Source organism: Bombyx mandarina, chromosome 19 (assembly GCF_030267445.1).
Source record: "Bombyx mandarina strain Sakado chromosome 19, ASM3026744v2".
NCBI lineage: Eukaryota > Metazoa > Arthropoda > Insecta > Lepidoptera > Bombycidae > Bombyx > Bombyx mandarina.
In genome coordinates this window covers 3,482,773-3,533,767 of record NC_143225.1, presented here as the reverse complement: position 1 = coordinate 3,533,767, position 50,995 = coordinate 3,482,773, and the positions used below count along the sequence as shown (strand labels likewise).

At 37.6% G+C, this 50,995-nt stretch overlaps 2 protein-coding genes across 2 annotated transcripts; both read left to right on the top strand.

Annotated features, from left to right (window-relative positions):
* Nucleotides 1-14,134: 14,134 nt before the first annotated feature.
* On the top strand, nt 14,135-40,622 carry LOC114239425 (hemocyte protein-glutamine gamma-glutamyltransferase). Its single transcript, XM_028169611.2, has 15 exons — nt 14,135-14,264; nt 21,374-21,452; nt 23,730-23,860; nt 24,538-24,656; nt 27,985-28,117; nt 29,086-29,269; nt 30,874-31,091; nt 31,822-32,007; nt 33,626-33,845; nt 34,495-34,653; nt 35,694-35,814; nt 36,425-36,533; nt 37,302-37,462; nt 38,486-38,677; nt 39,477-40,622. Exons 2-15 carry the CDS (start codon nt 21,382-21,384, stop codon nt 39,567-39,569), a joined length of 2,097 nt encoding a protein of 698 aa, XP_028025412.2. The 5' UTR covers nt 14,135-14,264; nt 21,374-21,381; the 3' UTR covers nt 39,570-40,622.
* Nucleotides 40,623-47,731: 7,109 nt separating this feature from the next.
* LOC149500812 (uncharacterized) lies at nt 47,732-49,776 on the top strand (the record flags this gene model as incomplete). Its single annotated transcript, XM_089735495.1, has 1 exon — nt 47,732-49,776. A coding segment is annotated over one exon (1,959 nt), but the record flags the coding sequence as incomplete, so codon positions are not given.
* Nucleotides 49,777-50,995: the final 1,219 nt, after the last annotated feature.

Below are 50,995 nucleotides of genomic sequence, written 5' to 3'. Positions count from 1 at the left end.
CGTTATGCAGCTCGGTCGCCCCCACAACCCAGTCACAGCTACGAGGACCATGGTGGACTGGAAGAAGCTGGGCAAATGCTTAGCCGATGCCGCTCCACCAATCCTCCCCTGCGGCCCGGATTCAACTCCCTCCCCCGAGGACACAGTCGAATCCATAAACATCATCACGGATCACATCTCTTCCGCGATCATAAGATCCTCAAAAGAAGTCGATGTGGAGGATAGCTTCCACCGCATCAGACTGTCCCCCGAACTTAGGAACCTCCTAAGAGTTAGAAACGCGGCAATCCGGGCCTACGATCAACTTCCCACGCACTCAAACCGGATTCGGATGCGTCGTCTACAGCGGGATGTAAAATCTCGCCTAAGCGACGCCCGAAATGAGAATTGGGATAGTTACTTAGAAGGACTCGCGCCCTCTCATCAAGCATACTGGCGACTAGCAAGGACTCTCAAGTCCGAAACTACCGCTACTATGCCTCCTCTCGTACGCCCTTCAGGCCAACCACCGGCTTTCGATGACGATGACAAGGCAGAGTTGCTGGCCGATGCACTGCAAGAGCAGTGCACCACCAGCACTCAATACGCGGACCCCGAACACACCGAGGCAGTCGACAGGGAGGTCGAGCGCAGAGCTTCCCTGCCACCCTCGGACGCGTTACCCCCCATTACCTCTGACGAAGTTAGAGAAGTAATAGACAACCTTCAACCTAAGAAGGCACCCGGCTCCGACGGCATCCGCAACCGCGCGTTAAAACTCTTACCAGTCCAACTGATAACAATGTTGGCTACCATCTTAAATGCTGCTATGACGCACTGCATCTTTCCGGCGGTATGGAAAGAAGCAGACGTTATCGGTATACACAAGCCGGGCAAACCGAATAATGAAACCGCTAGTTACCGACCGATTAGTCTCCTCCCAGCGATAGGCAAAATTTACGAACGGCTCCTTCGGAAACGCCTCTGGGACTTCGTTACCGCGAACAAAATTCTAATAGACGAGCAGTTTGGATTCCGCGCCAAACACTCGTGCGTACAACAAGTGCACCGCCTCACGGAGCACATCTTAATAGGGCTAAATAGGCGTAAACAAATCCCGACCGGCGCCCTCTTCTTCGATGTAGCGAAGGCGTTCGACAAAGTCTGGCACAACGGTTTGATCTACAAACTGTACAACATGGGAGTGCCAGACAGACTCGTGCTCATCATACGAGACTTCTTGTCGAACCGTTCGTTTCGATATCGAGTAGAGGGAACTCGTTCTCGTCCCCGTCATCTGACTGCCGGAGTCCCGCAAGGCTCCGCACTCTCCCCGTTACTATTTAGTTTGTATATCAACGATATACCCCGGTCTCCGGAGACCCATCTAGCGCTCTTCGCCGATGACACGGCTATCTACTACTCGTGTAGGAAGATGTCGTTGCTTCATCGGCGACTCCAGACCGCAGTAACCACCATGGGACAGTGGTTCCGGAAGTGGCGAATAGACATTAACCCCACGAAAAGCACAGCGGTGCTATTCAAAAGGGGTCGCCCTCCGAATACCACTTCGAGCACCCCACTCCCCAGTAGGCGCGTAAACACCTCCGCCGTTAGCCCCATCACTCTCTTTGACCAGCCCATACCGTGGGCCCCGAAGGTCAAATACCTAGGCGTCACCCTCGACAGAGGGATGACATTCCGTCCCCACGTAAAAACGGTACGCGATCGCGCCGCGTTTATACTAGGACGACTCTACCCAATGCTTTGTAGACGAAGCAAACTGTCCCTCCGTAACAAGGTAACCCTCTACAAAACTTGCATACGCCCCGTCATGACGTATGCAAGCGTAGTGTTCGCTCACGCGGCCCGCACCAACTTGAAACCCCTTCAGGTAATACAATCCCGATTCTGCAGGATAGCCGTCGGAGCACCATGGTTCCAGAGGAACGTGGACCTCCACGATGACCTGGAGCTCGACCCCGTCAGTAAGTATCTACAGTCGGCATCGCTGCGCCACTTTGAGAAGGCGGCACGACATGAGAACCCTCTTGTCGTGGCCGCCGGAAACTACATACCCGATCCTGTAGACCGTTTGGTAAACCGTCGACGTCGCCCAAAGCACGTCATCACGGATCCTCCTGATCCACTAACGGTGCGTTTAGGCAATACAAGCACCGGTCACCGTCCTCGCCGAACCCGTCGCTTGCGACGAAGGGCTCGACGAGCGAATTAACCCACAGACACAGCCCACTGAGTTTCTCGCCGGATCTTCTCAGTGGGTCGCGCTTCCGATCCGGTGGTAGATTCTGCGAAGCACTGCTCTTGCTAGGGCGGTGTTAGCAATTCTCCGGTTTGAGCCCCGCGAGCTCACCTACACAAGCTAGGGTAAGCTGAAATAGCCTCTCAAGGCTATCAGCATAGGTAGGGAAAAAAAAAAAAAAAAAAAAAAAAAAAAAGTCTCTCGATCTCAGAAGCGAGCGAGTCGCCGTGTCGGACGGAGCGCTCCTGCGTAATATACGCTCTGAGTTCATTTCTGGTTTTATTGACTTACGAAGACTGCCCACTTACCATGTCACTACCCGAAAGTGGAAATACTTCAACATGTATGCATTTTCGTGTATATATTTGTAATTTAATTCAAATTTCAATGCACCTACCATTATTTACTCTGCGCTACATTTGATAAAGAATGGCTGAGTCACTAAGTCCGCACAGGTAAATATTACATGAATGAAATATTACATATTAAATAAATGCAATTAAAATAATATTATGCTTACGTTCTTCATGATAACAGTTAGCGAACTTGCCAAGCTCTGTCCGACGGCCTTGTGGGAAAACGATATTTCAATCTCATAATAGAAATAATTCGTTATCTACATTATGTTTCCAGTTTCACATATTTATAGACGATACAACAAACACGTACAAACTATTTGTGTATTTAAAAAAAACGAAGATGATATTAATATCTATTCGATGGTGTTATATAACTTACTAATAATAATATTTTACTGGTGTTAGGACGTCTTGTGTGTCCGCACGGGTAGGTAGTGGTGGTAGCGCGTCGTGGCCTAAAGGATAAGACGTCTGGTTCATTCGTATCTAGTGATGCACCGGTGTTCGAATCCCGCAGGCGGGTACCAATTTTTCTAATGAAATACGTACTTATGAAATGTTCACGATTGACATCCACGGTGAAGGAATAACATCGTGTAATAAAAATCAAACCCGCAAAATTATAATTTGCGTAATTACTGGTGGTAGAACCTCTTGTGAGTCCGCACGGGTAGGTGCCACCACCCTGCCTATTTCTGTCGGGAAGCAGTAAAGCGTTTCTGTTTGAAGGGTGGGGCAGCCGTTGTAACTATACTTGAGACCTTAGAACTTATATCTCAAGGTGGGTGGCGCATTTACGTTGTAGATGTCTATGGGCTCCAGCAACCACTTAACACCAGGTGGGCTGTGAGCTCGTCCATCTATCTAAGCAATAAAAAAATAAAAAAAATGCTTCCGAATAGATTTGGTAAAACCATTGGTAAATATCGATTTTTTTTTGTTTATTTTACTTATTGTTACTTATGACTTATTTTGTTATCTACTTATTTTGTATATTGTACGTTCAATGTCAGATAACTGCGGTTTGCTGGAAGCTGTTTCCTGAAGATACACGACTTTATATTCGTTTGGCAATGCACCAAAACCAAAAATAACACGAAATTTTTCTGAAGATTAAAAACAATTCAAGGCCAATAAAAGTTTATGGCTACATGTTTTTGATTCAGAATTCAGAAGACCACGCTATTCCGTCGGGCTTAAGTGCCTAAGGAAGTAGGAAATGAGCGTCCCAGTGCCTTACAAATATTCCATGGTAGATTCAGCGAAGCACTGCTCTTGCTTTTTTTATTTTTTTATTGCTAGATGGGTAGACGAGCTCACAGCCCACCTGGTATGAAATGGTTACTGGAGCCCATAGACATCTACGACGTAAATGCGCCACCCACCTTGAGATATAAGTTCTAAGGTCTCAAATATAGTTGGGGCCATGGTTAGCATGGTAGACATAGAAGTCGTCGTGGCCTAAAAGATAAAACGTCCGGAGCATTCGTGTTGAGCGATGCACCGGTATTCGAAACCCGCAGGCGGGTACCAATTTTTCTAATGAAATACGTACTCAGCAAATGTTCACGATTGACTTCCACGATGAAGGAATAACATCGTGTAATAAAAGTGAAACCCGCAAAAAATTATAATTTGCGTAATCACTGGTGGTAGGACCTGTTGTGAGTCCGCGCGGATAGGTACCACCGCCCTGCCTATTTCTGCCGTGAAGCAGTAATGCGTTTCGGTTGGAAGGGTGGGGCAGCCGTTGTAACTATACTAAGACCTTACAACTTATATCTCAAGGTGGGCGGCGCATTTACGTTGTAGATGTCTATGGGCTCCAGTAACCACTTAACACCAGGTGGGCTGTGAGATCGTCCAACCATCTAAGCAATAAAAAAAAAACCCTCTCAGGTTGAGTCCGTGAGCTCACTTACCAGCCAGTGCGTAGTGGTTATAGCCCCTTAGGTACCAGTGAATAGATATCGAGAAAAACAACTACAACACAAGCTATTGTCAATAATTAGACTTTTTAGAAAAAATGTTTAATCATTTTTAATTCACATAAACGTATAAAATTATAAACAAACTATCTGTACCCGTCCGCTTCGCTGGCCGTTTAAAATTAACATCCTTATTTCTCACCCCCCACAAAGATTCTCATCATTAACGCCCCCGCAACTGGTGTAGGGAGTCGAACACTCATATAAATATTAGCCTATCCATTAAGTACATATATTCTCTACATGGATACCAAGTTTCAAGTCAATCGGATGCACGGTTCAGTAGTTATAACGGAACATCCGTAAAAATCAACTGTATATTTATATTATATTAGTATAGATTGTACACAATATAAAATAAAACATTATATCGAGATCATGTTTAATTTAAATTGAAATGTTAACTAGGAGACACGTTCTAGAATCAAAATTCAAAATCATTTATTACAATTCAGATGTCATTAGATCACAACCACCAGTTACTATCAGTTCCAAGAACAGCCACAAATCTCACAAAAACCGATATAACTCAACGGGTCATATTGCTACATATATACACGCGAGCAAAAGTTTGGAATCACTTACTTGAAATAGGTTCCGCGCGATCTTGCTTACTAAATAAATTTTTAATTTTTATAAAAATGACATCATTAAAGGTTCAATTGTCAACTTTAAATTGATACCAAATTCATTCAAATCGAGTCAGTAGTTAAGGAGCTATCTCGGATTAAGTGAAGGAGGTAGGAAAACAAGGAAATATGAAAAAATAATGAATGAGTAGAACAACAAAAATTAATAAATAAAAATTTTATTTAGCCTTAAAATTAAGTGTCAGTACTTTGTGTTCCCTCCCCTCGCCCTAATAACCTCTTGAAGACGATTCTTCATAGACCTGGTCAGTTTTTGAATTGATTCTTGTGGGATACCTTCCCACTCCGCAATCAACGCCAATTTCAGCTCATTTAGACATGAAGGAGCAGGAGTTCTGGAACGAACTTTTATCTTCAGTTCATCCCACACGTGCTCAATAGGGTTGAAGTCAGGACTGAGCATAGGCCAGTCCAATGTGGCGATACCGACTTCTTCGAGGTATTTAGTTGTTACACGGGCAGTGTAACAACGAGCGTTATCGTCCATAAGGAGGAAGTCATCACCGGTATATCCCGCATAGGGAACGACAAGTTCCAGCAGAATATCGGAAAGGTATCGGTTCGAAGTTAGAACGCCTCCTCGTCCCCCGCCAGGCACGAAAACAAGCTCGGTTTTACCGTCGAAGGAAATGCCAGCCCACATCATACAAGAGCCGCCCCCATAAGCCACTGTTTCAATGAAACAGCACTGCTCAAATCGCTCCCCAGGCTTCCTGTAGACCCGACCTCTCCGGTCGCTACCGTGCAAACACATCCTGCTCTCGTCGGAGAACAGGACTTGCCTCCATTGCTCAACTTCTCAATTAAGATGAGTGCGAGCAAATTGAAGGCGTGCTTGTCGGTGAGCTGCTGTGAGTTTCGGGCCTGTGACAGGCCTTTTTGGAGTCAGATTCGCTTGCTTTAGTCGTCGACAAAGTGTCCACTCGCTGCCTGCTACCCCACGAATATCTCGGAGCTCCTATTGGACGTCAACACCAGATAAATGCCGATTTCGGAGAGAGGTCGACACGATAAAACGGTCATCCCTCTCCGATGTGCACCGGTGCCGTCCAGATCTTGGTCTCGGGATAAAGCTACCAGTCTTCCAAAAGCGCTTGCAAACTTTTGAAACACAGGACTGGCTTATGTGGAGCCGACGAGCGACAACTCGCTGGCTGAGCTCTTCTTGCAATAGGGCTACGATTTGTGCTGCTTCTGTAGGTGTTATCTCCATTGTCGTACAAGGTAAAGGGTCAAAAGTAGCGGAGATGTGTACCAGTCAACGTGGGAAAGTCGATTGATAAAGAAAATCCGATAACCAGTGCTTTTATAAGGGTCAATAGGTCGCAACTCGTGACGTATCAAACAATTGAAACACCTCTTTTTCGTTATTCCTTCACTTAATACGGGATAGCTTCATAAATACTGGCTTGATTTTAATGAATTTGTTATAAGTTTAAAGTTAAGAGTTGAACCTTTAAAATGATCTCATTTTTATGATTATTAGTTAAAATTAACAAGGATTTCTTGCACGCAATGCAACGTAAAGAAAATACAACTGAGTCGCCGGGTCAACGCACGGTGCCTTTGTTTAGGATAGAAGCATTGGCTGGAATAAATTTAGCATTACCACTGGCTCTAAGGCCCATGCAACTTCATCAGGGTGAATGAGTGATCTCCGACTCTCGCAGGAGGAATGTTGCTAATAGCAGCCCGAGCGATACTCAAGCGACTCCGATACTTTAAGGATTACTGGTAGCCCGGAGGCCTTTCCAGTTTCACCAGGACAGGTGGGCGAATAAAGGCACAACCAAGAGGGGTGGGATTTGCTAACAGCTGCCCGAGTGCCTCCGAAGAAGACCTAACAACTCAAGAGCGGTTCGACAAGAAGTCCCGTATGATGAGCTTGAGACTAACCGGCACGCCCACGTTCAAAAGTTTGAAAATCAAACCGTTGTGCCAGAATTCGTCGAACGCTTTTGCGACGTCGAAGAAGAGAGCTCCCGTATAGAGTGGTTTTGGTCGGTTAAGCCCTACGAGAATGTTCTCCGTGAGGCGGTGCACCTGTTGTACGCATGAGTGATTTGCACGGAATCCGAATCGTTCATCGATAAGAATGCCCTTGGATGAGAGGAAGTCTCTGAGGTGTTTGTAGAGCAGATGCTCATACAGTTTGCCTAGAGACATGAGGAGGCTAATCGGGCGGTAAAATCGAACTACTGGAAGCCAATGAAACCGAAGCTCAAAGTTTTCGTAACAGACAAACTATCGTTCTAACATTCCCAAGCCAATATAATCTTGCTAAAATGTTTTGACGCTACGAAAACAAACTAAATTGACTGATACTGGTTTTGTGTTTTGCCAAAATTGTTTGTTAATATACAAGAAGCGATTAATTCATACACAGACATTTCATCTTAATTAATTGTTAAATTTAACATAACAAGAACGATATTTTCCTTCTGTTGTTTTTATAAGCGCGTTTATTTTGCGGTCAAACTCACCTCAATACAGCGACCTCAATAATTTATATTACTAGAATTTTCTTAATGTTTTTTAAAAGTCTTGCGATGACCTATTAATGAATATAAAGGTCTATAGCGAAAATGAGCTTACCAAATGAGGAGACAAGGAGACGAAATGAAGGACGTAGTCCAGAAAACATAAAGGAGAAACCCCATTCTGGGCCTAAGCGTTACGCGAATGGGATATGTACCAAAAAATTCGTCTATTTTGCTCGATTAACCTATTGAAATCTTAGCTTCATTGACAATGGCCAAGTGTAGAAAATAAGTAGAATTCTATTTTTTGTTTTAAACAATCTTTGTAAACCTCTGCAACACTTATTTCAATATACGTAACTAGCTCCACAAACGTGCGGATTAGAATTAGAGCATCCCTAAAATATGACCGATTTAGTGGAAATCGAGTTTTAAAAATAATTAATACTCCTTTGTTTTAGGATAAATGACTGTTTTTATGGGTATTTTAATCAATGTAAATAGAGTATGGCCATCGAATCGTGACACAACTACTTACAGTAGCGGCAATTCAAAATATCTAAACTGACAACATTAAATATAGCATGAAAGGGTAGTTTTGAATTTTTATATTAATGTGACTATGCCATAGAAAAACACAAATGTATCAAATCGTGTTATGTTTTTTTTTTTTTTTTTAAGAGATTTTATGACCTGCTAACTAAGACCTTTAAGTCATGTCTTACTTTAATTTATATTCTTAATTTTATGAAAAATGATAATATGGAGTGAAATGAAATGAAGATGATTGATTTGAGACATTAATCAACTGGGATGAAATTTAATGAGATGATATGGGATGAAATATAATCGCAGTAAAATGGTGGTCATTTACTGAGATTTTTTCAGTGGACTTTTTGGAGGAACCCGAGAAGTTACGTCCAGCAGCTTTGTTTCATTTTCCCACATTTGTGCACTTTCACAGATATTAAACAGTTAATAAACCACCATTATTACACATTTAAACCCGAAGAAACACTAAATAGACAAAATAAAACAAATCACACAACTGCACTCCTCGCGTTCCCGCCAAAAAGTCAAATCGTGTTATGTTATCTTTAATGTTGCCAACTGAAGATATTTTGGATTGCCGCTATTTAGCTGTGCCATGATTCGCTGGCCAGACTATAAACTTTATCTCATGGACAACAAAATGGAACATGGATCAACAAACATCATTAAGAGAAATAAATAACTGTGTGATTTAGTTATGACACGAAATCATGTCGGCAACTGCGGCAATTCTATTTTCAACTGGCAATTTTAAATATTACATGAAAAACCCAATTTGGTACTTTTGAGTTTGTCTATGGTGTAGTTACATTAATAATTTTACTGGTGGTAGGACCTCTTGTGAGTCCGCGCGGGTAGGTACCACCACCCCGCCTATTTCTGCCGTGAAGCAGTAATGCGTTTCGGTTTTAGAACGGTTACCTTAGAACTTATATCTCAAGGCGGGTGGCACATTTACGTCGTAGATGTCTATGGGCTTCAGTAACCACTTAACACCAGGTGGACTGTGAGCTCGTCCATCCACCTAAGCAATAAAAAATAAATAAAAAAAACGGCATGAAATAAAGTGAAATGAGATGAGATGATATGGGAGCACGTAATGATTTATATTTTATATAAAAAAGTTATCATATAAATATCGTTTTTCATATGAAAAAGTTTTCATTAAAATTAAAATAAGACTGACCTAAAGGTCTTAGTTACCAGGTCATAAAATCCCTTAAAAAAATCATTTCGTGCGCAGCGCGTTTTGCATTACGTTGTTTTTAATTCTTGGCTTTCGTTCGTTTTCGTAAACAACCTAATGCGCGATTTCTCGTAACAGGCTACATTTTTATTTTCAAAGCAACCTGTTGCTGCAACAGGTTTTGTAAAAAATTACTCATCTTTAGTAGGAAACAGCCTCAAAAATATCGTTTTTTATTAAAATATCTCGAACAATCAAAATAACCTAAAATGTAAACATTGTCTGATTTTACCAATTTGGCCATTGCTGGGAGATCTGAAAATTGGGCTCATGAAACCTTTTTAGGTATTGTAATTTATGCCCAAATTCTAGCACTGTAACGCCAGGCCCAAGTTTGTATAGATTTCGGGTTTCTCCTTTGACAACTCTAAAACAGAATACGATGGATGGAAATGGGAGAGGCCTTTTTCAGACCGGGCAAATGGGCCGATCAATTTCGTCTCTTGTTTTATTCTATTAACAGGTGATCAAGCTTAACTAGGCTTGTGTTGAGTGGTCATTGGAGCCACCAGATATAACGTGAATGACTCCAATAAACTTGAGACTTAAGACCGTGGACACAGTCTAAGCATCATTTTAATAATAATAACTAGGAACAAATCACGCACGGTCATTCGGCCCCAAATTAAAAATTCAGAGACTGACATAAATACATATATGGATAATAAACACCTAGACGATGTTTATTAACTTATTACTGGAGGTAGGACCTCTTGTGAGTAAACGCGGATTGCTACCACCACCCTGCTTATTTCTGCTGTGAACCAGTAATGCATTTCGGTTTAAAAGGTGGGGCAGCCGTTGTAACTATACTTGAGACCTTAGAACTTATATCTCAAGGTGGGTGGCGCATTTACGTTGTAGATGTCTATGGGCTCCAGTAACCACTTAACAACAGGTGGGCTGTGAGCTCATCCACCCAACTAAGCAATAAAAAAAGCGTTTACCCGAAATGTAAATCGAACCCACGATCCTCGGCGAAACAGTCAGAGCCGCTAATTACTGCATCATCGAGTAGTTGTATAGTACTTAATATACCGGGTGTGCTACTCTTCAAACCAGAACTGTACTTACTGCTTCGCAAGCAAAATGGGTACGTTGATAGTATTAACACGTTTAGCTTAACTAGACCCAATACCACCGGTTAAATACCATGATATTTTCTTCAGCCTTCGAGAATCGTAGATTTAAATAACCACTTTTACGATTTTATCTCGCGTTTTTTTTGGTTGTCATTATACTATTTCTGAAGTTTCGAATAATTTAAAATCCGGTTCAATGATATAATGATAATAAGATTAAATCTTTCATTATATCGTGTCTTTTATCTATGAATTCTTGTAATGTATATAGTTTTTTTTTTATATTATCTAATGATGAACTTAATTAATTTTATTCTTATTTATATATGTATTTTCATATATCCTCTAACTTTCCTAATCTTTTCCTTCCGAATCTGATCCTGTTTTTGTTTTTTTTTTGGCAAATGCGCAAGCCGCGCGAGCCCTCAATCAAACAGAAGAAGAAAAGAGGTTTTATTTAATCTTATTCATATTGGTTTTAATATTGTCGTGTACAATGAGCTCGTCTGCAAGCCTAATGGAATGAGTGAATAAATTTTACTGTTAGTAGAACGTGTTGTAAGTCCGCACAGGTAAATGCTTATTTCTGCCGTGAAGCAGTAATGCGTTCCGGGTTCAAGGGTGGGGCAACTATTGTACTGTAAAGTGAGACCTTAGAACTCTTGTTTCAATGTGGGTAGCACCAGGTGAGACGTGAGCACGACTATCCATTTAAGCAATAAACACAATACAAAATTACAAAATGCATACATACATTCATCTTAAATTCTTTTTATGAATACCTTTGTTAAAGGATATAAATTTAACGAGAATCAATACACGTTGACACTGACACACTTCGAGTGACGTTTATTCGTGAAACAACGACCCGATGATGACGAAGTGACGCGACAGTTTCCTGTTACATTTCACGAATACTCATAATTATTTACTAATAATCATTACTAACTAAGACACTAGTTGCTAATAATAATATTTGTAATAGACTTTACCCTTTAGTTAATAGGAAGTTATTTGTTAGTATTATTTTTGCAATTTGCAGCTGAGTGTTCGAGTGGTAGGACCTCTTGTGAGTCCGCACGGGTAGGTACCACCACCCTGCCTATTTCTGCCGTGAAGCAGTTATGCGTTTCGGTTTGAAGGGTGGGGCAGCCGTTGCAGCTATACTGAGACCTTAGAACTTATATCTCAAGGTGGGTGGCGCATTTACGTTGTAGATTTCTATGGGCTCCAGTAACCACAGTGCAGGTGCAGGAACACACCGAAGCAACCATGCTCAGTGAGCACCTACGTGAGCCGCAAAGTAAGGCGTCCTCTGTCACGATTCACTCAATTCACAAGGATCGGGCGAATCGCCTCGACGGTCCTACGACCAGCCGAAGGATCGGCCAGCCGCCTGGACCATGACTCCAGCACGGACCGGCGAGATTGAGCCCTCCGCGATCTGAACACATTGGGGCTGGGACGCGCCACGCCCCGCGCACGAAGGCCAGCTCGCCACTGATAGTCAGCGGCGAGCGCCTCCGCTTCCAAGACCGAAGGCGGCGTCCCAGCCAGTACACACGCCGCCTTAAAAGAGATGGTGCGATAATCACGGACGACCCTGACCGCGATGGTGCATTGCGGCCGTTGCGGCAACCTCGCCACCCCCACGGCCAGGGACTGGTCCCACACGGGCACCCGGAAAAGGGCCATTGGTCGCACCACCCCTGTACAGAGACGCGCGTCACCTGGTCAGGCCCCCCAACGTTGGGCAGAAGCCGGCTTAACGCGCCGGCCACCCCCAACAAACGAGGGACCAGGTTCTGAAAGTGAGCACGGAAGGTCCAACGACTGTCCAGAATGATGCTGAGATACTTCAACTGCACCCCGACCCCGATACGGACGCCTCCAACCACGATTGGGCATCGACAGGTGGCACTCTCCGAGGCCTGTAGTCGAGAGTCGACACATCGCTTGGCTTAAAATAAAAACAATGGAAATAATATTTGTTGTTTTCTATTGTCCTAACTATTCCTATTCCTTCGTTCTACCTTTCTTTTATACTACTATCACTTTCTTTTCGTCTGTAAACGTTTGGGACATTTATAAGAGCTTGTAAAATAGTGTCTCTGATTAAATTTATTTCCATGTGCAGCCCGCCTGCTAAAATGTTAGCCGTTAACAAACTACAACATTTTATTCGTCATTACAATGACGTAAAACTGCAACGTTTGGGGAATACTTGTGTATTAATCAAACATTTTCACACTAATGAATACTATGAATACGACTGACGACAACATCGTGTATTGTGACCATGAGTTATTATTATTTTTATATTATATAGGAGATATTCTTTTTTTTAACTCTGGCGTAACATAGTTTTATTCCATTCGATGATACGAAGAGTTTTCGATGTATCTGATGATAGCACGAACGCTGCTTCCCATCTAAAGCTCATAAGATTAAAGTCTCAATTAAAATTATACTTATCCGACTCTTCAAACAGGACTGTTTGGCAGCAAATGTGAAGATCTTCTCAGCTGGTCGCGATTCCGATGCGGTAGTAGATTCATTCGCGAAGCAGCTACTCTTGAGTTGTTAGGTCGTCTTTGGAGGCGCTCGGGTAGCTATTAGCAAATCCCAGCCTTCCTGACTGAGCCCTTGCTCACTCAGTTGTCCTGGTAAAACTGGAAAGGCGTCTGGGCCACCAGTAATCTCTCAAACATAAAAAAGCAGCTGTAGATAGTTTTGTATGACTATCTACAGCTGTAGATAGTCTTGTATGACTATCTACAGCTGCTTTTATAGCAGCTGTATAGTCTAGTATAACTTTGCTCGGATTGTGCTCGAAAATGAGGAGTTTAATACGCTTGAAGTCACAGGTTCGAGACTGGGTGTACCGCACTGTACTATTGCAGTTTAATTTTTATTGGAAATCACCTTTGATAAGTTGTTAAAAAAAATTTTTTCGTCTTTAAATGATATACTTGAATAGCCATCTGGTTTTTCCAACCTTGACATTTGTATATTGTTGTAAATCAAAACTGAAATTTCAGAGATCAGAGAATAAATTACAAGCCAGTTAATGAAAAAACCGAATTTTCTATACTTATCCAAATTTATGTATGTATAATGTATGTTCACTATGTATGTATGTAACTTTAAATATCACCACTGATGGACCAAAATGCTCACCATACTTGCTTTCAATAAAATATGTTGAAAATGAAATGTGTTGAAAAATAAACATTTGATTTTCTAGCTGGTTCTCAATGTCAATAAAGTTGTATTTCAAATGACAATAATTATTACTTATAATTTTTTATTTCGGCTTCGCCCGTTCGCTGGTGCAGAAAATATTATATAATCTATAATATAATCTATCAAGTATGGTAATTAATTCGGGATGATTTACTTTCTCATTAGAATAATTAATACGTATAAATAGCATGTCGTTTCGTGATGTAGATTTTTTTCCAAGAAATCTATTCTTAATTTAAAATCCCAGATTTCCACGAAACTATAGTCACCGTACACATACTACATCTTATTTTCATGTTACATTATAAACAGCGCGCGCCACGGATCTCATTCAGTCCGCATTCAAGAGCCGTCGCGGCTATTTTGATCCGTTCATAAGACCAGTGTCGAGTTTAAAAGTGTTGTGAATTTTAAAACAGGTATGTAATCGATTTTTATTTATTTATTTGCAAGCGGTTCTCGTTCACATCTAAGCTAGAACTTTCACCTTAGTTACGAGCTTCGAAAGCTTTCAGATACGAGACGAAAACAAATCAAAACAGGCCTCAAATATTAAATATTTTTAATAAATTTGGTGGCAGGACCTCTTGTGAGTCCGCGCGGGGAGGTACCACCACCCTACCTATTTCTGCCGTGAAGCAGTAATGCGTTTCGGTTTGAAGGGTGGAGCAGCCGTTGTAACTATACTTAAGACCTTATCTCATATCTCAAGGTGGGTGGCGGCATTTACGCTGTAGATGTCTATGTGCTCCAGTAACCACTTAACACCAAATGGGCTGTGAGCTCGTCCACGCATCTAAGCAATAAAAATAAAAATAAAATAAAAATGACTGTGATATTCAGAATAAATCTAGCTACAGCATTTCAAAACCATAATCATTGCAATTATCTTAAAATTTAAGATTAGAAGAGCATCAACATGTAGTCGTCAAGCTCTGAATTTTTTGTCCATGCTTTTCGGTGGGGAAATTTTATTTTGAATTGATGGTAAGGTCATGATAATTTACAAGCACCTAAAAAGACATTTGAATTTTTTTAATAATTTTTGTTTTTTGAGTTGTAGATTAGCCGTAATCCGTTTTCCGATTTACGGCTAGATATAAACAGCGGCAATTAGCGGCAATTAGAAAAATTTTGAATGTTTTTTTCTTTCTTCCAAAAACGAATTATATTTGGTATGAGCTTTAATAAATCGCGGGCACAGATAATACATTTAATAACGCGGGGAGGTACATAATATGTTCATAGTTTTCTTCCACTAAGCAGTTTATATTTTTAATATATTTATATACGACATTCGATTTTCTCTTAAAATTGAATTTAATGTTGTCTATTTTGTTGTTGTTTTTTTTAAATAAATGGAACCTGTAAATTTTTGAATATTCGTCATCATTATCATTTTTTGGCAAATGTTTTCATTAGATCACTTACGTACTGGCTGATAGACATACCATTAATCTGCCAGTACCAAAGCGGTCTTGAATCATTATTATTTTTAAAAATGATATTTTCGATATAAATATACCAGTACTTGAAATTTTGTAATGAATTTGAACAATGCTGATATCATAAATAACAATAATGAGATTATGATTACTATTATAATAATTTACATTACTAAATTGTAACATTACAATTTCTCCTTCTTTTTTTGGCATATCTAGTGGCATTCTATTCTAATCTCGTGCAGGTAGGTGCCATTTTCCTATCCAATTCTGCGACGAAGCAGTAATGTCTTTCAATTTGAAATTTAGGATAACCGTTATACAATAACATTGAGTTTACGGCCTAACGTCTCAATACTCAATACATTTTGCGTCATGTTACGATGTTTATCGGCTCCGGTAACCGCTTAACACTAGATGGGCTATAAGCTTGTACACCCATTTACGCAATAAATAAATAAAAAACGAAAATCATGTATTTTTTTTCTAATTCTTGTATTTTTACTTCAAACATAAAGCTACAATTCGATTCGTGTGCCTTCGGATTCCTTACATGAATTCAGATTTACGGTTCTATATATTATGATTACTGAAATTCAAATTTTATTAGAGTATCTAAGAAAGACGGAACCTATAAAATAGTCAATCAAATCGAAGTATCGAGAATCGTGAAAGTTTCAATAAATACGTAAAATTTTACTTTTATTGCAACTCTGATTATCATCACCAACTAAAAAGTTTAGTAGAAATATAACATTAGTATAAATTCAAGAATGCAATAAAACATTAATTCAAAGCTATAGCGCGGAGTCTCTTGACCTTAAATGCTAATAAATTACATCTTTATATATACCTTTATATATTTCTTCTGTGCGTGTGTTTGTCACTGAACTCCTCTTAAGCGGCTGGACCGATTTTAATAATAAAAAATTGTATGCGTTTGGGGACACCCTGGATGGTTTAGATTTACAAATCAGCCAGGCAGATGGCGCTGCAGTCGGTATCTAGGCTAGAATCTTCCTAGAAATAATTTATATGGCAAAACAATGTTTGCCGGGCCAGCTAGTATACAATTTGTCTTTCTATATTCTAATCGACTATTTTTATTAACAACAAGAATGAGGTTAGAATCTGTCGATGCAATGAGGCTTATCTATACTAATAATAATAATAATATTATAAAGAGGAAAGATTTGTTTGTTTGTTTGTATTGAATAGGCTCTGAAACTACTAAGCCGATTTGAAAAATTCTTTCACTGTTTGGAAGCTACACTATTCCCGAGTGACATAGACTATAATCTTTTTTGAAAAAAGTTAGGGATTCCTTACTAAAACTCCAATAATGTAACCCAAGGTGTAAAAAAAATACCTAAAATATTCTTTACATCGCGTGCCCTGCGAAAACTATTGATGATAGAACAAAATAATGTACTACAACTTTGTAGAGCACTTTAGTATTTATAAAAAGTGTCATGACAGCATATGTCTAACTATTATAGCTATGCCACAATGTGTTCTTTTATTTAAAAAAATAAACGAGCGGAGCCAGAGCGGGCCGCTAGTTTGCTATATAGAAACAATAGAACTGAATTGAGGAAAATATAATTAATATTAACTTAGGTAACTAAATTTAATTTAGGGCACTGATAATATTATGTTTTGTATACACCGATATATTTTTGTAGCGGTAGTTATTATACAACACAAGATATTCGACAGATGTCTGAATCTAGCTTATGACGTTTTCAAGATAAGCTTACAGTTTATTATACTCGTACAAGCTCCGAACAACAATATTCGGGCCGTCGGTATTCCGAGTAATATCTTCCCTTTGTCATTAAACCTGTGAAATCTTTATGTATATACTGATTTATTTAGTGGGTATTTATTGTGTAATAAGTTTTTTTTAATTACACCTTTATTATTAAATTATAAACACTTGTTTTATTCAAACTGATAGAAATAATATTGTTAATGAATATTAGAAATTATAGCCTGACATTTAGATCTTAAAAGAATTAGTAACCTTCTAAAAATAATGAAAGTTTTCCCGCTTTTTTAAGAAATAACATTATACCAGTGAAAATACTGAATCAGCGCGCAGAAATAGTGCGCTTGCTTCTTTTCCTTAAATCAATCTAATCCAGAGAGAGAAAGAGGACTTTTTGATAAAAACAACAGTCAGTAAATTTTCTATTACAAATTAAAATACCATTAACGATTCTATTCGAAGATTGACTGCAAAAAATGCTGCGAATACGAATGAAATCATCGTATTGGAAGATAACGTCATTATTTTGTTCAAGTCCGATAATGCAAAAGTATCAAATTTCATAAATGTTTTAAATTTGTTCACACATCCGTATTCTGGATAATACGAAATGTCGACAGACAAAAAAAACTGACTTGAAGTAGGTACATAGTCAAGATCAATTAAATATGCATTAATCAGGTTAAAGGATACATCAAAAACTCCAGGTCAGATTTTAATTAAAATTTAACGGGATCAAACAAGTAGCACCAACTTAACAAAACAAAAGCAATCATCAAAATTGGTACACCTGCAAAAAAAATCTGAGGCAATACACACACACAAAAAAAACCTGTCGAATTAAGAACCTTCTCATTCATTTTTTTTTTAATTCGGCTAATAACAGAGAACTGATTTGCTGTCACACGTGTCCTTTGAATGACCTTATACCACCACGCTACGGGGCAACGTAAAGCCGCCGTCTCCTAAAACATATCTCTCCAAATGCGATCTTTGTGCTTTTAGGCTCTTTAAGCGTCGGTCACCGTCCTCGTCGAACCCGTCGATTATGACGAAGACTTCGACAAGCGAAGTAGCCCATAGAAACAGCCAACTGAGTTTATCGTTGCTGAGACTGCGAAGCACTGCTCATGCTAGGGCCAGTTTTAGGTTGAATCCAGTGATAACTTTTTTTTATTGCTTAGATGGGTGGACGAGCTCACAGCCCACCTGGTGTTAAGTGGTTACTGGAGCCCATAGACATCTACGACGTAACTGCGCCATCCACCTTGAGATAAAAGTTCTAAGGTCTCAAGTATAGTTAGAACGGCTGCCCCACCCTTCGAACCGAAACGCATTACTGCTTCACGGCAGGAATAGGCAGGGCGGTGGTACCTATCCGCGTGGACTCACAAGAGGTCGTACCACCAGTAAGCCATAGCGTCGCTGGAATTAGACTACCAGCAAATAGTTAGAGAAAAAACTCAAAACTTCGTGTCCGTTCTGAATATTTTATGCAGGCGTAAATATATTCACAAACAAACTATGCAGCTTCTAATTATAGTCGCGAGGACTGCGAACATAGATTCAAATCACCGTCTCGAAAATGTAAATGCTGATCGATTCACAACATCCTCGCGATTAGCATTACGTGTGCTTATTATTGTTACCAGACATATTATATTTAATGTTGCCTTAACAAAACACACGAGGTACCATACAAGATGACTATTATTGTGATATTTAAAGTTTTAGCGAAAACTTAGTTCATAACCGTATTGCCCTCTGCTTTTTATTATTATAGGATGTAAAAAAATATGAAAGTTGTTACGTAATTATAAACATTGATAAATCTGCAGTTAATTTTTTTATTATTAACATAACTAAGTAAGTTAAGAAAGAGCTTATTATCTAATTTTTATTATCTTTAATAGAATAATACAAAGTTATATAATTGATAAAGAAGATGTTGACGATTTTTGCCATGGCAACAAAATCAGATGACGCGTTTGAATTCTGTATTCGTTCGCTGACCGCGGTATCTTTGTAACAGCGGTTAATCGAAATATAAATTAAGCTAAGTGACAGTTACTTCATGTTTATTTTAATATATAAAATAGTATTTTAGCATGACTTCGATTTCGTTTTAAATGATTACCTACCACAAATTTTAGATGAATTGAACTTTGCACACAGGTTTATTTTGGATCGCTTTTAAATTTTGCGGTAGGCAGCGGCTTGGCTCTGCCCCTGGCATTGCTGAAGTCCATGGGCGACCGTAACCACTCGCCATCAGGTGGGCCGTATGCTCGTCTGCCTACAAGGGCAATAAAAAATAAAGAATAATTCCAAAATCGTTCGAAAATAAACGTACGAATTTGATATGCCGTTGATTTTTTTTATCAAATTCACTTGTTACAGCTGTACGACAATTGCTATGCGATACCAAATGTCCATAATGTTATATAAATTATTGTAATTTTATTGCTTCTCGCAAATGTTTGTTTCGCTGCATTCATTTAAATATAAATTGATGAATTTAAAAGCGAATTGAATGTAAGTGGAAAGGTTTTATATTATTTTGTCATTCCTCAAGGCAGATGAATATAGTTAGAAAAAAAAAAGAAACGACTGGAATTACTTGATTTTTTGTATCATAAATTTGCTGTTGTGAATTCCTCTATAAGTACTATTATTAGTACCGTAAAATGGGGCGATTAGGGATTGAGAGGCGAATGGGGAAAAAAACAGGAAAATCTTTCGACGCTCAATATTAGTTTTTTAATCGTTGCAAAATCTTCTTTGTTTTGTAGTGTAATAGTAGAACGTTGAAAGTTCACAAAACAACTCTGAATGTGCATGATAAAAGCTGCTAACTTATAAAAAAAAGGATGACAAAGATTAACATATAAAATTGGATAACAAAGATAGCCCCGAGACTCAATAATTTTGATCCTGATATAGCATTTTAAACATCAACAACTACCATAGAATTGTTCATCAAGTTGGAATTTGTCCCGAATCACCCCATTTTACCGGCATATAGATTACATACTCTTGAGAAGGTACTTATTTATTACTTATGTCAGGACTTTTTGGCGGGAACGCGAGCAGTGAAGTTGTGTGATTTGTTTTATTTTGTCTATTTAGTGATTCTTGGGGTTTAAATGTGTATGGTAATGGGGTGGTTTATTAACTGTTTAATGCCTGTGAAAGTGCACAAATGTGGGAAAGTGAAACAAAGCCGCTGGACGTAGCTTCTCGGGATCCTCCAAAAAGTCCACTAAAAAAATCTTAGTAAATGACCACCATTTTACTGAGATTATATTTCATCCCATTTCATTTCATTTCATTTCATCCCAGTTGATTAATGTCTCAAATTAATCATCTTCATTTCATTTCACTCCATAATATCATTTTTCATAAAAATATGAATATAAATTAAAATAAGACATGACCTAAAGGTCTTAGTTCCCAGGTCATAAAATCCATTAAAAAAAATTACTTATGTCAGTTTGTTTTTTCTAAACAAAGTAAGGAGGCAAAAGGAATCGATTCCTACCTCGAATGAATAATGAATCATACTTCGTCAGTAGATATTAGTCTGCACGATTTTTTGCATTCCGTAATAAATATGATGCCTCGTGTTTTATTGGTTAGACTGTAGATGAACTCAGTCAAGCTATTCAATGATAACCAAGAATCTTAATCGCTAAAATATGAATGAAACTATTGACACAGACGACGGGGGGCTGCTAAGAAAACAGACCATCATAATATAATAAATATTAAAATTTTCTTAAATAACTAACTGGTAAAAAATCACGCACGGTCATCTGACCCCAATTTAGGATTCCCTATGTGATGTGGTACCAGAGACTGACAAACATACTTAAATGCGTTTAAATATATACATATATAAATAATAAACGCCCAGACAAAGAGTAAACGCATCTGTTCATCACACAGCGTTTGCCCGATGTGGGAATCGAACCCACGACCCTCGGCACAACAGTCAGGAGCGTTAACTACTGCTCTACTGAGTCAGTTTTTTTTGCTTTTTTTTATTGCTTAGATGGGAGGACGAGCTCACAGCCCACCTGGTGTTAAGTGGTTACTGGAGCCCATAGACATCAACAACGTAAATGCGCCACTTGAAACCTAGTTCTAAGGTCTCAGTATAGTTACAGCGGCCACTCCGTCGTTCAAACCGAAACGCATTGCTGCTTTACGGTAGAAATAGGTGGGGCGGTAGTACCTACCCGTGCGGCCTCATAAGAGATCCTAAATCAGTTTCTTCTTATTAGTATTTTAATTTTAATTTTGTTCACAGCCAAGACAATGGAGTCTCTACTTGTTGACGTTGTACACTTCTACCCACGAGAAAATGCTCAACCTCATAATACTATCAGGCAAGTAACTTATCTACAAAATTACTAATCGGTCACTAGACCAATCTTAGCCGTAAGACCTACCGTTGTACTTTACTAGTCTATAAATTAATACGTGAAGCAAAAACTTTGTACCCCTTTTTACGAAAATTGCGCGGACGGAGGAGTATGAAATTTCATACACTTATAGACAATATAGAGAAGGAGTTCAGAATGCTATTTTTTTGTAAATTATGTATAATACATACAATCAAATACATGAAATCAATAAAAAAATCATTACACACACTAGCCCATACATATAAATACTAAATACACTCTTTGTTTATTGTCCACTTCGATAAAGCGGCACGACACGAGAACCCTCTCATCGTGGCCGCCGGTAACTACATTCCCGATCCTGCGGACAGAATGAAAAGCAGTCGACGGCGCCCCAAACACGTCATTTCGGATCCCCCCGATCCACTAACGGTGCTTTTAAGTACCTCAAGCACCGGTATCATTCTCGTCGAACCCGTCGCTTGTGACGAAGGGCTCGACGAGTAAATTAACCCTCAGACACAGACCATTGAGTTTCATGCCGGATCTTCTCAGTGGTTCGCGTTTCCGATCCGGTGGTAGATTCTGCGAAGCACGGCTCTTGCTAGGGTTCGTGTTAGCAACGTCATCAGGCTTGAGCCCCGTGAGCTCACCTACTAGTTAAGGCGACGCTGATATAGCCTCTCAAGGCTATCAGCTTAGGTAGAAAAAAAAAAGGTTTATTGTCAATTGTCAAACTTTTGTTAAGTGTTGTTTAAAGTCTGGTCAAATTGAAAATAGATTAATTTAACTATAGTGTAGTTTTGGCGAAATCTGTGATTATATTAAAGAAGTATAATAATAGTGTTTGACAATAGAACCATAATAATCTTTAAACTTATAATTTCAATTAATTATAGACGAATTTCGACTACTGCGGGGCCACTAGTTAATATAATTTAGTAATTGTATATTTGTTTACTGATGGTAAGACGTGTTGTGAGTGCGCATGGTTAGGTACCACCATCCTGCCTTTTTCTGCCGTGAAATACTGCTTTTCGGTTTCAAGGGTAGGGCAATCGTTGTACTGTAAGCCTGAGAGCTTAGAACTCATGTCTCGAGTTGGGTGGCGGTATTTACTTTGTATCCCATCCCCACATCTAAAAAATAAATAAAAAATTGTGTATAACAAAGCATACTCTTCTCGACTCCACTCATTTGGAGACGAATCGACGCGGAGCCCAAGAATAATATCTTCAAATGTAGACCTTTTTTTAACAAGAGAACCATTAAGCTCTACTCCTGTCGCGGTTTGCGTGTGAGTAATATACAAACAACACCAAAACCTCGCAAACAAATAAGAGATGTGAAAAGACACGATGGTTTAAGGCAAGTCTTTACTGGTGGTCTCTTTACCCATAGGTATATGGATAGAATAATGATCCTCTCTATTTCTGCCGTGGATCAGTAGTTGCTGAAGTGAAATTTAGAACTCATATCCCAAGGCAGGTATTGGTAGTTGTGTTGTTGATTTCTATGAAATCCGGTAGCCCTTAACACTAGGTGAGCCGTGAACTCACTCACGCGGCTAAGCAGTACGTTTCAGTTTTAAAATCTTTAAAATAATATACTTCAAAAATAAAAATAAAACAGAATATACCGTAATATTTTAAAAAGTAGGTGGTAAAAGCTTCATAAAATCATTCAAAACTCGAGGGGTCAATAACCTTTTCGGGACTCCCAATTAATAGGGGCTTGATTAAGACTTTCGTTTCGTAATCGAGTGACGAAAGGCAAGTCATTCAACATGATGTCCATTTTATTCTCTGTGAGCTTCGTGAAGTGTTCACGAGTGTCAGATTCAGTCATGGTAGCAATTTTATTTTTTTATTTTTTTATTGATTTGATGGGTGGACGAGCTCACAGCCCACCTAATGTTAAGTGGTTACTGGAGCCCATAGACATCTACAACGTAAATGCCGCCACCCACCTTGACTACCTTGAAACCGGTTTGACTAAATTTCGATTGGAAACAAAACATTATTCAAACAGACATAGAAACCCAGGTCCCAGACCCTGCAATAGGGTCACGAAACGCTGGTTGGATGTGGTAAAGGCAGATACGGAGGAGAATAGCCTCACCTAGAAGGATGCCGAAGACCGGGCAAAGTGGAGCAGCTTAAGTAGGAAAGCGAACCCTGGCACTAAGCAGGGAAAACGCTACGAAGAAGAAGAAAAGAGGCAAAGAAAATCATTGTTTTTCTTTTTTTTTTTAAACAGATACGAGGTCGTAAACGATGAGGTCCCGACAACTACGATCGTCCGTCGCGGTCAGCCTTTTAACGGGGTCATCCGGTTCACCAGACCCTACGACGAGTCGAATGACCTAGTGCAACTAGTCTTCTCGCTTGGTAAGTCGAATCATTAGCTACAGGTTTCCGTGAGTTCCATCGCAGGACGTATTCACGAACGATTCACCAAGTGAACAAAATTGTGCAATTCTATAAGCAGTAGTTGCGGCGTGCCCAACCACAGTTGGCTTCGATACAAAAAAAAATTCTACCTATTCTGATAGCCTTAAGAGGCTATATCAGCTTCACTCTAACGTGTAGGTGAGCTCTCGGGGCTCAAACCGGAAGTGCTACTAACACTAGCCCTAGCAAGAGCAGTGCTTCGCAGAATCAACCACCAGATCTGGAAGCAGCATGTAGGCAGCGGCCTGGCTCTTTGTAGGTAGCGGCCTACCTCTGACCCTGACGTTGCTGAAATCCATTGGCAACAGTAACCACTCACCATGAGGTGGACCGCGTGTCCATCTGCCTGCAAGAGCATTAAAAAAAACGCGTCCCACTGAGAAGATTCGGCGAGAAACTCGGTGGGCTATCGACCTAAAAGATTCACGTTTGCTTTTAAGTCTTAACACGTTAACTGCTACATAGGTCACCGGTGCCCTACGTGGCGCACTGAAATAATTGTCTGAATTATGTATGAAGTATGTTGTATGAAGTAGTTATTGTTGTTTCAACAATCATGTTGACGGCTAATTTTACAGAAGGCTTCTTGTTGCGAAATAATACCTTTGTTTTAGGTGACAACCCTACTATGGAGACTCAAGGATCGGTATTCCTGCGCCGTGATGCGGTGGCCGACAAACATTCATGGACCGCTAAACTAATAGACGTACAAGAAAACACACTATCTTTTGAGGTACGATAGTAGGCTCTATTGAATACGACTAGTGACTATTTTAGCTTGTTTCCCACGAGGTTTGGTCAATAGGTTTGGATCGTTGAATTAAATCATATCTTAAATTAATGTCAAGATGCTAATTTCATGCATTGCTAAATTCAGAAGCACGGCATAAAATGACCCTTAGAGGTCGAAAGTCGGATGATTCATTTGACCAGCTCAAGTTCAAAGATAAAATGATATAACTGGTATTGGATGATCGATGGATGGATACTTCTGACATGTTATTTTATTCTTAATTTTTTCTCTCTTTCAAGTTATTTATCTTTAAAATTATAGAACATTGACAAACCGGGTATTTAAATCTCCATTTTTAATAAATATGTTAATAACGACATTAACTCGTGTTATTCAAATCAAAGAAACAACATTAATTATAATACATTATATGAAAATTAAACTAGTTTGGTTTGTGATCGCATTCCACACTTATATAATATATTTTTCTCGTTTGTATAAATGTTTAAATAATTACTAAATTCTAGCAACACATAAGTTTGTTTGATTAAAAAAATTAAAAAAGGACGAATTATTTAAAATCTCAAATATAACTAGTCAATCGACCATATATCGTTGCCAAAAACCATGTAATAATGATTACAATTATTATTTTTCTTTTGCCTTTTTTAATTCGCGTTCGCAGGCTGATGCTATTGCGCTTATTCACCTTCATTGCATTGCCAAGAACAACTGTGTAAAGTTTAAATCAATCTAATAAATTACACGCGAACGAATGTGAACGAATATTTTTATATAACTTATATTATTTACACTTTATGTATAAAGTATAAAGATATACAATGGCGGACTTAATCCCTCAGACAGCTCTTGCTAGGGTTCGTGTTAGCAACGTCGTCAGGTTTGAGCCCCGTGAGCTCACCTACTAGTTAAGGTTACGCTGAAATAGCCTCTCAAAGCCATCAGCTTAGGTAGGAAAAAACAAAAAAAAACCCTCAGACATTAACGACAAGTCAAGCAAAGGTAATGCACAGAGTACCTGTTGGTGCATTGCAAAAATGTATTGAACACATATACACAGACAAATATACAAATATTCCAATAAATGTAAGGAACACAGCATGAAGCAAACAAAATACAATTATCCTATCTATAAGTGCAGATATATAAATTTTAAAAGTAAAAAAAGTAACAACATAAACTCAATAAAAACAAATTACACATCAATCAATTCAACTCGTGATGTTCATTTTACCTTATGTTCGGGCTAATCAATTTGTTTTTTTTTTTTTTATAAAAACACGCATTGCAAAAACATGCTTCTGTTCAAAAGCTGGTCGAACAAAATCACGAATACTCCGTTGCTTATTAATGTATTACTCTTTTCATTTTTATTGATGGCACTAGAAATATTCAGTACATGTTGGAGAGAAATAAATAATAGTTAAAAAAAAACTAACAAAATAATTTTTTTCTTACACTATTTTTAATTCAAATTAATTTACATTTATTTTCTATTTTTTAGTTGGATTTTCTATAAAAGAGTATTTTGTTACTTTTTTTTTTCAACTATTAGCTATTTTTCATTTTTAGTTGAATTTCAATTTTTTCAATATATTTTTTTAAATATTGAATTTCATCGGTCCTTAATAAGTACCAAAATCGAGTTAATCCGACGTTTTGAAGGAGGTCAAAATCATGTTCAAAAATTCCGTTACATACATACATCTGAAGCTAATAAAAGCGTATTAAAAAGAAAGAAAATTCAGCTGCCCATTTAACTATAGATTTTATACAGAAAATAAAGCATCGATGTCTTTTAAAATAACATGTCAATAAATATTCGTTAATAATTTTGATACAATCTTAAATAATATTGAAACTCGTTTTTTATTACTAAAATTATCGGTCATCCTGTTGGGTTGGTTCATTAAAAATCAATGTTACTTTTTGTGGTTTATTTTTAACATATAATTTGTTTTTGTTTTAACGTCTCTTAATGAAAATAAAGAATCGAAAAATTTGTATTACACTCGTGTGCAAGGATTTCATATTTCATGCGTGTAAAGGATTTCTCTTAACATCTCACTATTATTACTTAAAAACAGTATTATATTTTCTTCGTTTCTCTTCACTGAAAACTACTTTTATTACTTCAACTAACACGGACGTCCGTCATCACGAAAACTCTAAATTATTATAAACACGGCCGTGTTAAAACCAAATTTAAGTGACAATAATAATATTTTTTTTTTTTTTTTTATCACACCATTTATTTATTTTGAAACTTATAGAGAATTACAATCTACTTTTTAGTTCAGTTAGCCACAAAAGCATGTTTTTTGTCTGTTTTTAAAGTATTATTAATTAATGTTTTTGTGATAGAACGTATGGAAGGTTCGCTTAAGTAGGTACCAGCCTGTCTAGCCAGAGCGCACATTCAAGCATTCCAGTTTGGAGGGCAAGGCAGATCTTATAGATTACAATCCAAACTTCACGCTCTTGTCTCAATTGAAATATAAGACAGTATACTACGGACCATATACTAACAAACAATAATAGATCAAAGAATAGAAAACAGAAAAGTATACTAAGCTGTAAGCTACTGTTGTACAAGACAATACATTCAGTATTCACGATGAGCCATCGCGTCTTCTTTGTCTCCACCTTATCCCACTAGGTGGGATCGCACAGCGAATTTTTCTATTCCATTCTCTTCTATTAGCCGCCATCTCAATACCCACTCCTCTCTCTCTCTCTCTCTCATATCGTCATTCAAACACTCCATCCATGTCTTCTTCGGTCGACCTCTTCCCCCTCTACCTTGCACTACCATTTCCATACATCTCCTCTCTGTGTATCACGTTTTCCTACCACGCTAATCATCCGCTCTTTATCTTTATTATTATCGCCATCGTATTATTATTATTATGTTTGTTAAGTCGAGGAAAAAAAACATAACACACACACTCGCGCAGCATCGAACTCGCGCCAGTGAACAAAAGACGCACTTGACACCGCTTAGCATGATACCTAATGTGACCATACGTCCCGATTTGGGAGGGACAGTCCCGCATTCGGGCATTCAACATAGAGCTAGAATTGTTTAAATGGGCTAATTTAACAAAAGAGGTACAGACTATTACAGGGTACTAACTATTTTGTGTTTAGTGCTTTGATTCTTTTGTGTTATTCTATCTTCTGTAAGAAAATACCTACTTGTAAAGCACTAAACACTTTTATTATTATATAATTTCGCAGATATCCCGTTTTGACAAAAAAAAATGGTCACGTTAATGATACCTAAAGTGTATTTATTATTCATTAGGTATCAACTCCTGTGACGCTTCCTGTGGGCACTTGGTCTCTCCGTGTAGTCACCAGACAGAAGAACTCATCAGCCCGCGAGATCTACGACTTTGACCAGGATATTTACATTCTTTTTAACCCATGGAATCCTGGTAAGAATTTCTTTCGCTTTTCGCTAACCATAGACATAATTTATATTACTGTTACGGCTTAATCTCGCGTTATTTTGTCATTATATTACTTCCGACATTTCGAATACAGGTAACCCTTCTATAACACAGTAGTTTTTTTTTTTATTATTGCTTAGATGGGTGGACGAGCTCACAGCCCACCTGGTGTTAAGTGGTTTCTGGAGCTCATAGACATCCACAACGTAAAGACATCCCATCTTGAGATATAAGTTCTAAGGTCTCAAGTATAGTTACAACGGCTGCCCCACCCTTCAAACCGAAACGCATTACTGCTTCACGGCAGAAATAGGCAGGGTGATGGTACCCACCCGCACGGACTCACAAGAGGTCCTACCACCAGTAAATATGTTCCTACAAAGTCTCGAATTGTGCGAAATCGTGTTATAAAATATGATAGTAAAGGAGAGCAGTTTTTCTGAAACACCTCAACTGTGCCTGCATATATTTTTTTACCTATTATAAATAAAAAATAAGCAGTAAAATTTCGGTTATTTTTTTTATTTTTTATTTCTTAGATGAGTGGACGAGCTTACAGCCCACCTGGTATTAAGTGGTTACTGGAGCCCATAGACATCTACAACGTAAATGCGCCACCCACCTTGAGATATAAGTTGTAAGGTCTCAGTATAGTTACAACGGCTGCCCCACCCCTCAAACCGAAACGCATTACTGCTTCACGGCAGAAATAGGCAGGGCGGTGGTACCTACCCGCGCGGACTCACAACAGGTCCTACCACCAGTAAATATATTACCTGGTTATAAGTAGGGTTTAGGGTTTTTTTTCTTTTCGTGTTAAAGTGGAACCGTATTGTAAAATATGTGTTATAGGAGCTTTGTACTTTACAGTTTTAATATTAAGCCGTAAAAGTAATTTTGATTCTCTCTTTCAAGGCAGTTTTACAGTACTAACCTAATGAAAATTTGTCCAGATGACCAAACCTACATGGAAGATTGCACTCTACTCCAGGAGTATGTGCTAAATGACGTTGGCAAGGTCTGGGTGGGTCCCATCAAGACGACCAGGGGAAAGCCGTGGTTCTATGGACAGTTTGACGCTGTCGTCTTACCCGCCTGTATGTTTATGCTGGATAAAGCCGAATTTCCTTTCAACCAGTAAGTGTAACCTAGATATGGTTTGACGATTTTAAAGTTGAATTATCCATTAATTTTAAGTCTTCTTTAACGTAAGGGACGAAAATAAAAATGCTTAGCTAACTCAGATATTATGTTTTTGGACGATTCTGTTCAGTATGCGAAGCACTTGCACCATGCCAGTCATATGACTATGCGAATATAAATCGGCATGATCTTCGAAGCCTAGTATACTATAACAAAATGCATGACTTTTTTTTATTGCTTATATGGGTGGACGGGCCCACAGCCCACCCGGCGCCAAGTGGTTACTGAAGCCCATAGACATCTACAACGTAAATGCGCCACCCACCTTGACATATAAGTTCTAAGGTCTCAGTATAATTACAACGGCTGCCCCACCCTTCAAACCGAAACGCATTACTGCTTCACGCCAAAAATAGACACTGCCTTCACCAATAACATAAAATAATTTTGTGAGCGTCATCACAAATATATGTGATTTTATAGAAAATCCAATATAAAAGTTTATGTTGCACAAGTCATTATAATTTACATCTACAGGTCATTTAATTCAAATTTTCATTCAATTCAATCAATTAAATCATTCAATGAATCAATCAAATTTAAATTTCCCAAACTGGATCGCATGTTCTAAAGATAAATAGATCTACTAGAGTCGACTCTTTTGTAACATCTCGATAACTCAGTAACGTTTTCTATAAATACAAGTTACACATAAATGGAAAGTGCAAACTGGTAATTCCATACGGATGTGCGAAGTCTAAATGGTAGATGCAGTCAGAAACGTCACCTCGCTCACGTACGTGTCCGGAATATTCTAGAACCGACATGAATGTTCGCGACAGCGATTGAATGCGAGATAAGCTTTTGATAAGAATAAGCGACGTTAATCGGTACATTAACGTCCCAGGTTTACCTGATTTACGAAAAATTATGGAGTCTGGCATTGAATTACCTAGAAAACGTGCGTTGGAATATGTTTGTTTGGTTTTGAAAAGAATCGTGCGATGCATTGCCAATTGCTAGGAGCTTGAGGCATTAAGTTCTTGTTTTTTTGTTGCGTAGATGGGTGGACGAGCTCATGCCTCACCTGGTGTTTAGTGATCACCGGAGCCCATAGACATCTACATCTTAAATGGTGCCACCCACCTCATGGAATGAATTCTAAGGTCTCAGTTTTACAGTTCAACGGTTGCTCTACCCTTCAAACCGAAACGCATTCCTGTTTCACGGCAGAAATAGGCAGGGTGTTGGTACCTACACATGCGGACTCACAATTTAAAATTCGGTTATAAACAGTTTCCTTTTCCTCTTTATAGTAGTCCTCTCCGCATTCTTTAGTTTATCCTGCAACAACTTTCAAAGAACACTAAAATATATTATTATTAAATTAAAATAACTTTGCCTTTTTTGGTCTTTTTGTTGGTCGGGTATTTATTTCTGATTATTTCTGCAGCGATTTAGAGATACGCTCACAGTGACTTTACCCCTGCCCTGAGTGGCAGGGAGCTTCCACCCGGCTAGTGGGGTTCGCCCCGAGGCCCGTCCCATGCCCATGTCCCATACGATAACCCTTCTTGCTCACAATAATTTCGTTACAGACGCGGTGATCCAGTCAAGGTAGCTCGTGTTATTTCAAAGATTGTGAACTCGAATGACGATGAGGGCGTGTTGGCTGGTCGCTGGGATGGGCAGTACGACGATGGAACAGCACCGTCCGAATGGACCGGATCCGTGGAGATTCTGGCACAATTCCTGGAGACCCAGCAGACGGTGCCCTATGGACAGTGCTGGGTGTTCGCTGGCGTCGTCACCGCTGGCAAGTGTAGCTAATTAAGTTGACATGAAAATATATGCCGATTCTTCTTCTCAGTCGCATGCACTCTTGGCAGAGTGGTCGTGGTCATCCCTTCGGGTGGTGGTGCACTTCACCAGACGTCGCCATTCCTCGCGTATCGCGGCCCTTCTTGTGCACTCGTTAATGAGATATGCCGATACCAAATAATAAAACATGCAGTACACATATGTACATTAGTCAATCAATCAACCTTAACAAAACCGCCCACTTCTTAAAGACCTAACCTTAACAACGTTTCCAACAAACAGTTTTGATTCGAAGATATTTGCGTCAATAAATCTATATAAAATATAGATTTAGGTTATCGTAAATCGAAAAACCTGCTAGAAATATTCATACAGCTTTCTTTAAAAAAGTTAATACTGCACAAGTAATGTGTACTGCACATTGCGATGTCGGCATCATAGAAATCATCTTCTGGTCTCTTCCTTTTTTTATTGCTTATAGGGTGGTCTAGCCTACAGCCCAATTGGCGTTAAGTGGTTACCGGAGTCCATAGACGTATACAACGTAAATGGCCACCCCACCCAGAGACATGAATTCCAAGGTCTCAGTTTCTACAGTATAACGGCTGCCCGATTCTTCAAGACGAAACCCATTACTGCTTCACGGCAGAAATAGGCAAGGCAGTAGAACCTAACCTAAACTAATACCAGAACACAAGAATGATATAGCAATTATATTGCTTCAGTATGCAGAGCCTTGGGGATCCCATCACGAGTGGTGTCCAATTTGGTGTCGGCCCACGACGCTAACAGCACTCTGACGGTCGACAAATACTACAGCGAGAACATGGAAGAGATGGAATCCGTTGACTCCATCTGGAACTATCACGTGTGGAACGATGTTTGGATGGCGCGACCAGACCTCCCCACCGGTAAGTTTATAGCTGATGGGATAATGAAGGGGGAATGCGGTGAATTATTTGGTAAAATAAAACATAGGGATATTATTGAATGTGGATATAAAAACTTAAAGGAGCATAGCCTATTTGAAACTAAACATTAAGGAATGAAAATCATTCATAAATCTTTGAGTTTTGATGCAAGGAAACTCAGAGTTTGATGGTGTTAATGGCTTTTTTCCTACCTATTCTAGTAACCTCGAGGGTTTATTCTAGATTCGCCGAGCTAGTAGATGGGCTCACGGGGCTCAAACTGGAAATGTTGCTAAGACTGGCCCTAGCGAGAGCAGTGCTTCGCAGAATCTACCACCGGATCGGAAACGCGACCCACTGAGAAGATCCAGCGAGAAACTCAGTGGGCTGTGTGTGTGGGTTAATTTACTCATCGAGCCCTTCGTTGCAAGCGATGGGTTCGACGAGGACGGTGACCGGTTCATGGCTCACTTGCTGGTCTATAAATGAATTTCCTGTTAATTTTAATACATCGCATCAAGCTCTGGATCTTACAGACTTACATTTTAACTCTAAGAATACATTGGGTAGGGTAGTATTTACTTTTGTTTCTCTTTGATTGATAAGCTATTGGGCGAATTAAAGATAATTTTTAATGAAAAATAATCTTCAATTACAAATATTTTGTAATCATAATATGATATTATATTTGTATATCAAATGTCGTCAAAATTGGCTTCATTGAAACAGATACTTTAACATTTAACTTAATCTATTCCGCATAAAACGCAAATGTCATTATCTATATATTAATACGTGAAGCAAAAACTTTGTATCCCTTTTTACGAAAATTGCGCGGACGGAGGAGTATGAAATTGTCCACACTTATAGAAAATATAGAGAAGAAGTGCACAATGCTAATATTTTTTTTAAATAATGCATAAAACATACATTAAATCAATAAAGAAAACATTACACACACTACGTACCATGTATTTGACGCACACATGCATACTTTTTATTGACAAACTTTTGTTCTTGACGTCTGTTGTCAAATTGAGATTAAATATTGTTTGTCTTTGTTAATATTTTTTATAGTGTAGTCTTGGCGAAATTTGTGATTATAGAAGTATAAAATACAATCATAATAGTGTACAAACTTACAATTCCAATTAATTATAGTCGAATTTCGACTACTGCGGGACCTCTAGTTATCTATAATTTTATAGACAGCTTGAAAAAACACTTTCCTAATTTCTACTAATTTAAATAAACTAAATACTTTCCTAATTTGGTAGTTAGTGGTGACGTTACGACTCACTATCTATGTGCATCCTTTTTTTTTTTTTTATTGCATAGATAACATAGATGATGACATAAATAACTCACAGCCCACCTGGTGTAAAGTGGTGTAAATGCTGCCACCCACTTTGAGATATAAGTTCTAAGGTCTCAGTATAGTTACAACGGTTGCCCCGCCCTTCAAACCGAAACGCATTACTGCTTCACGGCATAAATAGGCAGGGTGGTTGTACCTACCCGTGCGACTCACAAGACGTCCTACCACCAGTAAAATGTTCTTGTATTCGATAAATACAGTATCAAAAAGCTGAGCTTCGGGGTAACTTTTTTTTCCAAGGTTATGGTGGATGGCAGGCCATTGACGCGACTCCCCAGGAGACGTCACAAGGCCAGTACCAATGCGGCCCAGCACCTTTAGAAGCCATCAAGCAAGGGGTCATCGGTTTATCGTACGACGTCGACTTCATGCTGGCTTCTGTCAATGCTGATCTCATGCGCTGGAGGAAGGACCCCGAGGCTGAGACTGGATTCTCTATGGTGGACACTAATAATTATCAGTACGTCTCATTTTGTTATTCGACTCTCTTGACCCATCTGCTTACCGGAGCTCATGAACATCAGCAACGTATATGCCGCCACCCACTTTGAGACATCAAGTTCTAGGTCTCAGATTTATAGCCCGACGGCTGACCACGCTCGGCAGAAATAGGCAGAGTCGTGGTACCCACCCGTAGGGGATCACATGATGCGCTACCAACAAGTAAATTAACTTTATACCAGTAATTATTAACTTGAGTAGCAATCATTAAAATTTCCAGTCAGTTTGATTTAAAAGCTTGTTTTCTAGCATTCGGCGGTTGGACGAATTCACGGCCCACCTTACGTTAAGGTAGGACCTCTTATGAGTCCACACGGGTAGGTACCACCACCCTGCCTATTTATGCTGTGAAGCAGTAACGCGTTTCGGTTTAAAGGGTGGGGCAGCCGTTGTAACTGTACTGAGACCTTAGAATTCATATCTCAAGGTGGGTGACGGCATTTACGTTGTAGATGTCTATGGAATCCAGTAACCACTTAACACCAGGTGGGCTGTGAGCTCGTCCACCTATCTATGCAATAAAAAAAGCGATTACCAGAGTCTATAGATATTTAGGACGTAAAAGGTTCCCCAAAAAAAACACCATTTCCACGTATTCCATTTCGCAGCATCGGCCGTATGGTGCTGACGAAGAAGCCGTTCGTGTTTGACCCGATCGGCGATGAAGACCGGGAAGACATCACCAGCCAGTACAAATACAAAGAAGGCACGGCTTCAGAGAGGCTGGCCCTGATGAACGGAGTCAGATATTCGGAGAGAGCGAAGAGGTAATTCACGTTTTCACTTATAAGAGTTTTTCTTTATGTCTAATAAGCTTTTATAAATCGATAAACGCCGGCTGCACGCGCGAAAAAGTGTCACGTTCCGCCTGAGCCTGAGCGTGCAAACGAGAGCGCGGAACAAGCGATAGAGAGGCACGATCGGCCCAAGCGTTGGCTTGTGACACATTTATCTCTCTTCTCGTGTGAGGTCAGAGCTAGCAGTTCGAATAGTTCTGCTACTGACGTTATCACGTACAACTATCGTCCGTAAACAGACTTTACAGGCAACCAATTTATTTTTAAACAAGAAGACGTCTTATTGATATAAGAGGCATACATCTCTCAATAAATCTAATATTACCGGTTCTTTACTGTTCAAAACTGAATGTTAAATAGCGGTAAACTTTGAAAGCGTTTTCTTAGTTCATTAACCGAAATTCTTTAGTATAAAAACTAGCTCTTACCCGCGGCATAGCGTGGTCAAGGAAAAGCGAAAAGAATCACTATTAATACTATACAACTAGTGACCACTATAAAAGCAACCCAAATACTTGAGGTCTGCGGACCCAATGCGCATCATTCTGGTCACAAATCAATCTTTAAACTTAAACTTAACGGACGAAATCGGGTATTTTTTCTAAGGATAACAAAACGCGGGAATAAGATGTTTTTTCAGGATAAAATGTAGCCTATGTCACTCTCCTGATCTAATACTGACATTTTAAAAATATCTGTCTGATCCTTTGCATCGCATCGACGCGACGTGAAAGAACAACAAAAAATACTTACAATTTTATAATATTGATGTAAAATTTATTAAATAAAATATGTCTATTTCCCTTAAGCTCAAAGTGTCGTCTAGACGACAATGCTCGCAAATTGCGTCAAATATCTTACTGAAAAAAAATGGATGAAAAGGTAAAGGGAGGGCTTAAAATAAAAAAAATACATCAAGGATATATCTGTAGTACCTACATGGGATCCAGCTTGTAATTAATTCCAAGCACTTAAGTTATAAATTTAGATTTAATCAATAATTTTTTCAGGTACTACTCAGTAGTGAGCAACTTACAGACGGACGTGACCTTCAAACTAAGAGACATCGATTTAGTTTCCATCGGCAAAGACTTCAAGGTCACAATCGACATCAAGAATGTTTCGGATCAGGTAATTACGAACTACTGTATTATAAATACGGCACAATTCATAAGTCGAATTCTCGTCTCAAAGTAATTTGCATGTGCGTTATTCACTGAGCCAATACAAATTTTAAAAACTAGTGTTCACAGAATTAGAATTAAAAAAACACATTCCACTGGAATTCCAAAGAACTAGAAAACTATACGCGGTGATCATTACACAGTCAAGACATAAGTATTGATTGCATTAATATTCTATATAATATCTATAAAGAGTTGATAAAACCAAAATTAATTTCTACATACCCATATTTATTCTTGGGAATAAACCAAGATAATATCTTATCATAACGATAATAATAAATAATTGGGAACAAATAACACACGGTTATCCGATCCCAAATTAGATTTCCCTATCTTCTGGGTACCAGAGAATGACATACAAACTTAAATACGTTTAAATATATACGTATATAGATAATAAACATCTAGCCAAAGACTAAACAAACCTGTCTATCAGATGAATGTTTGCTCGTGTGGGTATCGAGCCCCCGATCCACGGCACAACAGTTAGGTGTGCCAAATCCTGCACCACCGGATCAGTCTAATTAGTCTTTCAACTATTATGTTTTTTAAAGGGACGTAACATAAAGGCATCATTGAGCGCATCGAGTTTCTACTACAACGGAGTTAAATTTGACATCATCAAGAAAATCGAAGGAAAACTCTACGTTGGACCACAGAAAAGTGAGTTACTTTTTTTTTCGTTTTGCGTGAAATGAAACGTGACAAAATCTAGAAATAGTCTGGTAAAAAAAACAAACGTAGGTAGTTAGAAAATCTCTCTCGTCTTGTAAAGAAACGTCCGAAATAATATAATTTGTAATGTTTTTCTTTTCTTACGAATCTCTTCCGTTACGATTCTTACAGCGTTTCAATTTTTTTTTATATTGTCATAAACAATTCGAGATATAAAAAATGACAGTAAAACCCTATATCTACAATTTAGGGGGATTAAATTGTAAGAGTAGTTTTAATTGTGTTTACGTCTCACGACAACCGATTGCAATACTAATAAATAAAATTTCAATCCTATATTTTTTGATACCTAATAATATGCTTTTTACCATAGGCCACAACGTAACGTATTGTATATAAACCGAAATGAAGATTTACTTCGTGCTAGATAGGAAGTTTGAGTCCTCCGTCTCATAAATTTAGTGTATTTTATAGTGTTTATTGTTTATTATTTATATGTATATATAATATGAGTGTTCTATGTCCGAGCCCGTCGAAGCTCACAATAACCACTTTTTTGTTGTATTCTGAACGCACCGGTATTCGCAACCATACTGCCACAAAATATCATACATTCCGATTCGAAACATGGTTGTACCATTAGACAAAGCACTTAGACTTCCATAGGCCACACCTCACAGGACCTGATAACTTAACTTGTGTAATTAAAATTTTCTTGAACCTATTTTTTTACTTTTTCGAACCCACCCTCATTAGACGAAGAAGTCAGCCTCGTGGTGAAAGTAGAGGACTATTTGCCGAAGCTGGTGGAGTACGGGAACATCAAGATATCTGCGATGGCCATTGTCGACGAAACGAAGCAGTCCTGGGCTGACGACGACGACTTCCAGATCCTCAAACCGAACATTAACATTAAGGTACAACGAAACACGAAAACAGTCTTAAACAAGCGTTAAGTTATATTGGTTACTAGCCGTACTCGCCCGCTTCGCTGGGCATTTAAAATTAACATTATTATTTATTGTCATCATTATTAGGGAGTCCAACATTCATATAATTATTTATAATGTACATGTATTTTCTACATGGGTAGCAAGTTTCAAGTCAATCGTATGCATGGTTCAGTAGTTATAACGGGACATTCGTAAAAACCACTGTAGATTTTAAAATTAGTATAGATTAAGTTAAGGTAATTTGCCTACAAAATTTCTTAGTATACAGAAAGTTTAGATACTAACACTGAAAGTTGCTTCCACTATCGCCTTTAATTTGTCGTTGTAGACTTTAGTTTTCAGGCGATTAGATAAAAATTTTGCATCTCGGAAGCGTTCAAACCAAAAATAACGTCAAACGTCAAACTAATAATACGTCATTAATGTTATGAACTGTTTGCGCGGCATTGTTACCACGACGGAACACGCATATCAATAATTAAACGTATTTATATCGTGTCCATTCCAATAATGAAAAAGAATATAAGTGTAGTGAAAAGAAACCCTAATTAATAAGCAAAGGACTAAACTTGACACTGGAATTCCACATAAAATTCATTTGAATTTAGAATGTAATGTCAGCCATATAATATACCTATATTACGATTCAAATGACCGGTATTGTAAAATGGCAAGGCAGATTCATGTGCGAATGAAACGGACAGAATGTCTGTTGTTTAAGTGCGAAAGAGTAAACAGATACGACTACGTTTCTGCTGCAAAGTTAATAATTATTTATAGTCAGTGTGGCACAGAAAAAAATATTACAGTTTTAGTGGGGGAAAAATTCCGTGACCTCATTTTTATTGCCTTGGTAGGTAGACGAGCACACGGCCTATCTGGTGTTGAGTGGTTACCGTCGCCCATAGACGTCAGCAATGCCAGGGACAGAGCCAAGCCACTGCCTATCTCACTTGTCAGTTATAATCACAACCAACGTTTCCGCAGTTCAAAGACGACCTGATTATCGGGCAGCCGGCAACAGTGGAACTGTCGCTTTTGAACCCTCTGAACAGTACGCTGAGTGGGTGCGAGTTCCGCGTGACGTCATCGGGAATCGCGGGTCGTGCCCTGCGCGTTCCCGCCGCGGACGTCGCTCCTGAAGGACTACTCACCGTTGAACTACCTATTCAACCTAACGTATGTATCTAATTACACCATTTTTTTTCCAACCTATTCTAGTGACCTCGAGGAGGTGAGCTCACGGAACTTAAGCCGGGAGACGTTGCTAACACTAGCCCTAACAAGCGCAGTGCTTCGTAGAATCTACCATCCGATCGGAAACGCGACCCACTGAAAAGATCCGGCGAGAAACTCAGTGGGATAAACCACTACCAGCACTAATTACTAATATAAAAAAGTCGCTATTTTTGTCTGTCCATGTGTGTGCTGTTTTGTTCAATACGTAAAATTTTGATACACTCTCCATTATGAAAACAATACATATTCTCCCGGTATATTTAAAGAATATACATTTGAACAATGATTGTCACATAGACACAAACGGTAGATCCAACCCACTGAATTTCTCACGGGATCTTTTGAGTGGGTTGCGATTCTGATCCGGTGGCAGATTCAACAAAGCACAGCTCTTGCTAGGGGAGAAGTTGGCAATTTTATTAGGCTGAGCCCCGTGAGCTCGTCTATCTAGGTGAAGCTTCAGTGAAACCAGAATATCCCCTTGAAGCTTCCAATGATTAAGTAGAAAGAAAATTGCTATGAAAAATAATAGCGCCATGCTCTCAATACGCTCTGATAACAAAAAAAAATTTTGAAACTCTTCTTTAATTTTAATAACACGATGCTCGTTGTGAACGAGGACTACGTCACTATGTATATATACAACTATAACTACGTAACTTTAATAGAAAAAATACAAAAACCACGCGATGTATATATATAATACTTATTTAAAATACATTGCCCGTTTACGTTGCAGAAACTGGGTAATATCAGTTTCGTGGCCACATTCAAGTCGAACGAGCTGAAGGACATCAACGGAGCCGCCACCACGGAAGTGCTCGAAGAGTAAACTGACAACAAATGACACAACAAACTGACATCGACTTCTCGATCACTTACGCATTCTTATAGCGGACGGACTATAATAAGAATTTAGTTATTATGTACAGCGGCCATATTTTACCTTAAAGATAAAACGTTACGTATAGTGGATATTTGTGTTAAGCTAAGTAAACTCGTATTTAGTAAAAATATAGTCACATAATTTACGTATCTCAGAACAAAATAGTTTTAGTGTAAATACAGTTACAACCTCAAGATACGTGACTGTTTATCAAAAAATTGTTACATAAAAACAAAACGCAAAATTTAGAATTGACGAATTTTTACTCCTAAAATTCTTATTCATCTTATGTTCTGTAATTTTTCTAAAAAGTTCTAAAACTTACCTCGAATTAATATATTAAACGAAAGCTCTAAATCATTTTAAGATCACATAAACAAAAAAACAAAACGCAAGTTTTTTAATTGCTTTGATGTCTGCCAAAACTTGGATTGATAATTTAAGTGTCATTCTGTTAAAATTTTTGAACGAGGATTAAGGCGAAAATTAAAGGAGTTTTCAATTTAAAAAAAAAAACCTATTTATCGATTTCTTTGTTTTTGTAATTAATTGGAAACAATACTTATTTGATCTTATAGAGAAGGTTTTATTCCAACAAAGTACGACAAACAACAAAAATACATTGTTTATAAAAACAATATGTATTTTTTGCAAGAATCGCCGTAACCATAAACAATATTTACATACAGTTATTACTAGCGGATAACAAAATTATTTTAATAATATATACACATTATTATTCTATATGAACAAAATCTCTATATTATCGAATTGTACTTGATATTGGATTCGTTGGGGTATATTCCGGGGCACGACAATACATTATAATTGAAGCAAAATATTTTTGTCGAGCGATATCCTACATCTTAATTTCTATTTTCATAAGGTAGCTTTAATGACAAGTTATAGTTTTTACAAAATAAATTATTTTTTACTTTGTTTATGAAAACATCACGGTATTTGTAATTAATATTTGAAATAAAGTTTTGTTAAATTTTGTATTTGTTTTTTTGTTTTCTTTGGAATATAGTATTTTATCTGTAAGTTTAATGTAATTAAGGTTTATATGTTAATATGTGGAAAACGAACTCGCCTAGTACGAGAGTAAATATACACAGGAATATATAAATATAGACTACAAAGTGAAAATCGCCACTCACCTTGAGACATGAGGTCTCAAGTACTTTGTATATCAGCTGTCCTTCACTTCAGACCAATGACTAGTTCAGTATGTTGTGCTCAAACACCAGTTTAATACCTGCTATATTATTATCTGTGGTGATACATACTGCCAAGAATGTTTCCATAGATTATGCACTATAACTTAACATAGATAATATACTATAAACTGGTGGTAGGTATTTACTGGTGGTAGGACCTCTTGTGAGTCCGCGCGGGTGGGTACTGTTACACACTACTCTACAAAGCAGCTTTGCCCTAATCAGCTCGTTTACAAGCTAACTGCGTTTTCCATTAGAGTCATCATTTTTAGCTTTCATGTAAAATCAAATCATATTGAAAACCAGTTAGAATCTGGAAGCCGTCGCGAGCATACATAAATTTGAGAAGTCAACAATAGTGTTGTAAAATTGTGAAATCTAATAAAGACAGTTTAGTCGTGAAAAGAAGTTTTTGTGTTTTTTTAAAAAGAAGTTTGAGAAGGGCCGTGTAACAAATTGGTGTCAGAAGTGGGATACCAGAGAAGAAATCTGAGACAGACCGTCAAAGATTCTGGTATCTCGAATCCGAGCCATCAAACTTCAAGAACGACCGACAGTAAGCCTTGCCCTAAGGACAAGCCTGCGTCTAAACACAAACTTCAAGAACGACCGACAGTAAGCCTTGCCCTAAGGACAAGCCTGCGTCTAAACACAACTCAAGAGGACGACGGTAAGCCTCCGCTGTTAAGCGTGAGCCCGCTCCAGCCGCGACGTGACGCACAGAGACGACAGTCCAGCTGCTTCTCCAATTCTAACTCACCCACCATCAATCAGCATCCAGAACATAACTACCAGCATCCTGCTCCTGACGAGGCAATGCGGTACGACGTGCTTCTGTGAGTGCTCTACACTTCAAATTCTCCGAAAAATTTCAAAGTCCTTAATCTTAATTTTAATTTTCTAAATTTATATTTAATTCTAACCTGTATTTCAAGTGCTATTTTTGTATTCCAATTTTATCCAGCACATCATAATTCAAATCTAAATGTCAGTCAAATCGGAATCTTCAAAGAAAAGCGAAATGACGGACAAAATTACCTTATCCTTTTTAACCAAATTCATCAAAACTTATAATGGGGACAGAGAATCACTCCCCGCGTTTTTAACTAATTGTGATAATGCAATGTCCTTAGCTAGTTCGGATCAACAACCCGTCTTATGTAAATTTATTATCTCACAATTAGAAGGAAAAGCCCAAGTCGCATGTAGTCTAAAAACGTTTACTAAGTGGACGGAACTAAAAAAGTGTGTGTGTCCGCTCCGACGCACGACTGGAGTTTACTGGATATAAAAAATTAAACGAAACAATACGAGAAATAGTTCTATATTACGACAACACGATACACTACAGATTATTAACAAATTAACGAGACACAAAACAAACGACTAACAAATATATGAAAATACAATAATGAGAGAAACGCGCGATCAGTACGAGGCTTTGTGGCGGACTGCCGGCGCATGTACTAGCATGTCACACGAAATGCGCATAACGCATTTCGTGTGACATGCTAGTACGATTTTGGTCCCCATAATTTTCATACCCCGGGCCTATATATGTAAATCGATTCTAAAGGAGTAAACTCCAAAAACTTTTTAAGATCAACCTTTGGAGAGAAAAAACACTCCATTCATTTACTTTCTGATTTGCAACATTGTAAACAATTATTAAATGAGGATGTTACTAAATTTTCCTTAAGAATTGAACAAATATTAACGCGTATTCATTCTAACATTCATTATAGTTGTAAGGACGAAAGGGAGCTTCTAGGCAGAACCGCAGCCATGGAGGATCTTGCCCTTAACACATTTTTATTGGGATTAAATCCATCACTATCTAATATAGTTCGTTGTAAAAATCCAACAACCCTCAGTGACGCCATACAATATGCAATTGATGAGGAAAAAATATTCAATTTATACAAAATTAACGCAAAATCCCAAAAACAATGTTCGGTCTGTAACAAAGCGGGCCATACTTCCTTAGAATGTTTTAAAAATAAAAAAAAGTGTGTGTGTCCGCTCCGACGCACGACTGGAGTTTACTGGATATAAAAAATTAAACGAAACAATACGAGAAATAGTTCTATATTACGACAACACGATACACTACAGATTATTAACAAATTAACGAGACACAAAACAAACGACTAACAAATATATGAAAATACAATAATGAGAGAAACGCGCGATCAGTACGAGGCTTTGTGGCGGACTGCCGGCGCAGCAGCCCGGCGCGCATTTCGTGTGACATGCGCATAACGCATTTCGTGTGACATGCTAGTACGATTTTGGTCCCCATAATTTTCATACCCCGGGCCTATATATGTAAATCGATTCTAAAGGAGTAAACTCCAAAAACCTTTTCCAAAAAACGTTTTCCAAATACATCATCAAAATAATTTTAATAAAAATCTAAAACCTAATTCAAATAATTCTTATATTAAAACGTGTAATTATTGTAAAAGAACCGGTCACACGATTACGGAATGTCGCAAGCGTCAATTTAACGAGAATCGCCGCGAAAACGCAAATTCCGCGCAAAACGATAACTCGTATATTAGGTCTCATGTTGCACCTGCGCAACCGTGTGAACAAGAAAATTTAAACTAAATCGGATTTCGTTGCCGTGTCCTTCGAAATCTAATCAAAATCATAAAGACACGACTTATACTAAATTTTCTAAATTCACGACTCAACCAAAAGAATTGAGTTCTTCTAACTTCACGACTCAACCAAAAGAATTGAGTTCTTCTAAATTCACGACTCAACCAAAAGAATTGAGTTCTTCTAAATTCATGACTCAAATAAAAGAATTGAGTTCTCCTAACTTCCCGACTCAGCCAAATAAACTGAGTTCTACCAAGTTTATACCTCGACCAAAAGAGTTGAGTTCTCCTAAATTCACGACTCAGTCAAAAGAATTGACGAGTTCTACTAATGATAAAAAACTAAATGATAAAATAACAAACAAAAAATTTTACTCAAATTCAAAAACCAATCAATACAATTCTAATTTTATTCATTCTAAATTCATGACTCAATCAAGACAATCGAATGATAACAAAAATCAGGGCCGTACTCAGAGTCCGAATTCAAAAAATAATTTACCTAATTCTAACTTAGTTATAAATCCTAAATCTAAACTTATGTACGAAATTAACGATTACAGTAAAAAGGTGTCTTTACCTCATATTTACTTAAATTCTAAACATGCCTCTGAAAAACTATGTTTCCTTATAGACACAGGATCCACCATAAGTATTATAAAAGGATCAAGTTTATTAGAAGTCCCGAATCTCTCGAACGAAATCGTGAAATTAAAAGGGATTAATAGTTCAGAAAATCCTGTTGAAACATTAGGTACTTTCGAAATGGAATTTAATTTATATATATGAAACTTTTAAATACAAATTTCACCTTACAAATGACGATATTAATTTAATTAATTACGATGGAATTATTGGTAGCGATTTTTGCAATTATTTTAAATCGAACATCAATTATTTTTCTAAATCCTTATCTGTAATGAATCATTCTATTCCTATCATTTATACTCAACCAACTTATATCATTCCGGCTCGTTCCGAAGCCGTCATTGAATGCACAGTGTCAAATCACGTGCCCGAGCTTTTTCGTAATAACGAAGCTCTTGTTCTAGATCATACCTTATGTGAAGGTGTTTATGTCGCTAATTGCATAGTTACAATCAAACAAAATAATAAAATAAATATTTCTATTTTAAATACTACAGAGAGCGATATCGAAGTGAAAGATTATCACGTAACGTTAACGCCTCTCGAACGTGAATGTTTTGACTACGAATCTTGTTTTAATATTAATTCTAATGTAACTTCTAAATCTGATCGTATTAACAAAGTTCTAAGTCTTATCCGATGTTCTCATTTAAATGATGAAGAGCGTAAAGTTCTTTTAGAGTGTTGTTCACAATATACAGATATTTTTCACATCGAAGGTGAACCTTTAACTTTCACAAGTGCTATTGAGCACACCATAAATACAGGCAACGCACCTCCTATCCACGTTAAGTCATATCGTTTTCCTGAATGTCACAAAGAGGAGGTTGATTCTCAAATTCGTAAGATGTTAGAACAAGACATCATCCGACCTTCTATTTCACCCTGGAGCGCTCCGGTTTGGGTTGTGCCAAAGAAAATGGACGCTTCCGGTAAACGAAAATGGAGAATCGTTATAGATTACCGACGCCTTAATGACGTTACCGTTTCAGAGACTTATCCGCTACCTCTTATTACAGACATTCTAGACCAGTTGGGTCATTCCAAATATTTTAGTACGCTGGATCTTACAAGCGGATTTCACCAATTACGAACCAGCGCTCAGGACGCCCCAAAAACAGGTTTTACAATTAGCACTAATTCGAGCATGTCTGGACATTACGAATTCACCAGAATGCCTTTTGGGTTGAAAAATGCCCCTGCTACTTTCCAACGTCTTATGAACACTGTTCTATCAGGTCTACAAGGCCTCCATTGTTATATTTATTTGGACGATTGTATCGTGTACAGCCAAAATCTTAACTCGCACATTACCAAATTAAAATTGGTATTCGATAAATTTCGACAATTCAACCTCAAACTCCAACCAGACAAGTGTGAATTTTTAAGACACGAAGTCACTTATCTTGGCCATATTATCACCGATAAAGGTGTTTCTCCTAATCCCGAAAAAGTCAAGGCCGTTTCACAATTCCCAATTCCGAAAAATCCTAAAGAAATAAAATCATTTTTAGGCCTCATAGGTTATTATCGCCGTTTTATCGAAAACTTCTCTAAGTTAACTAAACCACTTACTTCCCTCTTGAGGAAGGATGCTGACTTCCTTTGGAACAAGGAACAGCAACACGCATTCGAATTCTTAAAAGAAAAACTAGTTACTGCCCCTCTACTTCAATATCCAAATTTTTCAGAACCTTTTAATGTTACCACAGATGCAAGTAATTACGCCATTGGCGCAATTTTATCCCAAGGTCAAATAGGCAAGGATAAACCAATAGCGTATGCATCACGCACTTTAAACAAAGCCGAAGGCAACTATTCCACCACTGAGAAAGAGCTTTTAGCCATCTTGTTTGCTGTTAAAACTTTTAGGCCATACTTATACGGCAACAAATTTAAAATTGTAACAGATCACAGACCTCTTGTGTGGTTATTTAATGTAAAAGACCCCGGTAGTAGGCTCATTCGCTGGCGTCTTAAACTCGAAGAGTATGACTATGAAATAGTTTACAAGCAAGGTCGTCTTAACTCTAACGCCGATGCTTTATCTCGTTGCCCTATCAACGCTATAAATATAAATAATTTGAACAATCTTAGTTATGAAAAATATTTTAAACTTCAATTTATAAACAAACTTCCAACATCAGACACTGTTATCGAAGAATGTTCTGAAAGTCTACATTTATCTAAATTTAATACAATCGCTTGCCCAGTTTCATTAGATTTTGATTGTTCTATACCTCACTGCGAGGATATCTTAAACCAACTCGAAAATACTGAAGAGTTACTAAATTCCGAACGCGAAGTTCTTGCAATTAAAAGTATTAAAAATAAAAATAAAACTTTCTACTTCTTATACACTAAAGTTCATCATTACGAAGAGACTCATTTTAGAGATATTTATAATTTATTAATTAAACTAAGAAATATGTTAATAGAGTGTGAAAATATCACAGATTTAGCATTACCAGATTTTTCAGACCCATTCTCTAAATTAAATTACACGAAAGTCTATAATATAATTTCCTATGTTTTCCATAATACTAATATCAAAATACATATTTATAAAAATAAATTAATTTATCCGACTCCAATAGAAGTCCCTAAAATTTTAAAGGAAAACCACGATTCACCTATCGCTGGTCACCCAGGATCACAACGCATGTATAAGCGCATTAAAGCTATGTACTATTGGAAAGGTATGCGTTCTGATATTGAACAATATGTAAAAAGCTGCAAACTTTGTCAAATTAACAAACCTCTACGTAAATCAAATAAAGCTCCGATGGAGATCACGTCTACATCTACTAAGCCGTTTGAACGGTTAGCCTTAGATGTCGTAGGCCCTTTGCCCGACTCAGGTTTTCAAAATTTCAAGTTTATTCTAACTTTACAAGATGATTTAACCAAATTCACGAGTGCTTACCCTATGGTTACTTCTACTAGTGAGGAGATAGCTCGTAATATCGTACATTTCATGTCTTTGTTCGGTTTTCCAAAAACCATTTTAACTGACCTAGGTACTTGCTTTACGTCAGAATTATTTAAACAACTAACTGAAATCTTAAAAGTAAAAGCTTTATTTGCAACTCCGTATCATCCTCAAACAAACGGAGCTCTAGAACGCTCACACGCTACTTTAAAAGAATATTTAAAGTCTTTCGTTAATGAAAATCAAAACGATTGGCATTGCTATTTATTTACTGCAATATTAGCCTATAATACTACTCCCCATTGCACTACTAATTATACTCCACACGAGTTATTATTCGGTTACAAACCGTCCATTCCAAGTTCTTTATATGAAAGCACCAGTAACACAACCTATAATGAATATATTCGCGCATTACAATATAGAATGCGTTTTAGTCGCGAAAAAGCGATACAAAATATTATTAACAGTAAAGAAAGGTCTAAACAATACTATGATACCAATTCTCGCGAAATTTTGTATAAAGCTGGTGATATGGTATATTTAAAACACCATCATAAATTGAGAAAAGCTCTATCGCCCATATGGAAAGGCCCTTACAAAATTACTAAAGTACACAATAAACATAACGTGACCTTACAAGTAGGTCGTAAACAAATTAAATATCATACCAACGAAATTAAACCTGCTACAATCTAACTTCTACGTCTAAACTTATTCTATGTGTTTATTTTCAGAATCTTATGCTGTCATGGCTCTTTACGCCACAGTCGCGCCGAATCGAATATTATCCCTATCGCGCATAGTCCCGGAATTTATTTTGAACCTACGACACATATAAGTTTTTATAACGACTATTGGAAAGTCGTCACGCACATTGACCTCATCTCTCTAGAACCTTATCTTAATAAAATACAAAATCTACTACAAGATACTCTTAACCTTTGTAATAAAATTCAGTCAAAAGATTTAAGTTTGTGTAATGACATATCTAGTCCCACTGAGGTCCTAATTCAATCTAATTTTAATAAATTAAAATCTTTATCGCACATTATTGATTATCGACCAATGCACAAGGTCAAACGCTCTCTAGAATTTGGAGGCGAAATTTTAAAGTTTTTCTTTGGTACATTAGACGCAGACGATGCGAGGAAATACGACGCTGCGATCGAATCATGTAAAAAGAGTGAGACAGAGATATTTCACTTAATGAGAGATAACATTCATATAATAAAGTCTACTATAAATAATTTTAATACGACTATCTTCAAACTTAATCAAAACGAGATTAAATTGAATTCTCAAATAAATAAAATGAACGAAATATTTTCTCAAATTACAAAAACTGATAATCTATTATTGTATAATTCTAAGTTAAATAATTTACTTAATATTATCGAAAGTTCTCTACTAACTATTTCAAATTTTCTAGACACTACATTAAGTTCTATATTATTTTCGAAGGTTAACATCCTACACCCTAGCGTAATTAGTCCCTTAGATCTTTATAATGAATTATTTAAGCATAGTAATCAAATAAATAAAAGGCTAGACTTTCCAGTCACCCTAAATATTCAAAATATTCATTCATTGATCGATGTTTCTAAGCTTAGTTCTTATTTCTATAATAATAAAGTCATATTCGTATTACGAATTCCTTTAATAACTCCAGACAAGTTCGTTGTTTATAATCACGATGAGTCACATCGCACTTTCGCTTTAATTAAACCGTCTAACTCGTACATCGCTTTAAGTGACGATAGACTGCATTATGCTATGCTGGATAATTTTGATAATTGTAAAATGATAAACAATAACTATTCTATATGTGAATCAATAACTATATACTCAAGTGTAAGTAATCCTAATTGTGAATCTAAATTATTAACAGAGGTTATTCTTTCATTGCCCTCTGAATGTATTTCTAAAATTTTATATGGTCAAATTGATATTTGGCAAAAACTACTAAATAACAAATGGATATACGTTCAATCAAATAAAAGTAAACTTACTATCAAATGTAATGACGTCATCCATGATTATTCTATCGAAGGAACAGGAATTCTTAAGTTAACAAACAATTGTATCGGTTACTCTAAGACCATTCAACTTATACCAACGAATTCTTACTCTTTTATTATTAAATCTCCTTTAAATATAAACTTTGATATTACATCCGATGATTGTTGTAAGAGAGACATACTTAATGAAAGTTTACCACATTTGTCGCCAATCTCTATTAGCAAAATAAATCTAGATTCCTTGAAATATGCTACGCACCAAATGGACAATTTAGAAAATGAATTAAATAATATTGAGAAACAATCTCATTTTATTAAATATGGCTCATACTATTCTACGTTTACTTATATCCTTATCGTGTGTTTGTTTCTATTTTTAATGTATAAGATTTACAGATATTTTAAAAACAAAACGTCCAATTCTGTATGTTGTATTCAAATATTTAACGGATGTTATAACACAAAATCAACCAATAAAAAATCTAAAGTTTCAAATTCTATCGAGATGACTGAGATATCATCCAATGATGAAGATAAAATGTCTATACAATCTTTGCCAATTAGGCAGAAGCAGAATTATAAATCTACTATTTATAATAAGGATCAATCCTCTTCAAACAGAAATTTAAATTTCTGATTTAATTATTTAATATAAATAATAATAATAATATATTAAACATGAATAATATTTTATATAATCTTGTAATTCTAATTTTTCTAATTCTAATTTTGAATGTTTTATACAAGTTTAAACATACATTGTAATGTTAATTTTAATACTAATTCCTAACTTTAATTTTATAAATATTATTAAGAACGAATTTTCAATATTTTCTGTTTTATTTTCTATTTTCAATTTAATGATTTAATGATTTTTGTAATGACTCCTCAAATTTTATATTATTTTCGTTTAACTACGCTTCATCTTATTGAGGATGAAGCTTCGTCAAAAAGGGGGAGCTGTTACACACTACTCTACAAAGCAGCTTTGCCCTAATCAGCTCGTTTACAAGCTAACTGTGTTTTCCATTAGAGTCATCATTTTTAGCTTTCATGTAAAATCAAATCATATTGATTAACCAGTTAGAATCTGGAAGCCGTCGCGAGCATACATAAATTTGAGAAGTCAACAATAGTGTTGTAAAATTGTGAAATCTAATAAAGACAGTTTAGTCGTGAAAAGAAGTTTTTGTGTTTTTTTAAAAAGAAGTTTGAGAAGAGCCGTGTAACAGTACCCCCGCCCTGCCTATTTCTGCCGTGAAGCAGTAATGCGTTTCGGTTTAAAGGGTGGGACAGCCGTTGTAACTATACTGAGACCTTAGAACTTATATCTCAAGGTGGGTGGCGCATTTACGTTGTGGATGTCTATGGGCTCCAGTAACCACTTAACACCAGGTGGGCTGTGAGCTCGTCCACCCATCTAAGCAATAAAAAAAAAACAATCGTAATTCATTGAACGTAATTTAGAACAATTATTAATCATAATTCATCCGTTACATTAGATTCAATGTTGCAACGTACCTAAATACTACTATAAGCAAACGGCATTTAGCATCTTGCTATCATTATTGATACTAAACTCAATTCTAGAGAGATTTTCAATATAATTACACATTTACATTTTCAAAGCACAAACAACACAAAATCTGCGTGAATGTGTTCTTAAGTAATGTGGGAAACCACTGCCCAATCCGGGTATGAACGTTTCGAGCTCTCGTAATGTGTCCAGCTTGAAGTAATGCTAAGATTCTCCACACACCCACCCAATACCGTCTTTACCATAAGGGCACACGGGGCCCGTGCCCAGGGCCCCCATTCTCAGGGGGCCCCGAAAGACAGATAATTTCTCTCACACGTTTATTCTCAAAACATTTTTTCGGGCACATTACACATTTTTTTCACAAATCAGTAATCAGAAGGCATATACTATGCCTATAATAGA

Coding starts and splice junctions, on each gene's coding strand:
- LOC114239425 (XM_028169611.2), top strand. CDS start 21,382: ATGGAGTCTCTACTTGTTGACGTTGTACACTTCTACCCACGAGAAAAT. Junction 23,861..24,537: donor GCAACTAGTCTTCTCGCTTG/GTAAGTCGAATC, acceptor CCTTTGTTTTAG/GTGACAACCCTACTATGGAG. Junction 35,815..36,424: donor TCAAGAATGTTTCGGATCAG/GTAATTACGAAC, acceptor TGTTTTTTAAAG/GGACGTAACATAAAGGCATC.